The sequence below is a fragment of the Halichoeres trimaculatus genome, unplaced genomic scaffold, assembly GCF_033239565.1.
Source record: "Halichoeres trimaculatus isolate MK-OKI-2021-1 unplaced genomic scaffold, fHalTri1.1 fHalTri1_scaffold_1, whole genome shotgun sequence".
Classification (NCBI taxonomy): Eukaryota; Metazoa; Chordata; class Actinopteri; order Labriformes; family Labridae; genus Halichoeres; species Halichoeres trimaculatus.
In genome coordinates this window covers 6587854-6659374 of record NW_027437179.1, presented here as the reverse complement: position 1 = coordinate 6659374, position 71521 = coordinate 6587854, and the positions used below count along the sequence as shown (strand labels likewise).

Sequence of the window (71521 nt, the reverse complement as noted above, 5' to 3'; positions counted from 1 at the left end):
CAAGGAGTAAACAGCAGAGACAGGTGGTCTCACCTCACGTCTTTTGCTAGCTCTGTTAGCATATGTCGTGACAAAACCAGAATGGAGAAGATTAGCCTGCTAATAACCAGAATGGTAACTGGAAACATGCTAACATTAAGTTTAGTGGAAGGTGAAGTTTTCAGAGAGCTGATGACATTTGTTGAGTTGAGTACAAGTCATGTCCACAGAGAGCAACATGTATTAAAGTGGAAAGATGTAGGATAAGTCTCTAACTACAGTCCAGGAGGTCTGTGTCCAACAGGCCCTATTTTTGTTTATAGAGATATTAAAAATAAAATAATGTGAGAGTATTCGAGTATCCGTTTTTTAGATATTTAGATTCAGATTAAATAAATACAGGAGTTACTGGTTACTGTAAATTCCCATCCCTATTATCAATGTCTCAGTTTTCCACTTATCTTCAAAACTGTCCTTGACTGTCGTAAATCACTGAGGATGCCTGTGAGTTAAAGGACTAAACAGGGACTCAGTGGTCATGTGAGAAGCTATGAACTGTTATCCTGTATTGAATTTTCTTTCTCTAAGGCCCTGTTTACTTGGGGTGCACCAATCCCAATTTTCTGGCCGATCACTGATCACCAATCTTTAAAAAGCCTGACGTGCTGTTATCGATATGGGTCGATACTGATTTCTGTTTTTTTGGGGGGGTTTTTTGTAACTGACAGCATATACCTTCAATGTTCCAATCTTATTTTATTGAAAATCATTGAACAATACCTGTGAAACAATGAAATCTTTATGTTTTAACAAAAACAACCAATATTGTGTCCTGAGGTTTAGGTCTCAGAGCAAAAAGCAACAATGGCTGTCTGTCAGACCTTCCCAGAGGTATATAAGATCAGTTTCATATGTAAGGATGGGCCGATCACCGTTCCCCCAAACTAAGAAAATCGGCACCAATCGATCGGTGCATGTCTACTGTTTACGCAACAGCGTTTCATCCGAAAACTCTAAAACGCAGCAAAACAAATCAGTGTTTACACGGAAATGCTGAGGGACTGAAAACGCTGTAGTTAGCATGCCAGTCCTGAAGTTGGCACTATAACTGTCTTGTCTAGAAGCAGCTTTTGGTAGATCTCCACCGAAGTAGAGTTGAGCCGATCATCTGGTGTATTGGTGAATACTAAGTGCAGAAGTGGAGCAACAGATGCACATTTTGTTGAAAAACAGTCAGCAGATCGAGCAGCACAAGCACAATATGGTAGTCTGCGACAATCGTAACAACGGTACTGTTGGACTGCTGGACTGTTGCATGCGATTGCGCAAAGCACGACATCAGCGTTTCCACTAAAAAAGTCGGCTTAGTGTTTACATGGCAATGGTGGCTGCAGAGTTTCAGGTTTTAGATCAGCTAAAACGCTGTTTCCGTGTAAATGCGAGGCCGAAACGCAACAAAACTTTTGCATTTCACCCTAAAACCGTTGTCATGTAAATGTACCCTTTATCAGACTCTAAAACTGCATGTTAAAATTAACTCTTGAAGTTATACATACCTTGCGTCCCACTTCATTGTTGTGTAAATTCATGAGCGTCCTGGCGTTCTGCTTGATCTCCCGTGCATCCACAAACACTTTAGAGAAACCCAGGCCGTAGTGAACGTCTGCAGAGCAGCCTCCCCACTTCCAGCCCTCCTCCTGGTTGTAGAAACCCTGCTTCTCTTTGTCACATCCGCAGCCGCTGAGGCTCCCTTGCGTACAGGCTGCAGTCACTGCGTGGGCGACCCCGGCAGCGATGATGGCGTAGGTGAACGCAGCCTCTTTACTGCCTGTGATAGAGAGAAAGACATCCTAAATCACAGCTGCAGACAACAGGGCTCACTTTTTCAGGCACTGTCAAGCCTCCTTGCATACCTGGCATATCTGCCTCAAACCAAATCATGAAATACATCAGCCGAGCCAAGTCCAATTCATTCATCAAGCTCTTTCCTAACAGACAGACCTCAGGATCATTTTAATCTTATATAATGGAGCAGAGTTCAGCCTCCTGGAGAAGACAGGCTTCTGGGATCCTGACAGTTTTATTGTCCCTGTGATACATCGTGATTAAATAATCTGCTGGATTAGGATTTAAATGTTACAAACAAGTTTACAATTTCACCGTCAATTCACTGCATGGATTTGTGAGGCAGGGATCGTTTCTGACCATTCAGAGGGAGAACGTTAGACGTCTGAGCATCATTTCTGGCTGTTGTCCCAGCAACTGTCAATCTGGGATCCACCCTGTGGAGGTGATTCTGAGAGGCATGCAGAGCCTCCCTACATGGATGAATTTCCACCCTATAAATCTGAGCGCTTCGGGTCAACTTTGTTTTTTAATTAAAATGGAGGAAATACTTGTCGGAGCACATGTGAGAATCATCCAAAATGTCCATAAGTCATGAAAGAAGCTCCAATAAAATCATCATCCTTAACGATTAAACTGCCATGCTAACGTTTAAGGTCATAGTTCTTCTACAGGAACGTAAATTTACTTTAATTACTCAGTTTTGCTGCAACATGTGAGATGTTATTCCTTAGAGTCATGATTCCTTATTGATTTAGGTTTTTAAAAAAGAGTAAAGTCGACATCCTTGCATTAGATTTGTAAACTTTATCAGACCAAGTCTCTGGTCTTCCTGTGCAGGCGGTCAAAGCAGCAGATACCCACTCTGAGCAGCTTTCACTGGCCAGCTCGCTGGGTAGGGAGGATACTTAATCCCTCTGCCAAAATACTGTACATCGCTGCATTACTGCCAACAAGAATCCCAGATTTATGCATTCTGACAGTTATCAGTGTTCCAGTCTGCTGAAACAAGACAATGGATTCAGACAGACTCCGTGCAGCTGGACCCGAGCAGCACTCGCGCTGACCCGCTGCCTCCTGGAGCTCGGCCTGATTCCTCTGTCCGCGTTTGGCTAAAATCTGAATTGTGCAATGATGAAACAAGCTCTGTTTTTAACCCCGAGGTTCAACCTGAGAGAAGTAGTGGTTTAAAATCATTCTACATAAAACGTGCCCCGCCAAAATCTGCAGAACCTGGAGGTATATTGGTAAACCTTAGAGGAGAGAGCTTGTCTGGGCTTGAAAACTTTTGGTGAAAAGTATTTTATGAACATACATGGAGGTGGTGGCGCTGGGAGGAGGTGAAGGTCTGCATGAGAGCAGCTGTGAAAATGCAAGAAAAGGAAATGCATGTGCCATAATTTCTACATTTCACTCAGCAAACTATACATATATAAAAATATATATCCTGCAGCGTTTTACTACGTGCATCACTGTTCATCAGACTGGTAAAACAAGCTGGGCCATTCAGACTTCTCATGCTTGTTGCAGCAAATACTACAACCATCCAGAGAAAAATACTATGATATAAATCTGTCATGTGCAGAGCAGCAATCGGCATAAATTAAAGGCTCAGGATGCCCAAGGTGTAAGCTATAATCCCTAATGACACTCGAGGAGAAAAATGACATCCGAGCCCTGCGTCTGTCTGAGAGATGACAGGCTGAATGAAAAGGACAACAGGGTGGAAAAGCAGTGCGGTAAATAGGATTCTCCACTTGTTTCCGCAGTCTTGTTTTTGAAGCGAGCATCGCCTGGAGACTTATTCCACAACACAAGATCAAATACGTCTCCCTCTGTCTTTTTTTGTTTCCCACAGAGCCTCACATGCAGAGTGGGACAGAAGTTCTGCACAATTTCAAGGCAATTTTTTTTTAAAACATCTTCTTCACACTTCTTTTAAGAAACTGCAAACAACAAAAATAACATACAACTGGATACACAAAGACAACGTGCTACGGTTTGTTATCTGTGTGCGCAAGCAACGCAAAATTATCAAGCCACCAGTGTACTATTATGCAGGCATGTAAATATGCAGCATATTATTTCTTAGTAATAACTATTTTATTGGTGAAAAAAACAATCTTGTGAGCTCTGTAACTATGAAGATGAAGGCATGCTGACATGTCTCAACAATGTCTTTTAGAGCAGCATGGAAGGAGAACTCCGTGAAGTGGAGCCCTTTGGTGTAAAAACTGAGAAGTGTTTGCAAAACCTGACACTATGCAGACCAAGAGTGTCAAATATTAAAATTCAGAGGAAAAGTGTGCAAGGAGAATTCAAAAAGAAGAATGATAGGCTTCAAAAGTTGCTATTATTGATATCAAACAGTTTTTCATTACTAATGAATATATTCAGGAGGAACTCACCCACTCTGAGCTCTTTCCCGAACACAGTCCTCTCCCCCAGGGCCGAGCAGTTCCAGCGTCCGTGTCTGAACTGGAACTGGCATTCATTGATCCCCATCTGAACCCCCTCTCCGATCACTATGATCGCGTCGGGCCGGCTCTGACAGATAGTCCTCTGACGGGGGGCCAAGCCGGGGATTTTATTACAGATGATGCTCGCTCCCAGCGCGACCACTGATGACAGACCCCTGAGGAAAGGGGGAAATGTTAGAAAGAGCCTTTTTCCAGCTGAAGCTCTGCAGGTGTTTTATTCTAACAGATTAATAACAGCTCCTGGTGGCACGGCCTACTCCCACTTTAATTTAAGATAAATATAATTAAAGTGCATTTTATTGCAAAATCTGCAGAACAAAAAGAAAAGAGGGCTTAAGCAATAAAAAAAATCTTGTTTTTCAATTATTTAGCCTAATTTTCACCTAAAATTCGCTTCACGTTACATGTGCATTAAAGAACACTGAATAACTTGTCCCGTGGTTTTCAACTCACCCGATTTTCAAGTACACAATTCCCAGGCAGAGGAAGAAATGGAAAATCCAGCGCCGTGTCTTCCTGCTCATGGTGCTCAGCCCCGCCGTGGATCCCGTGGATCAATGCTCTGCTGTGGCTTCTTTCCTACCGAGCCCCGTGGGCCGTCCAGGTGTTCCGGGCTGCGCGCGGGAATAAAACTCCACGAGACAAACCAAAGTTTGTGGAAACTGACTCGTCCTGGTGTTTCATTTGGCGGCTGTCTGCTGGTGTGAGCCTGTGCTGGAGCATTGGGGCTGTTGTTTTTCAGGTAAGCAGCTCGGCTCCTCAGTGATCAGCCTCAGTGTGTGTGTTAGTGTGTGTGTTAGTGAGTGTGTGTATGTGTGTGTCTACCTTTCTATCAGGGCGTGTTTCTGCAGAGGATCTGCCTCTGAGCCGCTCACACACACTCTCAGCCTGCAGGTACACGCTCAGCTCATCCGTCCTTCTGTCTGACACACGCTCTCTGCTGCAGAGCCGAGCACAGCCTGCAGCTCTGAACGCTCGGTGCAGACATCCGTGTGACAGACAACCACCTATCATCACTTTTCATTGGGTTCAGAGAGGAAAGCCCCTCCCACACATTTACTATTATTCTGGCTCGTTTTAAGGACCAATCAGATCTCATTTCAGACGAGTCGCTCCAATTAGATCAATTAACTGCAACACCAATGGCGCTGCCCAGCAGTGCCGCGTTTTGGGTTTAATGTCTCATTACATCTCAGATGGAAATGTTTTCATAAAGTTATCCCACAAACTAAATGTCCTAAATTACTGCTCTTGTATTGTGATTTCCCTGTAGACTTTGGGTTGAAAACGACTCATCATCTAACCCAGGGGTCTGCAAGCTTTAGCTACTTTCAAAAGAGCCATTTTGCCTCAGCTCACCTGGATGAAAGTCATTCAAGAGCCAAATATACTTCATCACATCACAATACAGACAAAAACGTGTAAAACATTCTAGGCAAAGTAAAAATCTAGTGAATAATTATCCAAACAAGATTTAGTAAACAAACAAATAAATAAATAATGTGCAAAAAAAATACAAAAAAAAAAAATGCTGAACCTAAATTATGCAATTTCAATTTGTTTTGCTTCATTTAAAAAAAAAATTATAAAAAAAATTCTAACAATTGCAAAATAAGTTCAAAAATGGAATTTAAATAAAAACTTCAAAATTGCAAAAAAAAAAAAAAAAAACCTTTTCAAAATTTGAAAAAAAAAGAAAAAAGAAAAAGTTAGAGTTAGAAAAATTTCCCAAAATTAAATAAACAAAAACAAACAAAAAAATAAAAAACACAAAAATGTAAAAGCTTTATTGCAAGAGTTAATACATATTCAGTACAACAAAATGTTAAACTGTGATTTTGTTTAAGGTCTGTGTTGTTATCATAAATACCCTCTGGAAGAAAAATTAAAAAAAAAATGTCTATCAGCAATAATTTTTTAAGCTACGAGGAGCCATTGCAAAGAAGTCAAAGAGCCAAGTGAGGCTCCAGAGCCGCAGGTTGAAGACCCCTGATCTAACCCATTTAGCATTATGAGGGACAACACTGCTGCCTACATGCATCAATAAAAATGAATATTGTCAGAAAGAAGAAGCAGGGTTTTTTTTTCCATCAATGACTAAACTTTTCTAAATTATATTTTTTAGGAATGATTTACCTTCATTTTATAATATTTAGCTCATCTAGATCTCAGTTTGTTGTTTTCAATATTCTTTGAACAAAATAGTATAACCTACATGATTCTGCTCAGTGCCACCTTGAAGATATGTGAACTGTTCCGAGCTCATTCATAAAAATGTCTGAATTAAAGAATATATTTATCAGAAAGTATGAGAAGAAGGGAAATGAAGTTAGGACATCATGAGTCAAGTGTGACCCATCATATCATTTCAAAAACAGTGAATCAGAATTGCACCGTTATTCCACATAATTTTGATGCTTTTTTCAGAGGCTCAAACGCTTCATGGTGGTCCTCATATCACAAAAAGAGAGTATAAAAGAAATGACTACAGCCCCACCTGCAGGCACATCAGTGTAACTCCTGCACACTGCTCTCCAGAGCCCGGGTCAGTTTTCTCAGGTCACAAGTTTTTATTATAATCATTATTAATTCATTGTAAGTTGTTGTTTTGTGTATGTTGGGGGGCATGGCCTAGACTGACATCTTTTTAAATTCAATTTTATTTTATTTTTCTAATTTACAGAGCACTAAACATATGGAGAAGATTTATTTTTCTTCCATTTAATTCCAATAGTAACACTAGTTGTCACACATTTTTAAAATATATTTACTTCTGGAATCTCTTGAAGTGTTGGGTTGACTTTGGCTATTGCTAATGATAGCGTTAAAATTAAAGAATATACTACTACTGCTAAAAATTAATTATAATAAAAAATTATTATAATTATGATAAAATGATTAATATTAACATTAATATTAATAATAATTATTATTATATTATTATTATTATTATTATTATTATTATGCAGAGCAAGTTCATTTATATAGCACATTTCTCCACCAAGGCGATTCAAAATGGTTCACTGAGGCAAACAATCATTGAAAAGGTCAGCAAAATATATTACAGCAAAAACAATTAGATGGTTTCAGAAGTGCAAAAAAAGATATAAATAGATTTTAAAAACTAAGCATGAAAGTTACAACGCAGAGTCGTGAAATGAAATGGATATTAAAAATAATTTGATGTAATATTCTAATAAAAAGCAGATGTAAAAAGGTGAGTGTTCTACCTTGATTTAAAGGACCTGATATTTTCTGGGAGTTTGTTCAGAGATTGGAGCATAAAAACTGAATGCTGCTTCTCCGTGTTTGGTTCTGACTCTTGGGACTGACAGTAGATTTGTTCCAGATGACCTGAGTGGTCTTGATGGTTCATACTGAGTTAGAAGATCCCTGATCTTCTTTTTAAGAGGACCCCCTTGAAAAACGAGATGCTACATCCCAAGGGGCTATCCCAAATAAAGTGAAATTGATGTATTTTGGCCCTAAATCTTTCATTGCTGTGTAAACCAGCAGAAGTATTTTTAGATATATAAATAAACCATTTGAAAAATATAATAGTTGTAAAATAATAACAACAATAATAGTAAAGTATGAAAATAATCTAACATATTATGTCTCAGGGAGGTCTAATGAATGAAATGTATGCACTTCCTTTTCAGGGGAGAATTTGGGATTAAACATGTCCATCAAATCTATCCCAACCATCTTTATTTCAGATTACCACTTTTCCCCAAATTCTCTTCTGGTACAAAATACTTCTTGATTGCTTAGTTTGTAATTTAATATTTGTGTCCGTTTAAGCTCAGGAGTAGCTTTCCACTTGTTTACTTCTTCAGTGTGAGTGTATACAAGACCTGCCACCCACCAACCTCGAAAAGTCCAAGTCACACTGGAAACATGTTGAATTTATTTGAAGCAAGATCTTTTTTTTCTTTTTTTTTTTTTAATGAAGAACCAGATGACATTCTCCTACAAAACAGACACACATTTTTTGTGTGTTTTTTCTTTATTGGGTCCATCTCGCTCCACAACTCTCAATCCATGTACCTGAACATTTTTGGGACTCACACTTACAACGCACAGTAACAAATAGATCATTTTATATGGGATTTGAATACTTCAGTGTGTAAAACACCACTTCCATATTTAGTGTCCTCCAGGTAAAGCTTTAGTTGAGTAAGATTTAATATTCAGTCTGTTTCTTATCCAAACATTTAGGCAAATACAATAAGAGGTTTGCTTCTTCACTTCAAAATAAAGATAAGAGTTTTCACTCAGTCATCACAGCATTTTTGAAAAAGAGCAAGAAGGCGAGCAAACAAACAACAGCACTCCAGGCAGACAACTACAGAGACTACCAAGAGCTGTGGACTAAGGCGGAGAAAATGTCACTCCTCAGGGAAGGCAATAGATTGTATAGTTATCTTCCAAACAGGGCAAAATCACTACCCTACAACTATACAATCTACTACCTCACACCGTGTCAGTGACAGTGGTGGATCAGTTTTTGTAAATCGTCAGCTCAAACAGACGTCAGAGTACAGGCCCTCTGACTGCAAGGATGAAGATCTGCGACGTTTGTTTGTCACTTTGAGAAAGACAGTAGGTTGAATAGTTATCTCCCAGTGCGGGTGTGACCCTAAAACTATACAACCTACTACCTCATCCCACCGTGCAAACTGAGCTGCTGTCCTTAGTGACAGAGAAGCCTGCTAGATACAAGGATGAGGAGACTCCTCCAAACGAGGGAAACCACCAAATCTTCAGACAGGAGCTGACAGCTGAGGCCTCGAGCTGTGGAGAAAAAATTCAAAGAGAAGAGGCGTTACATTTGACATCAGTAACACATCACAGCGTGCATGTTCTGAAACAGTCCTCATCAAGTCTTTTTCCTTTTCACCAGAGCCCGAGGGCTTTCAATCTGACATCTGCTCTCTGATGACAGCCAGACACTGGTGGCAGCACATAATCAGAGCTGAAGGTAAAAACCTTTAATGCTGTTCTGCCACACTCTGTTCCCTCCTAAAAGAGAAGCGTGACGCAGATCAGTGAAATGAGCCAACACGGCTGACTCCTACATTCACAGTTTTATGGGAAGGACACAGACGGTGACATCTACAAAGTGGCAAATATTCAGCAGAGTATGAAAACAAAACATTAATTGGGTTGCTGCTCAGGACTGATAAGGTTAGGGTAAAATAAACCTTGTAGAGCCTTCTGTGCCAGGATTATACCCTACAAGACCAACAGATGATGAATGGAGCCCACTTGAGGAAGTGGAGTGGTCACTTGAAGTTCAGGACTGTGGACAACAGCAAGGGGCGCTGTACTACCCATGATTCTTCAAGCTCATATGTCACATGCAGGGGCTGCACCTAATTCACCCAGGATGAGGAATGGCCTCACCTTGCAAGAAATATAACACTATATATTTATTCACTATACTATAAGGATCACTAAGCGTCAGGTGTTGAGCTTCATGATACAGGTAAGAAGAGTTCCCAGGTTAATGAGTCAGGGTCTGATTAAACCACCTTCATGTATCTATTTTAACAGGATGGGATTACTTTGAATTTGAGAAAGAATCTGTGCACTGGAAAGTTCTTTTTTTCATATGTGATTGTCAATGTTAGTAGTAAATGTAAGATAGACAGTACCTTGGTTATTATTATATCTGTGCTACAACGAGTAGGGATGGGTACCTTTCACATTTAAAACGATACGGTACCAATACCTGGTACTTGGCAATCGGTACCGGTACTTAATGGTACCAATTTAGGTACTTTTTGTGTTAATGTGGTAAAAAATATCAATTTGTTCAATGAGAGGATTTTTTTTTCAAATCATCATTTCTATTCTTCAATATGTAATCTTGTAATGCTGTGTTCACGTCAAGCTTGGAAAATCGCCTAGTCTTCCACTCCCTCACAGTCACAAGGATGCATTTAGGTCCCAAAACGTGGTACCTTTTGATTCCATGTGAATCGGTGCCCGGTACTTTTGACAGAATTCGGTCGGTACCTATAAAAGTACCTAGCTCGGTACCCATCCCTAACAAGAAGCCAATACCACCACCATCCCCCCTGCAGCTCAATTGCTGCATTTCACTTAAATGAATATAAACAGAGAGGGGTTATTTCCATGTTTTAAAAGCAATCCTCTCAACTAAAACATGCCCCTCATGTCTCATACACAGACATGTCTCAATCAGCCTCCAAAGAAACATTCCCGGGTCATTTGACAGGAAACCACTGTTCGCTCATTGTTCGATGGATAAAATTCAGCAGTGCTCATTTACACGCAGACTTTCTCTATTATGAAGTTATTACAGCCTCGACGGAACTGGATAACCCCTCACGTTTAGATAAAGATCCAGCCCTTCTGACCATTACTGGGGGCAGGATTTGCATTCCTCCAGCAAGCTCTGGAAGCAAGCGAGCTACTTCCAATAGCCAGCCAACGTGACTGGGCATAAAGGAACTAAAGGGTACCCTGTTCGTCCACATGTACCTTTTGGTAAGAGCTAGTACTGGTTTAATTTTAAAGTCTATTCAAAGTAGAGTAATCGCAGCCCCGCACTCTCAGCTTCATCAGTGAACCACTCCTTACAGCCTGCGAGCTAACAGGGAGCTAGCAGCACGTTCCAGCATGGTTGTTCAGGAAAGCAGACGCCGCATCAAAGTACAGGAACTAGCTCTTCGACCACAAAATCATATCTAGAGCGTTGCTGGAGGCTTTTAAAGAACACATGTCCAAGAAGTAAGGTCTAATTCTTTAAAAATATATGATTTACACAGTCTACCCACCTGCCTGCCATGTCGGAGCGCTCCTCCACCCTCTGACTGCCTCTTCTTCCAGGTTCCACTGATTTACAGTGCATGAAGGGCGCAACATTTCCCCCTGCTGGTGGGAGTGCGCATAACATCTGCAGCTCTGTCAAAAATGTTAGTCTCCTTAATTTAGAAATGTTAGCCTATTACTTTAGATTTGAATTGAATAATATAACAAAAATAAATTAATCATGAGCTTAATGTTTCATAATCCAGTTTCACTTTTTTTTTTGTTTTTGTTTTGTTTTGTTTCGTTTTCACACATGATTAAAAAGGTTGCCAAACTCAACTCAATTTATAAAAACAGGGAAACTAACATGACAAAATGAACTTTCCTTTTCCGTTTTAACCAATTGAATTTTCCAGTTCCCTTCTATTGAATTACATCAGGCCAATTTCATTGTTTGTGTACTGGTGGATCTGATGTAAGAATTCATGCCTGCAATCATTACAGCACAAGAAACACGGGTATTTTCTGAGCTTTAAGAAAATCAGCTTTTACCCAGCACCACTCTGAACTACAGACTAGTAAATGAAATAAATTAATGCATAAGAAAATGTCTTTCTGTAACACCTCAATTTACAATCTTCTGTCAGAACAACTAAGGGTAACTGACAAAATCTGACTTAGTACCCTGAAAATATATATTAAAATATTATTAACCATACCATTGATACCATCAGGCTTTTCATTTTTAGCTGCTTCCTCAGCATCTGCTCAATGACCGTAATCATCACTGCTTCCCTAACAGATCTGAATAAAATAAAACTTTGTAATCACATTTATGACAATATTCTTCTTTTAGTTTCATTTTAAAATAAAATATGACACTAACTGTATGGAGTGAATCAAGATTTCAAAGTTAAGGGTTATGACTAATTACTAAAGCTGGCTCCTTCCTTACAAAAACACCTAAGTGAGTAACACACTGGTTCATCTGTCAAATTTATGTCTGTGATAAAATACTTCAGATTTTGTTGTTGCTATTTTAATCAAAATCGAAGAGAAAAGTGAAAAATGAAGAGATGTTTGTATAATTTTTTGCATTCTGATGTGTTTTTAAAGTGTTAATAAGAAGTGACTGTCTTATCAGTGACAGTTAATAGTTATGATGTTTTTCTTTTTTTTATCACAGTTTTTTTTTTCATTTAGGGAAGGGTCTATGGTGACAAAATTTGCACATTATTTGCATAATAAATACAACACTTTGTTGGTTTCCTTCAGTAATGACACGTTTTTATAAAAATGTTTCTTTTTTGTGTGTGTTTTCAATTCAAAATTTTATTTTAAATACTAAACAAAGTCATTGTTCTAGCTTCATCTTTTTTCCCTCTTAAAAAATGTATCAAATTTTAATGATTTAAAAAAATGAAGATCACTAAAGCAGGAACACATTAGAAATACTCTGTATTTATTTGAAAAAATATGTAGTTATACGAAATGAAAGTAAAGAAGAAATAACTAAATAGGAAAAAAAAACTCAACTAAAATCCGCCGCAAGAATATTAGAGTTATAATCTTAAATTTAAACTTTTTGATCTAAAAAAGAGAGCTGGCTTTAAAAAAAAAAAAGAAAAAGTAATTTCAATGACTGTTTTGTTCTTCATGAAAAATGGTCGTGGTACTACTTTAAAAACACCAGGAGGCACACTTTCCTTTTTTGTATTTCATGCCAAATGTCTCCCAAATCTGCAAATACAACCTTTAGCAAAAAGTTATTGAGTAAGCAGTCCTGGAGGATGTTCATTCAGTTGTTTAATTGAGTAGAATAAAAGCAGATTACTGGCGTGCACCACAACTAAAGCCATTTAAATGGCAACTCTCTGGCTTTAGAAAACACTAAAAGAAAGCAAGAAAAATGTGTTAGTCAATAGAAGTGTGTTTTTTCAATCAAGCTGAGGGAAAAAATGTGGAATCTTTGAGAAGTTTAAGAATTCTCTCCTTTTTTCAACCAACATGTCACGTATTTCGAGGCATGATTTAAGTCAATTCACTTGATGTAACAGCTCGATATTCAATATTCTATCCCTCTGCTTGATCTAAAAAAATATATATTTTTATTGACTAACATATTTTTTTCTTGCTTTCTTTTAGTGTTTCTTAACGCCAGAAAGTTGCCATTTTAAATTACTTTAATTTTGTGGCCTGTCAGTGATCTGCTTTTATTCTCCATAACTGAACAACTGAATGAAGATCCTCCACGACTGCTGATCCCATAACATCTGCCAGGGTAAGAACAGACTGACACAGTTCACTTTGCTTGCAGTAAGTTTCTTTTAATTCTAGGAGAAGTCTGCTGCTGTAACATTGGAAAAATAGAACTTGTTGAAAATCCCCACAGTGAGACGAACCGTGTCCTTCATTTAATCACCATTAGTGTTCCACATTCAGCATAAGACAGTAGATCTAATTAACACAATGTCCATATGGGACATGTATGAGGTGACAGTTTGTCATCCACTCACAGCTAAACACACACACGTGCATACACACACACTCACGCAGACAGGGAGGTACGATACACATGGCAGCATGAATCAGAACAGAGGCCATCAGAGTCGAGGCAGACAGAGGTTTGCTTAATGCAGCAGCAGAGGCAGATCAATGTTTTGCAAATGCATGTACGACAGAGCGACACAGTGAGAGGTTTTTGCTGAGCACAGTATTAGGGAGACCAAATTGATTGAACAAAAAAAAAGCAGATGCACTGTGGCCTGTCAAATTTGCATTGCTGTAAAACACAGCCACAGTTTGCATCTGTTGGTAAGAAAACAACAAACATCCGACCAGAGCATAACAACCCTGCAATTTGTCAACATGTCAGCATAAAAGCTTCGTTTTAAAGATAAAATCTGAATAAATAAGACACATCGTAGCATCTGCACAGTGTTAAAGCATCTTTTGGTTTAAATGGACACAGCTTTTCCCTAACAGCTTCGACAGCCAAGACGAACATTTAAATAACAAAACATGAACATCATGAGAGAGTTTCTCAGTCATTTTTTTACAATCTAACAATCAGATAATAAAAGCAACATCTAGTCCCTCTAAAGTGAAACTGCAGAAACAATGACAGAAGAAATGCTTTCAAACCGAGCACAGTGGCACATTAACATAGAGAATGGCAGTGCTTAAAGTCTTAAAAGAGTTTTTAAGATAAATAAAAAGCTTAACCTTCAAACAACATAGTCATCAAATACTTTGAGACTATTGATTGGCAAATCTCAGCAGTATTCAATGCAAGAAACTGGTTTTGGAACACAGTAATGCCCTGTATAAAGAGTAGAAACATATTTGTGAGTCTTCCACGTGGTCATCATGTCGCTATTAGGAGTCTTCGTTCTCCTCCACAGCTTTGTCGCACAGCTCATGAAGAATGGGAGTCAGGATTTCTTCCAGTGTCGTCAAAGATACATTCTCTCCTGAGGCAGGGTCAATCTGAGGAGGGATGAGTATAACTGAGTTATAGACACATCCAGGGATCAAAGCCAAAAGAAAAAAGACTGAAAACTGTCAAAATATTAAAACAACAGAGGTGTTTTCTATTTTAGGAATAAAACTGACATGTTTTTTTTATTTTCTAAAGCTAAAGATCTAGGCTGACAGATACAGTATGAGCTTTCCTCTTTGTAACAAATTTGATCTATAGTGAATTGAATTTTATGCCTGTATAGAGTAACCAGAAGCAACAGGTGTTCTATATAAAACTCTGAATAAGTTAAAATATAAAGAAGTCAATAAAGTTCACAGTGTCTATGCAAAGGCCCCCAGAGGAAAAATCTAGCTATTTAAACTTTAACATGAAGCTTTTTGGAGCATTTTGAGATTAGGTTATGAAAGATGAGGACCTCTGTTCTTGACCTAACGCAGCCTTTAATAGTAACAACACAGACAAACAAGTCACTGAATTTAAAAGTGTTAACAGATCCGACTTTAGTCTGTAGGAACAAATGAAAAATAGTTACGAAGCTAGAATTTAACAGAATATTGGTTGTATATTTAGAATGCACTAATGTGTTTATCTCATTTTATTTTAACTGCTACAGCTGGAGCTAGTCCTATTTTCTGAACTGTAGCTGGATACCTTGTGAATTCCCAGGACGTATATCAAAGATATTTTGACAAATAGTGTTTTCATCCTGTTTTACATCATAAATCTGAATCAGAGAAATAACAAACGTAAGGTTTTCTATGAATTCAGCAGAGTAAGAAGTATATGGTTATTAAGTACAAGAAGCCTTTTTAGCATTTGTGAATAACTTATGCAGTACAGTGTTTTATTACTTTGACCCTCTAAGTCATTAGCAGAAATAAAAACTAAACTAGTGCTAGCTTGTTGAGCTAATACACCATGTAGGGATGGGTACCTTTCACATTTGAAATGATGCAGTACCAATTCCCGGTACCTGGCAATCGGGATCCATATCTAACGGTAACAATTTACGGTACGTTTTTGTGTGCATGTGGCAAAAAATATCAATTAGTTTAATAATAGAATGTAAATTCTTTTCAATTTAACTTTGTAATGCTGTGTTCATGCTCAGTATGGAAATCAACTACTCTTTCACTCTCTCACAGTCACAAGGATGCATTTAGGTACCTAAACATGGTACCTTTTGATTTTACGTGAATTGGTACCTGGTACTTTTGACAGAATTTGGTTGGTACCTATAAAAGTTCCTAATCCGGTACCCATCCCTAACGCCATGTAAAAATTGTGTTGTCAAACGTTCCAGTTTAAAGCTGTTTCATGTGGCGTGGTGCTCTGTGTGTAATGTGTTGTATCACCCGTTGTCTTGACACGCGTTCTTCAATAAACTAACATGATAAAACTTTAATGGTTAACTCAGTCACTTTATGGATTGTTATTGTTGTTCCCTTGTTAGGGATGGGTACCTTTCACATTTGAAACAATACGGTACCGATGCCCGGTACCTGGCAATCGGTACAGGTACTCAGCGGTACCAATTTTCGGTACTTTTTTGTGTTTCTGTGGTAAAAAATACCAATTTGTTTAGTAATAAAATACATATTTTTTTGACTACACATATTTATTCCTCATTAAATAACCTTGCAATGCTGTGTTCATGTCCAGCATGGAAAATTGGCTACCCCTCCACTCCCTCACAAGTATGCAGTTAGGTACCTAAATATGGTACCTTTTGATTTTACATGAACCGGTACCCGGCATTTTGACAGAATTTGGTGGGTACCTATAAAAGTACCTAATTCAGTACCCATGGTGTTTTTTTCTTTGGTCAGATAACTAAATTAGATACCTGAGCCCAAAATAGAATGTGACAGGCAGTGCACACCATAGACTGTATAAAACATGGGTGTAGTCTCCTCAACGTCACCTGTCTGTTTCTGAAACAGATTTTTGAAGCAGATTGGCTATCACAGCCACATTGGAAGTGAAGGGGGCTTTGAGTACAGGTAAAGGGCGCTTGTCAGTAAGCTGTGCCACTGATTGGTCGAGCTCGCAATCTTAATATCCTCTAAATTGCTGAGTTAGAAAAAAATTCACCCCCTGTACAGTGTGTGCCTAAAGCAAGATCAGCAATTCAGACAGGAGATGTTTTTTTTAACCAGGCTGTAAAGAGGTTAATTTCTACTTTGAAAACTGCTTTTTTGGCCGTTGTATTTCCGTTCGTGTATTTCTGAACTGAGCCTCAAATGGACACTGGAGAAACAGGAGATTTTAGCACTTGAGCATTGTCTCATATTCTTAAGGCCAAAGGCTGCCGCTTGGTGCACACAGAGCGGACTTCATGAAGCAAATATATGTAGCCTACAATGAAATGCCTCACAAACGCAAAACTATACAAGTTTGTGTAACAGGATTCAGATAAATACAGACATTTAAAATAGCAGGCTGCTCCACTTTTTGTATGACTGACACTAACAAAAAATATAACCATTCTGAAATTAACAGAAATCTGTCATAGCAACAGACAACTTTAATCTCTGCACATCTCTTAATTTAATCTTGACACATGATTTTACTCACCTTAGTAAATGCTCTTATTGCCTGATTGAGAAAACTAGTCTCCACTTCTTTAGGCATGGGCAATAAATGAGCAGCACAGTCGAGGATACACAGCAGAGTGAGTCTGTGTCCCTGTCAGTGGGGAGGAGGAGAACAGCACTGTCAGACAACGGGACTTGGAGCAAACTTCCATCTTTACAGATATCATCTTATGGCAATGACCAAAAAAACTTTCGAGCTACAACTGTAAGAATGTATATCTCTAGACTGAACAGCTTCTAAGACGAAAACATTAATAACAAGACTAGGATGACTACTGTGATTCAGTTTCCTGGACAATGAGTAAAACTGTCATCCTAAACATGTTGGTTGCCTCTTTCAGCCACGTTGAGGAAAATATTTGACTCAGTTACCTTTTCCAAAGAGTCGAGGGCCTTCTCTGGGTTTACATCCTTCTCACTGAGTGCTTTTAGATCCTCACTGCTGATGACTGGATCCTTGAGCTGCTCCAGCCAGGACCACATGAGGCAGGACAGAACCAGAGGGTCCCTCTCCATGCACAGCCTCTCCCACGCTCCTTCCCTGGTGTTCAGCTCCGTCTGCAAATCACAACACATACCACTCAGAATTAAATTGATCATATTGATCTGTAGGTTCAATTTAAAAAGACCGTGAGGAGATTGAAAGTGATCTTGAAAAAGTCTCCCTCAAAGTTATATTCCTGATTGTAATCAACGGTATAAAATGAGATAATCAGCACCAAAATAAGTGATTTCTACATGCTGTTTTCAGTTTCCCAGTAGAGGCATCCAGGACATGGTTTTATTTACAGCAGCTAGCAGATGCTATCACAAAACCGCTCTGATGAAGAGGATTTATTGGATTAATTTTTTAGTAACGCTGGACACTGGAGCTGGACTGTCAAAAAAGGAGGTTAGAGCAGAAGAAGCTAAACTGGAGAGTCATAGAGCACGGGTTAAAACACGGGTTAAATTGTTTGGGCTAATGTTGATTCCAACCCACAGTCAGCAGTTATTCTGCAGTGGTCTGTTCAAACTTGAGAGTCTATCAATAAAATGAAGAGTAAGGTTACGTTAGCTCTGCTTGGTAGATGACTGGCAGGACAGAACCAGGATTCACTAACGTTACACGTTACAAACATGTCTTAGAGCACCGGCTGTGAGTAGAGCTAAATATAGCCTGGTGCTAAACTGTGGTACAAACTGAGTTTAATGTCGCTTTGCATCCTGGGAAAAGTTGTCATGAACAATGAAACGTAGTGTTCAAATGAAGATCTGCTCTCCATTCATTTGCTTCAAAACAAACACACTCCTTGCCAAGAGTAACATCTTCATGACAGTGACTGAAAGTGCTCATGGGAAACAGAGTCTTCATTCAGGGAAAACGTCAGCTTTTCCTGATTAGTCGCCCTCTGCTTTGTCAATAAAGAACATTCCTTCTTTGTTGGGCAACCCAGATTTCCTTTCCTGTTAAAATTAGGATACTTCAACTTACCAAGTGCTAAAGCTTTGTCAGCATTTGTGTCAACTGTAGGGCTGAACGATTTTGGAAAATAATCTTATTGCGATTGTTTTTTTACCAATATTGCAATTGCGATTTAGCATGCGATTTTTGGGGAGGTTATGTTCATCTTCTACATTATTCACTGAACACAATAAACTATTCTATAGTATGACCAACACGACAAAAGATAGTGTAACATACAAACATTTTTTTCCTGGTGGCCAGGCCTACATGTCATGTTTACAAATAACATATACCTTTATTTAACCATTACAATCACAGTGGAATATTGACTGACTTGATTTAACATTAGGTCTTATAGACCTGTAATAAAATTATCATTAATTAACTTAGATAAAATAAGAGAAACGAACAAAGTCCTGCAGAACAACAGGTCTATTGTAAACAATAAAATAAGAAATAAATATGAATACTCTCATATATCTATGGATTTCACATAAAATACAGTGCAGAAATGTAAATAAGACCAAATCTCTGGCTCAATCACTGAAATATGTCAACATGTGGAATCCACTTTTTTTATAAAATGAAAAACACTGTGTGAACATAAATTTAAATATTAATTGTAGAAATCATACTGATCTCTCATTAGTAACAAAACACAAACTAAAGTAAATGCAGTTTAATTTTTTTGTTTTGTTTTTTTAATTGCAGCCTTTGCGATTTGAAAACTGCATTCTATTACATTGCGATGCTGGTTTAAATTTGATTAATTGTTCAGCCCTAGTGAACTGTGTCATGATCTTATCTACCCACTATCGTGCACATTATATGTCTGTAAAATAATCAGAGGCTGATCCATCTCTCTCCCTAGCTTCGAAACAGGAGACCACACCTCTCCCAGCTGTGTCCATTGACAAATAAATCTATGTATGAGGATCTCTAGAGCTCATAAGGTAATACAAGGTGTCCACAAAGTCTCTTTATGATTTAAAGAATGTATTACAAAGGCAGCTGATGAGATATCTGCATCAGATTTGTCCTTTGTAGTCAGTAGTGATCAAAGTTTTTAATCACACTGAATCAGTGTACCTTGTGTAATTTCAAGTATCCAGTTTATAAAAGAAGTACTGGTAGATTAACCCCTAAAAAGACTCAAAGAAACGTTTAAAAATAAATGAATAGCTACTCCTAATTTTGTATCAATAGCCGCATATTTGTCAGTTCATTTGCTTTTGTGATATTTTTTTAAACTGTAAAGAGGCTTTGTTGACACCCTGTTTATCTGATTAGACAGACATGTTTAGCACTTGAACTTATTTAGTCAGAATTAAAACAAAGCCACACTCCATCATCCTCAGTTGTATATCATAGCTTTGAATGCAGACTCTTCCAGACTTATGGTTATCCTACCAATACCCTGAAATATCTTTAAAAAAAAAACGTTTTTGGTTCTTTTTCAGTCAGAAAACTGTGTGACGAGACAGAAACAGCAGACAGATGACACAAAAGCTGTAGAGAAGTCTGTCTATACTGGACCATAGCCAATGTAGTCAATACTAAATAAACACAGTACGGGAGAAATGTGTTTAGTAAGTGATAAGCAAACAGTTAAGAGACAAAAAAGTTCGCAATCAGGTAGTGCTGTGATGGTTTAGTCCTGTTCACTTCACTTTACAACCATTTACTTTAACTAACTCATTCAAAAGATAACGTGAATACAACACATTTCGTTGCTCCATGAGATCAAAGCTGACTTCCTTCTCCTAATGTGGTGACCCGGAGAGACTCATAAAGGACACCAGAATGTCCCCAGACTTAAACACAAACACTAGTCAAGTGAGTAGGCTTAGTAGTAAAGGCAGTGAACAGGTTTTGTAAGGCTTCAGAGTACTTTACCTGCCACTGAGAGACCTTGGAGGTGAGACTGTTGTCCGTCAGGTCCATGGCCAGAGCTTTAGCCACCAGCAGGCGTCTGCTCTCAGCAGAGAGCTCAGACTGGAGCGTGATGAAAGGAACTTCTGTGTCATTTCCTCTCTCTGCTCCATCCTCTGACACATCCACACCTGGCTTCACCTCAGCAGTTACCACTTTGCTTTTGGTTGATAAGGCTGCAGTCATGTAACAGAAGGATTTCCTCCTCTGCTCTGACAGATCCAAAGACAAACTCTGCTGCCACTTGTGAAGCTTCTTCCTCGAAGAGGGCAAGCATGTGTTTTGCTCTGCCTCTGGGTTGGGGACCTGAATGATGCTGATGATGTCCTGAGAAGAAAGGTGAGAAACTCTGCGAGGGTTACAACCTGTGAGGCTGCTGTGAGAGAAGGAATGTTTGTTCAGGCAGCTGATTGGTCTGTAGCTCTTCAGATTTTCTGAATGGTACTGCTGTGGTCCTGGTTTGTAAAGGACAGAATCGCTGTAACTGAGGATCTTTTTTTCAGAAAGAGAGGATTTCAGGGGGCTCTCTGCATTCTGCTCCTGCCACAGTGGATCCAGCTCATTGTCGCTGGGTTGATCTTGAGGATGTCTGGACTGCAGAGCAGGCAGGCTGAGAGGATGAGAGGAACAGGGCGCGACAGGAATTCCTTTCCCTCTCATCTCCTTCCCAAGCTGTTGCAGAGCCTGCTGGGAAACTGTCTTCTCCACCTCAGCTGTGAGGTCAGGGATCTCCAGCCACTCCTCCTCAATCACCACTTGCCTGTTGGCTGCGATGTCAACAAGGAGCCTGCACACCAGCTGGATGATCTTTGGCACATATTTCATCCGTCGAGCCTCGTAGCCGTGCAGCAGGTGGCTCTGCCGAGTGAGGTACTGGGACAAGGTGACAGCGCTGGCTTTGGGTTCTGCACAGGAGAAGATGCTCCTAAGAGGAACCAGGAACTGGGCAAACTCCCTGACACACAGGAGCTGGCCTCTGGTCTGAATAGAGTTGGGTCTCTTAGCTCTCACAAACAGGATGGCTTGGTCAGCGTTCATCCGGGACGTGAAAACCAAGTAACAAGCCAACAACACACCTGTGGAACGAATAAAAAAAGTCTTAGGCTGTATTCAGACCAGAAAAGTCCTTTGGTCCACTTGTTTGGTCCGGACCAAAAGCGAACTTGATCATTTTCGTTTGGTGCGGTTCGTATTCAGATTGTACTTTTTACAAGTGGACTATATTCTGTAAACACATCCACATGTGTGACGATCAGTGCTCTCATTGGACAGCACTGACAAAGGGCGGCACACAGAATACAGACTCGGAAATGGAGGTAAACATGTGTTTGTGCTCTTATTAGAGCTGCAAAATCATTTTCAGTTTCAAGAGCAGCTCCTTCAAAGACGGCTTAACAACACTGTTTCAAATCTTGGGACAGCGAAGACGAATACGCGCAGCAAGGAGACGCTATGCTCTGCGTGTCCTGACCCACAACATGCTAGCAACAGTGTGGCTAAACAGAAGACGGAGGATCAGGTATGAACCAAAGACAGTTCGGTTACGGTGGCTTTATAGGCCCAAAAGGCGCATGTAAACCTGTAGTTAGTTCGGATGGACCTTGGTTTGTTTTCAGACCTGCACCGGAGAACCACGAACCGCACCAGAGTTCGTTTGGAAGCGGACCGAGACCACCTCAAAAAGTGGGTCTCGGTCCAGTTGTTTGGTACGCACCAGGGTTCGTTTGTGTCTATTCACACCTGCATGAAAAGTCCGCACCAGCGTGGAAAACGAACCCTGGTCCGTTTAAAGTGGACCAAACAGTCCAGGTCTGAATACGTCCTCAAATAATCCCCAAAAATGTCAGAGGCATAAATTGAGATTTCAAGGATTCTGAACTGTCTTTCCACACCTGTTCTTCCAAGACCAGCATGGCAGTGGACGGCCAATTTTCCCTCTTGGATAGCAAACGACATGACTTTCACCATGTCCAGAATCGTGGTCAGAGATGCAACACCATAATCCTTCCAACCAAAGTTGTAGTAATAAACTGAAAAACAGGAAGCAAAAAAAGGAAATGATTAGTCAGAACAAGATATTGTTGCTTTTTTATTGTTTGTCGAAATATATTTACTCTTATGTTTACCAAACATCAGTTTTGAAGTCCCTGATCCAACACTACTTCCCTGTTTTCCTTCACCATCACTGCGCTCTTGCTAACGTCACAGCCTTGGATTTGATCCTTTTATCGTATAGCTTATAGCTTTGGCATTTTTGTAAACTTGTGTACACTGTTTCAGTAACACACTGAGTCTGTTGTTAAACTTCAGGCTCTTTTTTTAGAGAGAGACAGTCAATAAGACGACACTTTTTAAGATGCAGTTGATGTTGTAATGAGGTGGCCAGGGAGAAGATCTCAGGGGAGCTTGTTAGGAGGGAGTCAAGACTGCCATCCTCTGAAGATGGAACAAATATAACCCCTCCATCACAACCTTGTTACCAGGGTAACATGCCTCACATGTGGGAAAAACAAAATATTTATGGACCAAGTGAAAATGTAAAATCTACTAAAGAGTTAAAAATTAAAAACCGAATGTGCCCCACAGTGAAAAACTTGACTCTCTTAAAAAACAGTGTTGGGAATAATACAGTCAAAACTAACAGCGCAACTAATGCTGTTGCTTTTTCCAGTAACGGGTAATCTAATTAATTAGTATTTCAAACATTATAACGCTGTTACCGACAGTGAAATGAGGGGAGTTACTATGTATTCAACCTGGCTCACTCAGGCAGGAACAAGAAAGGAGCTGCAAATAAAATGTGGGGGAAAGCAGCAGACACAGAAGTAATGATGAGAACAATCATGTTTACACTTCTTTAACAAAGAGCTGAGGCTAAATTTAACTTTTTAGCTACAAATATCACACAGCTACCTGTGTGTGTCTGTGTAACCTGCAGTCAGAGAGGATCTCCAGCAGTCTCTTTGGATCAAACCAACTGGAGGGAGAGGGGTGGATGCTTTTCTAGGTTTAAATGTAGGGCATAAGGATTGGACTTGTTTAGACTTTAAAAGTATATTAAAGATGACATGACTTTACCTAAAAATAAGGGGAGTGGGCGGGGAGGGGGCTCGGGGGTATCTGCTCCAGGTCAGACTTGCTCCTGACTGGTCAAAAAAGAGAATCACTGACGTTGGCACATCCCCAAAATCCAAACAGCTCGTTTAAGGTCAGGATTTTACGTTCACAAGCACTACTAAGTACAGGTTTTGTCATTAAATATCACATTTTGTGGGCTGGGAGGAAAGCCAAAGACCCACAAATTTCACTAAAAGACTCAATAAAGTGATTTTTGCATAATATGGGACCTTTTAAGGTTTTTTTTATTTTTTTATTTTATTTTATTTATTTATTTTTTATTTTTGGGGGGGGGTGCAGCTTTTTTGTTTTGGGAAGTCACAACACCGAAAAACAAATTCACAATAAGTATCATAATAGACAACAAAACTAAGGCTGTGGTGTAAATAATATTAAAAATGCATCTGTTCCTTCTTGTGGTTTATTGTGGACAACAACTGGGAGGGTGTCTCCTGCTTTTTAATTCTGTCTCCTTCTGTACTCTCCACTTGTATTTTTTTCCAAATTATCCCCATATTATAAAGTAAGGTTCAACGATTTTTAATACTTTTTAGATCGTGCTATCTTTTATTGGTTCTGACGTGCTTTTAACATGGCATTCTCCTAAATATCCAGCAGGTGAGGAGACTGACCATTCCTATGACTATAATCACAGGGCACAGTTAGTCAGATGATAAATTATGATTTTCCCATACCCCACAAAATCTGCAAAATTTTTACACACTGTTGTTGGCAGGTATGGATTCAAAATGGACTCTGCTCTGGAGCTCGCAACCTAGCCTGCTAGGCTATATCAGCGCCCCAGAGCAGAGAAGTTTGTTCACTTTTGCACTGTTGGCATGCCAGTTCACCCGCACTGTGTTGCTGAAATGTATTTTAATAATACTGAGTCTTGGTGAAACAGGTTGACTAGTCTAGAAGTAGCTCTGGATGCTTTTACACCTGGATCGTGTGGAGAAAGGTTTTTTTTTAACTTGGGCTTGAATATGTGAAAACAGCAGAGACAGTCTGCTCTTTGCTTTCTTCCAACCAAACCCTTTGAGTCATTTGTTTGCAGTAAGAACTTAACTAGGCCAGCAAAAAGGCGCTCAATTCATCGCAATGGAATGGTAACTGTGTTCACTTTCTCCATTCAGTTCAACACTAACAGATGAGCTGGTGGTTGGCATAAAACACCACAGGACTTGAAGACATTCATCGGTCTGTATGAATCAGGGGAATCCGACCCTCTTATCTCTGGTCCTGAATCTGTACGTACTGCTGGCAGAGTGTTGGGCACTAACGGTCAGTCCCTCTCATTCATGAGCTGACTCAAACGTCTGTGAATTTTTTGGGAGATGTCCAGTATTTGATAAATATGCTCATCCGCCCAAATGTCAATGAGGCATTTGACATCCACACCGCTCCAAGTCAACCCACGGCTTATTCTGTGGGTGGAGGAACTGGCTAATGTTAGTTGGCGTCTCGCAGCGTGCTTCCTACACAAAGAGAAACCAGTGTGCCTGGAATTTATTCACCTACACATAATAATACACAGAGGGAAATGGAGGATAAAGGCGTACAGACAGCCCTTTGAAAGATTGGGTTTTAGCATTCTTTACATGATTGCTGTATAAATTGATGTTCTTATTTGATTTTTACTGTGTAGCACTTTGGTAACTTTAATGTTTTTAAAATGCATGATATGAATAAGTGGATTTGATTGGATTGGGTTGTATAAACATGGAGGGACCCAAGAGACAGCTGCTACAATGAAGTGTTCTATCATCTGAATGGAAACAGAGTGAACACATTTCAGGTGTGAAAGCAAACACTGACATTTATCCAGTTTGCCTCCAAAAAGAATATTTGCATTAAGTTTATTAATTTATTAATTTATTTGAAACATGCAACACAGAAATTCCAAATTAAAAGTATTTGTTTGCACAACATGATATATAAGTGAAAATTAAGGAAGCCAAATACTAATAAAACAAAGGAAAAGAACAAAAGAACTGAATCATATATTCAAAAAGGGGTGAGCAGAAGCATAGCTTGTTAGCTCTCACCCCTTTAACTAAACATCAATAATATTTACTTATACACTCATCGGCCACTTTATGAGGCACACCCATCCAAATGCTCATTAACGCAAATTTTTAATCAGCCAATCACATGGCAGCAACTCAATACATTTAGGCATGTAGACATGGTCATGCTGCAGTTCAAACCGAGCATCAGGATGGGGAAGAAAGGTGATTTAAGAGACTTTGAACGTGGCATGGTTGTTGGTGCCAGACGGGCTGGTCTGAGTATTTCAGAAACTGCTGATCTACTGGGATTTTAACCCACAACCATCATCCCAAAAAGAGAAAATATACAGTGAGTGGCAGTTCTGTGGGACAAAATGCTTTGTTGATGCCAGAGGTCAGAGGAGAATGGACAGACTGGTTGGAGCTGATAGAAAGACAACAGTAACTCAAATAACCACTGGTTACAACCGAGGTCTGCAAAAGAGCATCTCTGAACACACAACACGTCCAACCTTGAGGCAGATGGGCTACAGCAGCAGAAGACCACACCGGGTGACCCTCCTGTCAGCTAAGAACAGGAAACTGAGGCTACAATTCACACAGGCTCACCAACACAGGACACCAGGAGATTGGAAAAACGTTTCTTGGTCTGATGAGTCTGGATTTCTGCTCCACATTCAGATGGTAGGGTCAGAATTTGGCGTCAACAACATGAAAGCATGGATCCATCCTGCCTTGTATCAACGGTTCAGGCTGCTGCTGGTGTAATGGTGTGGGGGATATTTTCTTGGCTCACTTTGGGCCCCTTAGTACCAACTGAGCATGGTTTAAAGTCCACAGCCTACCTGAGTATTGTTGCTGACCATGTCCATCCCTTTATGAGCACAGTGTACCCATCTTCTGATGGCTACTTCCAGCAGGATAATGCTCCATGTCATAAAGCTGGAATCATCTCAGACTGGTTTCTTCAACATGACAATGAGTTCACTGTACTCAAATGTCCTCCACAGTCCCCAGATCTCAATCCAATAGAGCACCTTTGGGATGTGGTGCAACGGGAGATTCTCATCGATGATGTTCAGCCGACAAATCTGCAACAACTGTGTGATGCTATCATGTCAATATGGACCAAACTCTCTGATGTTTGTTTCCAGTACCTTGTTGAATCTATGCCACGAAGGATTAAGGCAGTTCTGAAGGCAAAAGGGGGTCTAACACAGTACAAACAAGGTGTACCTAATACAGCTGCCGGTGAGTGTCCATGTCCACAAATGCGCATATATGTTCATATACACATATGCACTCATACAAACATACAAACGTTCATGCATACTTAAATGCAAACACATGCACCTAAAGACACCTACATATTTGGATATATACATGCACACATTCAAATTGGCTTCTCTGCCTCTCTTTGCCGTGCAATATCATTTAAAGGTCCCATATTATGCAAAAATCATTTTATTAAGTCTTAGTGAAATTTGTGGGTCTTTGGCTTTCCTCCCAGCCCACAAAATGTGATATTTAATGACAAAACCTGTACTTAGTAGTGCTTTTAAATGTGAGATCCTGACCTAAAACCAGCCGTTGGGATTTTGAGGATTTGCCGACGTCAGCAATTCCCTTTTCTGACCTATTAGGAGCAAGTCTGGCCTGATTTGTCCACCGGAGCAGATACCCCTGAACCCCCTCCCTGCCCACTCCCCTCCCCACTGCTCTGCTTTGTTTTTGGCTGTAAACAGCCACATAGTTACATTCACAAGCTTCCCATCTCGGAAGAAGACAAGACTAAGTGGCTAGAGTTCATTTATCAAGGAAATGTGCCAGCTACACTCAGTAAAACTGTGCATGTGTGTGCTAGTCACTCCACGGTCGACTGCTTTTCCAGCTTTGGACAGTACAACAGAGGGCTAGCGAATAGACTGGTCCTGAATCCAGGCGCATTACAAACCATCCACCAACAAACCTCGGACCCTGGAAATGTAAGTATTTTAAATGCTGTGTGCTGTGGAGCAGATGTAAGAGCTTTTCTCAGTGTCCCTCCCCCGTCTGTGTGTTAGCTTCAGGATGCTAACTTTAGCTGCAGTTAGCCTGTTATTTTGGCCTGTATTGTTACGGTAAACGAGCTTCGCTAAATCAGAGCGTTCTGAACAGAGGCTGTGAGAGCCTGGAAACAATGCTGCTGTGCTTGATTTATTGGCTTTTTGGACCAAAACATGTAACTACCATTTCATGAAGACATCAATGATCCATATTAAACTGCAATTACATATTTTTCTACCTTTTTTTGAACCAATTGATATTTGGACTTTGCCTGAGTTCCTCCCCTAGATTGTTCCAGAGCTTGACCAGAAGTAGACAGAAGGCTTTTAGGGTTGTTCATCTGTTTTTGATTTTCAAGTTATTTTTGCCTTATACATGATGATTGCAGTTTGATATGATACAATGTCAGGAAATTTTAATAACTTTGATTGTATGAAAAGTGGATTTGTATGCTCCAAGTCGCTGACCGTGTGAATAGTCCTTAATGCTCCGATCTGTAAGACGATGAGTGACTGTAATGAAGGTTTATAGGTTATCCTAACTGTAGTGTGTATAAATTATCATTGTCAGTTGTTTTTGTGTTCTTTTTTCAGGGAGTTTGTTGGTGAGGCGTTTTCAGATACTCACTGCCTGCTTCCATGAAAGTTTCGGGTCGATAAGTGAAGCCACTCTCCTGCTCCAGGGAGTTGCCACAGCTAGCATGTTCTCCAGGACGCTGCAGGTTAATGACCGTCTTCAGGCCGCTCCTGAGTACAAAAACAATCACAGATCAGCTGACAAGTAACTCAGAAAGCAGACACAAACATTAACACACTGCCTGTGTTAACAGGCCGATAAAACTATCAACAGTTCATCTTCATTTCTCTGTTATTCTTCATGTTATTCAATGAACGTAAATCATACTGGTTATAAAGGTGTGTGAGAACAAAGCAACAACTGTACCTTTGGAATTGTTCAATTATATTATATTTCTCTATGATTTCAGTGGAAGGCCTTGCCATAGCTAGCAAGTTGTCAGTAATCCTGTAAGTGGAGAATATGACAGGTTAGGAGGAGTTGTGGTTGAAACAGCCAATAAATAAAAAACAAATGTTGAATTAGAAGTGTTAGAAGGTTGTTCACAAATTTCAAGAGACCTGTGAGCACAACGCAATGATTCCACTCTAAAAGAAAACACAGTGCCAGACCGAAACCAGGACACGTGTATTGACTTTTCATGCAGCTGTGATGTTGACTAGTGACCCGTGCTAGTGCTGACAGACCAACGTACCAGGACGAGTAAAGCCCTTTAATGGCTTGCTCCTCATCGCTCCAGCGAGAGGGGTTCTCATATTTACAGGCTTTCCCTCCACAAGCCATGGAGCACTGCATGTGACCTGGAATGACATGCCTCAGGGTCTCCCCCATCTTGGTGTACTTTGCTGTCGGGATCCTTGAACTTGCTGCGGACAGAGAAATACAAAAAAGGCAGCGTGAAAACATTTTCACAACATTTTTTTGAAATTACTGTAAGCTTTCCTTGCAGCTGAAGTCTTCAGGAAACCCCAGAATAAAAAAAAAAGTTCTCTCTCTGATATGTTTACATCTCCTGGTCCATCTCTCTGTGGGAGGCTCAGGCTGGTTCATGCTAACAGCAACCATGACTCTGTGGGACGAGGAAGAGAGGATCTCCAGGGCTGAGCTGCGTCTGCGTTGCAGGACCGTCAGCAGGACGTCCGAAGCCGAGTGCCTGCGGTTGTGCCTCCTGGTGCTGCCTGTCACATCACCTGCTGCTCTGTGCAGCGGCATCTTACTGCGCTGCTGCGCCGGAGCGTCTCTGCACTGACAGCAGCTCGTGGCTGGACGGCTCTGTGCCCATGGTGAATCATCGCACGATAATCACCCGCTGGCACAGAGTTCATCATCAGTATTTGAAGTGTCACCATGACAACCATCTCCAAAGTCGTCAGTGGGAGGTAGACGGGGGCACAGACAAATTATACACAAACACAACTCCCGGATCTGAAGCAGGGAGCTTGTTAACCAGAGAGGGAAACAGTGAGCATGCGTTTTTTTTTACAAGGCCATACAGCTCATGGTGTGCGGCTAATAATGACACACATTTATCTGTCCCATTGAATAAACTGTTGAAGAGGTTTACACAACACTGATACAGAGATGTGACATTTACTGCTGTATATAATGAACTAAATTAATACCAGGTAAATTAAAACTAGAGTTTGTTTAAAAAATGTTGTACACTTAAACGTCAGTAAAAGCAGAGCGTTAATATAAGAAGAACTTGTAAACCTTCTCAACCATTCTGCGGCTGGCCTGACATCCAGCTGAAGCCAAAAGGTGAAATGATACTGTCCGCTTGCTTAGGCTCCCAGTGTGTGGGAGCAGCGCACAGATGACAGAGGGCTGCAAGCAGCTAACAGAAGGGGGTGAGTGGCTGCTTCTGATGTTAAGGTCAGAAAACAAAGGCAGCTGAATATCAGCAACATTCATAAGCGCCACACATTATTGACCTGTCAGCTGATTTTTACTAATCTGGCACATTGTTAACTTACAAAAGCAGGACCAGATATGCATTATTTTTCTTCTTAAATGAAGATGGAAACATTTTTTAAAAGGATAACAGTCAGTTAAAGAGGAATTTATGTTAATACAGTTTGAGGTAAGGGCTTTAACGAGGGGTATTGTCTAATTGTTTAGCCTTATGTCACTTTGGTGCCTCGACAACAACTTTACATGATTTAAAGCTAAAAAAAAAAAAATTTGCCTCACATTTGTTTTATAAAACCATTATTTCAGCCTCCGTCTGAAATACTTGATTATAGCTGCTGTCTCTTCAAGAATCCATGCTCCACAAACCCCCCTTCCCTCTGATTGGTCAGCCCTCTGGAGGCCTACGGGCAGATCACTGTGTATCAGGCCTCCCCCACTAATGTATCACAAACTAGTTATGAGATTGTAATTTGATGACCTCATCATTTTAGAAAGCCTTGTGAGGATCTTGTGCAGTTTTTTGTTTTTTTGTTTTTTTTCCAGAACGGACCATTTTGAGCAGTATGAATACTTAGCAGTTTTACAATCTTTCAATCAATCAATCAAATTTTATTTATAACGCACTTTTCATACATTAAAAATGTAGCACAAAGTGCTTTACATGATTAAAAGCCCTTGCCCATTCCCACCCCCCAACCCACCCAGGCCCCAAACCCACAAAAACAACACACACACACACACACACACACACACACACACACACACACACACACACACACACACACACACACACACACACACACACACACACACACACAAGGTTAGTAAATTTTAGAAATATGTGGCTGAGAGCAGAGAAGCCAGGTCAGGAAACGCACCCAGGGGGTCATCTGCACCGGGCGCTGCCAACGGCTCAAAGGCCAGAACACCTCCACCCAGGCACCCACCGAGCTACAGGTCCCTGAGGGGCCCACAAAAGCAAAGCACTGCTGCAAACCCCCCACCTGACCAAGTCGATGGTCACCACTAGACAGAAGTATCCCAGCCAGAGCCAATCACAGCCCCCAGTGCAGAGGGCCCCTGCTGAGGAACACCTTTGAGTATGAACATCCAGAATTGTTACTTTAAATGTAAGTTGAACACGCAGGAAAGCAGAATATCCCCTCTAAAAGAAAGGCTTAGAGCCAATCCCAATTCCACCCTTAACCCTTGGCTCTGCGCATAGTGACAGTTTTTTTGCAGTTACATAGAAATTTTGGAAAACTTTTTTCACTGTAGAAAACTTTAGCTATTTATTTTTCAAAGTTAACATTTAACTTTATAAAACGTGCTGCCAAGCATGGGAGCTGTTTAATAAACTCATGCTTTAAGTTATTTGAATGAAGTTAAGTGTTGGAGTTTGTATCGTTCAAAATTTCTTACGCCAATATTTTCACTTTGACTGCAAATTTCCTGAAATTTACCCTCGGGGATAAATAAAGTATTTTGTATTCTATTTCTATTCTAAATGAATATTGGGTCCAAATATCAGTTATCGGCCTCCTTGCTTACTAATAATCAGTATCGGTATTGGCCCCAAAAAATCCATACCGGTCTATCTCTACTACATAGCCCTTGAAACGAAGAAAAACCAAGACCTCACTGGAAACCAAGTGGTATGACAAATTTACTTGGCATTTACAACTGAAGGGCCAAGGGGAAGGGCTAAGACGAAGGAGAAGGGACAAGGATGAAAAATGGGATTGGCCCTTAGGCCCCGTTTACACGACGCCGAAAACGGTCGATTCCGCAAACATTTCTTTGCGTTTTGGCCTTCCGTTTAGACGAGACCACGTTGCGTTTTCAGTGAAAACGCAAACTTTTGAAAACGCTCCCCAGAGTGGAAAGATCTGAATCCGCTCCTCCATCCAGCTTCGTGTAAACACAGAGCGGAGCGTCTCAGGGTGAAACGCTGACGTCACCGCATGCGCACTCGCAGTTTCAGGTAAAGGCTCCGCGCTCAGCCACATTTCCAGTTGAGCCAGTAGGTGGCGGTAATACGTGTTATGGTTGGATTGCCGACCGTCTCACACAACAAAACAGCAGAAAAAGAAAGAACAGAAGAGGAGACTTCTCCTCCTGGAGTCGTATGAACGCGGATCGTTTCCACGCCGTCCTCATGTAAACGCGGGTGGCTTTTGAAAACGCAAAGGAAGAATCGTTGCGGGAGTCTCCGTGTAAACGGGGCCTTAGACTCAGAGTTGGGTCAACCGGTATAGTCATTACATTATTAGTAATACAGCACATCCCAATTAGACGCCCATTTTTACCAATTTTATAGATTACAGTAGGCATACAAGTGACAACACATGTACAGTTTGTTTTTCCTACACTCAAAAAAAGGAACATGGGTGTTTGTTCAATCAGCATAAATCAGCAAAAATAAATAAAACATGTAGCTTCTGCTAGATTTTTTCATGTTCAGTGGTTAAACACAATTAAATCATGTTGTTTCAGCATGATGTGCAAAATTGTTGAAACAACAAGATCACTTTATGTTAACTCAACCTAATTAGTTTAGGTAGGAATCCCATCTGCAACACCTCTCCAGAGCAGGAGGTGGCAGTAATGTGCAATAGGCCCTATTCATGAGAGAGCAGAGCCACAGGATAACCTGCACTGTAAAAAAGTCTGTCAATCAGTTGAAGTGATGTAATTTTTTTAATCAATCCAACTCAATTTCTTAACATCAAGGTTTCCAATGTATTTTTGTGGATCATACCAACTTGAAATTCTGCGTTGCTACAACTAATAGAAAGAAGTAGTTGGACCAACTTAAATTAATTGCTTCAATCACACCTAAATAAATTAAGCTCTTTGAAATAAAATTAACAAGTTAATTTAACACAACTTAATAAGTCAAGTAAACCAAATATTTTTAATTTTTCTCAAATCAATATTTTCCATTAATCCAACTAAAACTTCTAAGTTGTTTTAACGCAATTATCGGCAAAACCCAAAAGGAAAAACCATGGATGAGGAGGGAAAACTGTGGATATGAGACCCTGATGCACATTAAGATACCACGTGGGGACAGTGTGTCTGTGCTCTATGGCATGGACCAGCTGCCTGTCTGTGGTCCACTACGCTAGCTGACTGGCTAGCTGGCTGGCTGTCTGTGCTCCACGGCATAGGCTGCTTGTCCTGGCTGCCTGGCCGTCTGTGCTCCACGGCAGTGAGGGCTCCAATTAGAATACTCTCTCAGTAATGGTAATTTGAATATAACTGAAGACAAAACCCAGTTTGTCATTTCTGATCATAATTTTAGCCCATCAACAAATCTCATTTATAAACATATAAAATATCAAACATGCTTAAAGGTACACAGTCCATGCCACAGGGCACAGACAGCAAGTCCATGCCATGTGGAGCACAGAAAGCTTGTGCCCTTGGCAGGTTAATATCGTAATGTACAGCGGGGTCTAATATCCACTGCATTCCCTCCTCACTCACGGTTTATTGCAAAAGGTTTATTGCAGTTAAGGCAACACAACACAATTTAGTTCTATGAACATGGGTTTAATTGTGAACTCTTAGGAAATTTGAGTAAAATCTACTATGGCTATTTAAGTTATGTATTTAATGTTATAAATTTTAAATAACTTAAATATAACATGTACATTAAGATTAAATAAATTATCTACATCTAGATAAAGATACTGCGTGCAACTGCTAAAATTAATAAAATTGGCTTAGTTCAACAAAACATTTTTTTAAATGTAATAAGTAAAAATGTTGTTAAAGGAAGTTTACCAGAAAAACTGCATGACTCACAGCAGTTTTAGCTCAGAGAAATTCATGGAACATATTCTTTGTCAAAAAAACAGGAAGTATGGGTTTAAAAAAAAAAAAAAGAGCATGTCCAGAAAAACCAGAGAAGCAAAATGTGTTTCTCAAGACACGCCATGCTTTTTGGCAACTACGCTATGACTCATGTCTGATGACTGCCAGCATCAATACTGAAGAGAAACCAGTGTTTATTTATTATTGATGGAAGTGCTGACGAAAAGTGTTCAATCAGTTATTGTTATCAGCTCTGGCAACATAAGTCTTCATCCAGCCTCACGTCTGTTGTATCCAACTTGGAGAAATGGTCTTAGAGAAAAACCCTGTGACACAGCTACATTCGCAGCATTCGTAACAAATAGATTTCAAGTTTACAGTCCTGTGTCTTTTCTCTGTAAAATAAAAAAAATATCAAGCTGAACTTGTTGTTTCTGTGTTGCAGAGCCCTCCTACCTGTCTCCATCTCCGCGCTGATCTCCACAGTGCAGGTTCCACTCGGCGAGTACGGCAGGTCACTCAGAATGCTGACACCTGCTGCCATGGCAGGGGCTGGAGGGTGAAAATAAACATTGTGTGTCAAAGGCAAGTAGCGGAAAACAACAACAAAACAGCCTCTAAACTTTGGTGGTGCAATCAGTCACAAGATGCACGCCAAATAAGATACGAGCGGCGTTGCCTGGCAAGAAAGCCCAGGAGAGAGGAAATGTGCAAACTGAGCCACCATGTCAGCAGCTCATGTGTCAGTCTAACCACAGCACCTCTGGGAGCACGTGGGCGTAGCCCAGGATAACAGCAGTAACTGGGAACTCATCTGGGAGTACTGAGCAACAAATGATGACGACTTCAGCAATATAAAAAATCAGAGAGGTCTGAAGATGAGCATGCAGGTAAGAGTGGACAAAAGCTTTATGTGTTTGGCTCAGTTACGAAAAAGCCCCCCTTTCTCATTGGGTTTAAATCTGTTCATCCATTATTTAACCAAACACATCCACCTGCTATTGTGAAGCCACAGAACAATGCAAGTCGACTTGTTCTACTGATTTATGTAGCCTGAGATCTGCCAGAGTGTCAATATAACTCCAGGGACCAAGTGTTTCTCACGTTACACTCAAAGCTCCGACAGGCTTCATCTTCAGTGTGTGCTTTGCTGCAGGAGTGAAACAGTGCACCTTCACAGCGCTCTGCCTCACTGTGGACCATTAACAATTGAGTGAGGTCGCTGTACTTCACATGCTGACTTTTGGACGGGCTAATGATTCCTTAACCCTTTGCTTTCATTCTGATCTTAAATGAACGGTTTCACTAGACTTTTCAAAGAGAAATAAGTCTAAAAGTTTCCCTTTTTAGCTGAAAACTCACTGAATAAGCCATAAAAAGAACGAGGTTACTTAACTCAGATGTTTCCATTACTTTATTTTTTAGCATTTGTCAAGCACAGGTTTACTAACATCTCAGCTCTGACTAAATAATATTCATTTTATTTCCTCGGGAAATGGTTTTAAAAGCATTTTATCTAAACACTAAAAGAACAAAGTGTGTACTAAGAGATCCCTTACATGGTAATTTCCAAAGACTTTTAGGGATTTGTGTAGACTCTCAGGGAATCTTTAGAAAGAAAGCTCAGTGAAACTTGGTGGGGACTTCAGTGCGACCCACACGAATGAGGTAAAGCAAATGAAAGTAAATTAAACTCTTTGAATGTAGATTAAAGGTGTTTTCTGATGATATATAAATGTACTGAAAAACGAATATAATAAAAGATTCTTATAATTACAGTGACTTTAAAGTGATACTCCGGGATGGAACAAGTTGGGTCCTATCACAAGGTTTAGGGCAGAAATTACCCCTACAGCAGTGTTTTTGTGCAGCAGAAGCCCAGAGCGCTCACACCAAACACCCCCTCCCTGCTCCTCTGCAGGTTTCCTCTGCACTCAGAATTTTTACTTGACCAGCAACACAAATAAACGGACTCCCACCGGAAAACTCTGATATCAGTCTGCATTCACACTTCATTTAGAGAATTTTCAGCGCGTTACTTTCACACAGCTTAATAAGGCTCTTGGCCTCATCGTGTCTCTTTGTCCTGGCAGACTATCTGTGTTTGTTTATATCTGGCACGCCGCGCGCAGACTGATACACTAAGCGGTAGGGCTGGGTGATTATGGTAAAAATAAGAATCCCGATTATTTGAAGTGATATTGAAATCACAATTAATATACACAATGATTCATTTATTCAAAAACTTCAGTACTGATTTAAACACAACTTAAAGAACCAGCAAGTGGCACATACAGTATTATTGATACACATAAGTCACACACATTCGCTGTGACTGCACATGGAACACAGAAGAGCTATGAAGCACAGGAACTTGCATACATCTACACTGTGTGGCATACTAATTGTTTTTCTTCGATTATATTGTTTTTATGATTGTCAGATAGCAAAATTGAAATCACGATTAAAATCTGATTAATTGTCCAGCCCTACTAAGCGGTGAGCACCTCGTAGCCAGCTGTGGCTCTGCAGCGGAGGTAGCGCCATTTTACAACACGATGAGAACTAGAGCCTTATTTAGTGGTGTTTTTGTGTGAAAGTAACGCGCTGAAAATTCTCTAAATAAAGCGTGAATGCAGACCAATATCAGATTTTTTCGGTGGGAGTCAGTTTATTTGTGTTTTTGGTCAAGTAAAAATAGGCCCCGTCTGAGTGCAGGAAATCAGCAGAGGAGCAGGGAGGGGGTGTTTGGTGCGAGTGCTCTGGGCTTCTGCTGCACAAAAACACTGCTGTAGGGGTAATTTCTGCCCTAGACCTTGTGATAGGACCCTACTTGTTCCATCCCGGAGAATCACTTTAAGAGGGGGTAATGTGCTTTCTTAGGCTTTATGGTGTCCCTCTGCTACCCACCTAAGAGCTTTTTAAAGCTAAAAAACCTCCCTGTTTTCTCTCACTTGTGTTTTAGAAAACCCCTATTTCAGCCTCCACCTTTTAGTTGCTGTCTTTTTAAGACTTCTGCTCCACAAGCCCCCTTATCCCTGACTGGCCAGCCCCTTGTCAGGGGCAAAAGAATGGGAATGTTTGTTTTTTTGTTGAATTTAGTTTTGTTTATTTTTTTTTAAACATGTTTAGTGAGAACGTGTCGCATTATTTGTTTTGTATGATTACATAATCGCAGAATAAAAGCAGAATACTCCCTCTTTAAAAATGCTTTGATATTTATTTCAAACACAGGTTAAAGGTCTAAGACTTATCCATAGACTGTATAAAACATGGAAGTAGTATGACACAGGCTTTGAGCTTCCTTACTACAGTTATAGAGTGCCTGGTTGTCAGTCACGTGAGCTGAGCTGTGCCTCTGACTGGACAATCAGATAATCATAGTATCTTCTAAAATGCTGGGTTGGAAAATAATTCACCCCCTATGCAGTGTGTGTTGAACCAGGCTGTAAATATGCTTTTTAATGCTATGCAAGTCTGCTTTTTTGGTTTGGTGAGCATGTGGTTTCCGGTTTTTCTGCAGCCAGCCTTATGCAGATTCTCAATGAACAGCAACTTTTTGCATTGGCTTCATTTTTCTATACCAGAAGTTGCCCCTTGGTCCAGTCCAGGAATTAGCCATACTGTGCACCAGTGCCTACTTTCAAATTGTGATATTTTATGTTTTGTTGACAACAGGCTTCCCTGCATCATATTTCTCTCATCTCTGAATTGGCTCTGCAAGTTTGAGCCTGTCAGTCAAGGCACTGGGTCTGAAGCAACTCTTCGTTTCAGTTAAATATCTCGTCGCTCTGCGCTGAGGTGGGGAAACCTTACAACACAGGCAGCAATATGAGAAAGCACCGCCATCTTTCAAATCGGTGGTGTGGTAAACAAAAGATGACATACTGCCAATGTTTGTTGTTCAACACATATCCCACACTGAAATGGAACACTTCCAACATGACTGGGCATATGCAGTGCAATCACCCAGGGATATCGCTGTCAGGAAGCAGGACAGCCGAGAAGGTAACGCCATTATCCAAAAGCCAACAGTGAGAGAGAAGTGTGCAAAACACTTAACTTGTCTCTTTGTAAGAGTCTTCAAAGTGCTCATTCTGAAAAAAAGTGACAAATAGTGGGAAAAGTCAAAGTTTAAAAGGCTAAATATGCCACACCTCATAACTGCTGATAGGATAAATAAACCACCGCTCACTATTTCTTTCATAAAGGCCAGATCAGAAGTTGAGAAAGTTTACATTTTGAGGCCAGGTCACACCTTCTGTAATCTGTAGAAAATGAATGTAATGCAGCTACAGCTTGACTTTTTTTTTTCCGATAACTGTGCTACAAACTATCGTGACACTTGAACTAGTGAAACACTGGTTTCAGTATCTACATCAGTTTAGCCAGGAATCAATTCCTTCACTTATCCACTAATGAGGAATAAATTGACAAAGAGGCTTCACACGTTTGTGGTGGATCCATAAGCTCACGTCCAGTGGGATGCCAATGTGTTGGCGGACATGACAGAGAGGGTGTGAAGCCTCAGACAGCGCAATCAGAGACAACGCTAATGAGTGTGGGATGTGAGAGTCATTTCCACTGAGCGTGCTTACAAAGAAATATGTTAGACAGAATAATGCTGCTCACACACTGGTTAGGTCAAGACTATGAGCCATCCCAAATCTCTCTTTTTTGATTTTTTAAGTGTTTTTCTAAGTGTGACTGACAATAGGGACAATTCACATTTGATACCAGTACTCAACGGTACCAATTTTCAGTACTTTTTTGTGTTCATGTGGTAAAAAAAATCAATTTGTTTAATAAGTAAATATGGAAGCATATTGCATTCACTTGAAGAAAAAAATAACTCAGGTTTTTCAGAGTAATTTGTTCATTGGTTTGTTTTTTGTGGTAATTAGTTTTGTTTTTCTGATTAAAATTTTTTTATTGGTTTGTTTTCTGTTATAATTATTTCTTTTTTTATGAGTTTTTTTTTCTGTTTTCAGATTACTTTTTTCCTGTTTTTCGGAGTAATTTTTTTCCTGAAGTATTGAGCTACTAACATTATAAAAACATGCTGCTAAGCCTGGGAGCTGTTTAATAAACTCATGCTTAAAGTTATTTGAATGAAGTTAAAGGGGACATATCCTGCTTGTTTCTCCTTTTCACTATACCAGACTAGGATGCCTGTAAAGCATTTCTGCCCTCAGTACAAGTCATTTAGTTCCTTCATTGCTCCACAATAGCGTTCTCAATATCCTCATTTTAGGCCATTCTGAAGATCTCGGTGAAACGCTCCGTTTCCAGAATGACCTCCAGTAACCTCGCAACGTCACAGCCCTTTGTGCTCTGATTGGTCAGTTCTATCAGAGGGGTGGAGGGGGTAGAGCCAGGGGGCGGTTTTTGCAGCATGGCAGTATTTACAGAATCGCCATATTGGATGGGACAGACCGAGCGAGTTTGCTGTTTGCCAAAACTTCACCGTAAGGCATTAACAGCACTAATAAAATGGCAGAGTGTAGGATACATCCTTTTGAATTGGACCCCGAGTCAGACCCGGACGGTTCTGCAGCTCAGGAGGAAGAAAATCCACCTCGCAGAGATCATCTCAGGACGCTTTAGTGTGGTGAGTCAAACCGGTACTGTAACATGTATAGTTTATACGTGGAAATATAGGCAGACTTCACCAATAAACTATTTCTATAACAGGGCTCCATCCTGCTCCTTCACTTTTCTCTGTCTGTTTTATCCATCATGCTGAAAGTGTCGTCTAAAGATCGCCTCTACCGTCGGTTCGTCACTGTTATTACCGCAGCATTATTGTGGTCCAGGTTCACAGTGCATGTCAGAACAAGCATGCAAATATCACAGTCTCACAAGTATTACGACGTCTGCTAAAACTTACAGTGTTTTAACTGTTAATTCACCATGTAAAGCCAAGCTGCTCAGCAGAGCAGAGTGCCTGCATCCAGCACTCAGTCAGCTCTTGGTGGGTGTATCCCTCGGTGGCGGTTGTGTGACTAACTGACATCACAGAGGAGGAGCTGCTTTATCAGATTACTCCAATAAAAAGAAAGGATCCTCGTGTCCTCACGACGGTCAAAATCTCGCGGCCAAATGTCAATGACCTATTTTCAGAGGCATCAAATCTCGTTCTAGGATATCAGAAAAAATACAATATCTCATTTTTTGAAAATTCAGGGGATGTAAGGTCTTGTTTTCAAATTTATTACATTTTAGTAAGTATTACATCAGGGATCAGCATGATATGTCCCCTTTAAGTTAAGAATGTTGGAGTTTGTATTGTTCAAAAATTTGACACCAATATTCGCACTGCAAATGAATATCGGCTTCAAATATTGGTTACTGGCCTCCTTGACTACAAGTAATCAGTATCGGTATTGGTCTGGAAAAATCCGTATTGGTCTATCGCTGGGCAAAACCAACAGATTTTACAAAGGTTAAAGTCACAGGAGTATCACTAACAGAGACAAAAAAGCTAAAAAAAAAAAAACTGAGTCTACAAAATGTTACAGTGAAAAAGTACTGAAAATTTATCAAGACAGGTGTTTTCAGTGTTTTCAAATCATTTTGTTTTTCATTCACTGTCTGTTCTCAGTGAATCTAATCAACAGTGAGGGCCAAGCATTGACCAATGCAGTGATTAATGGAACAAATTCACAGGAAGTGTGTATATTTGTGAATAATATCAGACAACCCCTGACCTGAAGTAACAAGAGGGGCCACGGATGCTGACAATAAAATGCATTGGTCCTGAGATGTCTCATGAAGCCTCTTTTTCACAGTGCTAACTTTGAGAGGAATTATATGAAGAGATCGGACTGAACTAAATTTTTTCCAACAATAACATGGGAGCTGTTTTAGCATTTGCCGTCTCTTTAATGGCACTTCTACATCTCCTCTAGACTACAGGTGCGAATCAGTTTGCAACGCGACAAGTACGGTCCTCCTAACCTAGCGGTGTCTTCAGTGCTGCTTTTTGGATAACAATAGCAGAAACGGTCGCTGATAAGCGTGTTGGTGAGTCTGGGTCACAAAAATCCCAGTCCGCGAGTCCTCTTTCAAGCTTTCAAGTGAACTCCACCTTTTTATCAAATGTTACTTAATGCAAAGGAGCATGTGAGTAAATGAGCGTTTGAAGCTTACGAACAACTTTTAGTTGTTTAAAATGTTCTTTGGGCAGATAATGACGGGCGAAAGATGAACTTATTTAGTGGTGAGTAACGTTATCCCCTAAGAGTCTGGTGCTGATGCTGCAGGCAGAATACACACACACACGCAGGGTTATTAGCTTACTCCGCTGCGTTAGCTGAGGAGAGCAGAGGGTCCAGGGTAGGCCTGACTTACCGTTTCTCTGACCCCTCTGTCCAAAGGTTGTTCCAGTTTAAAATCAGATCATTCATCGTGGTAAAATCATCGTTGTTTGGTCGCTAGTATATTGAAAAGCAGGGTTTCCGTGAAGCCACATCTTTTGGTCAGCTAAGTACAGCTAGCCTCGTAGCTAACTTAGCAACCTGACATGTTGTCATGTAGAAGGGTCCCGTTATGTCACGTGACCACATCCAGCGCTCAGCCTCCCACTGGTTGATCACAGTCCCGTTGGTCTCATAGCGTTTTAATGATTAAGGTTATTGTTTCAACGCTCTACAACGGGGATGATATTAGATTGGTGTCTTTGTCGTATCTTCATAAAATATACAAGCTTGCACCGTGTGGACGTCTTTCTTTAAGAGTTTCAGCAGGACAGTTGTTTCTCTAAATTATTTTATTCCAGTGTTTCAAATAAAAGTAGGCCCAAACCGCATTTAAGAAATGCACCAAGTGAATAAACTATGTTCTGCGGAATGCTTTAGAAAACGAACTTAATTTTTTTATACATTGGCGATGGTTTCATCATGTTTCATTGGCTCCTCCCGTCTTGTATGTATTATTCCCTTTATTATTGTTATTTTTTTTTATGTTGCTGAGGTACTTATGGGTAAACGAATTTAAAGCCTGGGTTAATCCATTCACTATATCCCATGTAATCCAATTGGCAACAATAGTTGCCACACTTAAAAAAAAAAAAAAAAAAAAAAAAAACTAATTGGGGTGTCTGTTTTATATTGAATAGCTAATTCAAGTTTAAAATTAAGATTATTAAATAAAAAATAATAAATCAATTGATTAATTAATCAAACAAACACATAAACGAATAAAATTGAGTTGTAAATTTTTTTGAAATATTGAAATAACACAAAAAATATGAACAAATTAAGACCTATTATGTGCTTCGGAGGTCTAAGGAATGAAATGCATGCACTTATTTTGCAGGGAAAATTTGGGATGAAACAGGTTAATTTCCAAATAGTCGTTGCTTATTCCTAAATTGTTAACCACCGATGCAACTAAAATCTTACACATCTCAGATCCCAGAGAGAAAGAGCCTGATGAGTTAATTGTTTGAAGTGCTCTGCTACATCCTCTTGTATGGGTCACTGATGGAAGCAAACTATTCACAAATGTGTGTGGGGAGTATATTATAGTAGGGACAAAATTCATAACTTTGACTCTTTTTCCCCTCCCACTTGTTCAAAGTGCGGTAGAAGTGACTCCCTCATCCATTCCTTTTGGTATTGTGAAAAAGTACAGAAGACATGGTTGGATATTGACCAATGGCTTTCTAATATTTGTAAACAGAAATTTATATTTACACCAGAAACGTGCTTATTTCAAAATGTGATAGAATTGAAATACCCTGTGGGATGGAAATTAATATTTTCCTCACTAGTTTACAAGAAATTGCTGTTACAAAACTGGAAAAATAATGAAGCTCCGAGTGTAGACAAATGGAAAATCATAATGAAGCACTACTTGAGTATTGAGAAAACTTTGTCAGAGGACAAAAATAAACAAATGCAGTTTGACTCTGTGTGGAGACATATTTTTGAAGCTTTGTAAACAATTTAGCTATATGAGCTAAAAATTTAGCCCAACATCACCTGTTGTCTATATATATGATATATGTGTCAATATATATTTATATGTATTTTTTTCTTTTCTCTCTCTTTTGTTTCCAACAGTTGTATGAGTACAAGAACAAAAGAACCACCAGAAATATAATTGCGTGAATGTGTGGGTGTGAATGAGTGATTAAGTTTGTTTTATATTTTTAGTTATTTCAATGTGAGTCTGTTGATTTTTTGTTTGTTTGTTTCTTTTTTTGTTTTTGTTTTTTTGTTTTGTGTTAGGTGTCTTGTCTTGTTTGTGATGTTGTATTGTGTCCTTTTTATTGATATTATTTTTATTTTCATTTAAAAAAGGGAGAAATGTAAAAATAAAAATGGGTTATATGTTTGTTGATAAGCAAATGGAAAGTGCATTGATTAACTTTGTTTCCCTTCTGAGTGAGGGAGGAGCTTCATTGTTGCTTTTGTTGTCAAATGCCTTGTACAATCCTTAAAATGTAAAATAAAAAATAATTATAAAAAAAAATGTGTCAATCAAATTTGCAAATTTGTTAAACAGTATGAGAATGAAGCTTATGTGAGTGGAAATAATTTGTATATGTTAAAAAATAATAACCTCTAAATATGTATCAAGTTGCAAGGGTATTAAAAATCTGTAAATATAGTCAAACTATGAGTTAAACTCATGGTTTACACCTCTGTCAGCAGCAGTCCTGTTTATCAGCTGTGTACACACTGCTCATTCTTTTTCTATGCTTTCAGATTCATTTATTTATTTATTCAATCTCTTCCAGGCAAATGAAATAAACAGAACAATGACTTTCTCCTCTATGGCTTTAAAAGCCTGGTGCTGGCCTCAGCGGGAGAAGTGTTGTCGCAGACTGCTGCTCTGCGTCTTAAGACAGCTTCTCTCTTAAGGGTTTTGATGTTAAAGTGTTGTGGTAGCTTCACATTTTGATAGTCTTCTGTTGAATTGTTTGTGTTATTAAAGAAATAGTTCTCTTCACTGAAGTGGTTTCATACGAGTCATTTGGTGGCCTGTTTTTGTCATAAAATAATTCAATGTCTTCCCCTTCTTTCTCCATCAGCCTCCTGACACAGGTGGTGAACACTAGAGGGCAGTGTTACATATGTTTTGCACTGGGGGCCAGCTCAGCAGTTCACTTAATCATGTTTTATCAACCAGCAATGCTTTCGGATTGGCACTCATAACCTTCCTTGTTTTTGTTTTTTTTAAACATGTGTTTAAAAAAATGGCCACACGGGCAAAAAGAGACATAAAATATAGTCAATTAAAAATAATAACACTTGAAAAATATGTTCTCTGAACAAGGTTAATCACAGTTTAAACATTTTTCTTGAAGTTGCAAACACTGGTAGCTGTTTTAATTTACTGTTTTTTTATTTTAGCTACAGACTGTCTGAATATGGGCTGCATGGTGGCGCAACAGTTACTGCTGCTGCCTGCAGCAAGAAGGTCACCGGTTCAAATCCCAGCTTGGCCGGCGGACCTCTCTGTGTGGAGTTTGCACGTTCTCATCAGGTTTACTGATCACTCTAAATTGTCCCTTGGTGTGAGTGCGCGAGTGAGTGAATGGTTGTCTGTCTCTGTGTCAGCTCTGTGATTGACTGGTGACCAGTCTAGGGTGAACTCCGCCTCTTGCCCAATGACAGCTGGGATAGGCTCCAGCCACCTGCGACCCTGAACAGGATAAGTGGTTCGGAAAATGAGTGAATGTACGATTATTGCATCCCTCAGGGTGTGTCGATGTGTTTGAGAAGCTTCCCCAGCCCACCAGTACAGAGGAAGAAGATGGAAGACGGTCAGGCAGGGGTCCTTGTCTCGGCTGGAGGCTGAAGAGGGTGATGTCAGGACGAGAAGCCAGAGCAGAGCGGGCTGTGATTATCACTGACACCTCACTAAAAACTTAATTAAGTGCAATGGAATGAGCAATCAAACCTGAAAAACCTGTGTGAGAAGACTTACCGGAGACTTTTGCTAAGTTAAAAGAATCACTTATTTGGACTATTGCAGGAAATAAACTTCTACCAGCAGGACATTTTTATTTGTGCTTTCATTAATTGGAAATCTTAGCACTCTTAGCACTTACCTGCTCTGTGATGCTCTCCTCCCTGCTCCTCTTTGCAGAGGAGCTGAGGCCTGAAGATGAGGGAGTAGAGAAGGGAACTCTTCTGATCCTGTAGATCAGGGAGGATCTTCTACCTGGAGGTGTTCCACATTCAGCTGAGGAGGCACATGAGGACCAGGAGGAACAGGAGGAGACAGCTGCTGCTAATGGGCCGATAACTCCTGGTTCAGAGGGGAGAGAGGTCCATCATCTTCTTCATCCTCTGAGTCATACATGGACCCAGAATCCTCGCTGATCCAGGATAAAGAGTCATCCTCACTGTCTTCAGCCTCATCTTCACTCTCTTCATCTTCAGTCTCATCATCAGAGGACGGTGGGGCAATAAAGCCCTGAGAAATACTTACCTGTGCCTGTCCCTGGTCTTCCTCCTCCTCATCATCATCCTAAATCTGGATCACCTCAGGGAGGCCTTCCCCAGCAAAAAATTAACCTACAAGACCAACGCCACCTGATGGGAGCCAAAAATACAGCGGTTTAAATACCTCAATGAAAATTATTTAGGCTTTAAAAACAACACCAGACAATGAGAAGGCTGTAACTATAACTGTAATACAAACAACAATGAGCTAGCATCAGAAAATGAGTGGTTTTAACAGTGATATCACTGACTTTGTAGTTCTGTCTGTACCATTGAGGGCAGAGAATAACCGTATGATGCATTCATGGAGAACCTGTGGCTACCAACATTATTGTTTTCTCTTTTTCTAGGGAAAACTTTTCTTACAAAAAACTGAGGATGGAAAAAATGTTAAATCAAAGCTGGATATGAATAAAGATCTTATATGACTCAGGCCTGATTTGACTGTGTGGTTTTCAGAGAGACCATATCAAAGCTAGCTAGCTTGATGACAGGTGTCTCAGCAGTGATCTACATCGTTCTGTCAATATTGTATCACACTGCTGGTCCAGACTGATTTAAACAACAGCACAAATAAAGCATAAATGAGTAAATGACATTGAGAATAAGAGGAAATATAAAAATGGATCTATGTGAAAAGCTTTGAGAATGAAATGTACCATCTCTGTACAAAAACAGCTAGCTAGCTAAAAGCCCATCGTTAGCATTGTTTAAAATATGGCCTGGTCAACATCTGGAGTTCATGCTGAAATAAAAGAAATGTGATTTCCTCACACCAAAATACAAAAATTCATATTAATATCTTAACTTTGAGTAAATTCTATACCTGGCCTAAGAAATTGTTCAGACAACAATCCAAATCAAACATTTCTACTCAGAGAAAATGTGACAGGCATGTTAGCCAAACCTGTGCTCTCCTCACAGGCTAATATCATGTTCAGAAGCCTCCACTTTAAATTTAAAAGCTTTGACTGACACACCTTTTGGGGAGAAAAACACTTTGATTTTTCTGGAAAACTATTTATTTATATAGATAATCTGATATTTCTTATACCTGGTTGGTTATTCACCAACTCACAGGCCACTCCCACCCCCAGGTGTTTGTTCTCCATCAGAGGTCTGCTGAGGCCGTTTCAGAGCTGCTCCATGTCCACCAGAGAGTTCTTAGAGCAGCTCTTTCTCCTTTTTCTTTCTTTGTTGAAGATATCTATCCATCACTGTCACGGCTGGCTAAAAGCCAGAGACAAAGACCGGGAGGAGACATGGAGCACATGTTGAAATTCACTATTTATTTACAAAAAGAAGAACAATATGTTAGTCAGTAAGTCAGTGGTGCAATGCGTGCATGCATGAGTGAGATGTTGTCGAACAAAATAAAACGGAGCGTGGTGGAGGGAAGCAGCCTGCCAACAGAACTGCCCCGTGGTTGAATGACTCCAGCGTGCTTTATAGGAAACAGGAACACCGGGCCCAGGTGTTCCGAATCCTCTCCAACCCCTCTAGCCACTCCCACCTGCACCTGAAAGCAGAAAGGGACAGCCAGCGAAACAACCAGTAGATGGGGTCGTCACAATCGCTTTCAGAGAGTGAGCTATCCACTGCTAGGATTTGCATAAGGTCAAAGTTCAATTGCAAAGAGAACGAAGAATGGTGTGGGGCCTGTTTATAGACTCTGATCTATTTCCATGGCAACTAATGGCGTATCTGTGCGAGGGTGTGCAATTAGTTTGGTGACCACTGCATTGACCATGTTATTAATTGACAACAACATCAATTGTAATGCTTTATTATTTTTGGCTGAAGGGCAGTTTAAAGCCTCTGGTCCAAAAGTGGTCCGTCCCATAAAAGTGTAAGAAAACTGAACTGTGTCTCACAACTTCATCTTCTAACCAAAATATAAACAGTGATTAACAAATTTATCAGCCCACCACCCAGTGTAAGGTGTTTGTCACCACTGTCCTAAATGAAGAGGATTTAACTGATGACCAAACTATCTGTTTATGTGTCTGTTATAGTTAACCCACAGGTAATGGAAGCTATTTCATCTAAACCACATCTGTGATTCAAAATATGTTCATGCTTTTCAAGAGTGTTCAGATTTACTGTTAACCAAAAAAGAAAGGAAAAAAGGAAAACAAAAAAAGGAAAAACTCAAATAAAAGGACTCTGTTTTGTAATACAAACAGACCCTATGAAACCATTGCAGTTCCCTTTATGTTGTCCTCCTTTCTCAGTCTCTCTCTCAACAGATGTTTTTCTACTGTAATGCCAAGTAGTGTGTATACATGAAGACATCATTATGAGCATATTTACAGCACAAATTTATTTCACTCTTTACACTTTTCACAAACATTCAGTGACTTTTAATTACACATATAATTTATAACTATGAAAATAAAGAGAATCTGAATCTTCCAAAGCAGCTGAGGAGGTTTAACCTCAACTGTGGATTGTCACAGGAAGCTCTAAAGTCAGCTTCAGAGGAATCTAACATCACACTCAGAGAGGCTCAGTAGTGTCTTTCAATTTATGAACAGTTCTGTGTTGTCAGACTTTTCCACATTTCAAGCAGCTAAAACTTTTTCTTTATAGTGATCAAATGTATGTGAAGTCAGATTTTCTTAACACTTAAATCCTTTCCCCACATCCTGGGCTGCTGTAAGTGTCTGATTTTGCTTAACAAAAGTGTCTCACCTAATCTACATGACAAGTAAATCTTTTACTCACTTTAAGCCGCAAGCAGCAGGCAAGTACGGCTTTTCTTTGGTGTGGACAAATGTGTGGTGTCAAACTTTCTTTTGTTAAATTCTTTTCCCACATTCAGTGCAGCTAAAGTTTGATTGACCATATGTTTTGTCAAACCGTGTTTAGTGATGAATCCTTTCCAACAGTCTGTGCAGCTGAAGATTTCTCTTTGGAGTGCACATACAAGTGTGTTCTCAGATTTGCTTTTTGCTTAAAACTTTCCCCATATTCTCAGAGCTGAAACGTTTCTCTTTTGCATGAACAAGCATGTGTCTGGTTCGATTTCCCTTTTGGTTAAATCTCTTCCCACATTCAGTGCAAATGAAAGGTTTCTCTTTTGAGTGAACAAGCATGTGTCTATCACAATTTTCTTTTTGGTTAAATCTTTTCCCACATTCAGAGCAGCTGAAATGTTTCTCTTTTGAGTGAACAATCATGTGTTTGGTCAGAATTGCTTTGTGGTTAAATCCTTTCGCACATTCAGTGCAGGTGAAAGGTTTCTCTTTTGAGTGAACAAGGATGTGTCCATTCCGATTTTCTTTTTGGTTAAATCTCTTCCCACATTCACAGCAGCTGAAAGGTTTCTCTTTTGGGTGAACAAGGGTGTGTGACTTGAGATTTGCTTTACTCTTAAATCTCTTCCCACATTCAGAGCAGCTGAATTTTTTCTCTTTTGAGTGAACAAGGATGTGTGAATTGAGATTTACTTTGCGATTAAATCCTTTCCCACATTCATAGCAACTAAAAGGTTTCTCTTTTGAGTGCACAAGCATGTGTTTATCTCGATTTCCTTTTTGCTTAAAACCTTTCCCACATTCAGAGCAGCTGAAAGGTTTCTCTTCTGAGTGACAAATGATATGTTGTGTCAGTTTAACTTTGAGGGTAAATCCTTTCCCACATTCAGAGCAGCTGAAAGGTTTTTCTTTTGAGTGAACAAGGATGTGTAAATTGAGATTTTCTTTGCGTTTAAATCTCTTCCCACATTCAGAGCAGCTGAAAGGTTTCTCTTTTGAATGAACAAACATGTGTGAATTGAGATTTGCTTTACGTTTAAATCCTTTCCCACATTCTGTGCAGCTGAAAGGGTTGTCTTTTGAGTGCACAAGCATGTGTGAACTGAGATTTACTTTGCGATTAAATCTCTTCCCACATTCAGAGCAGCTAAAAGGTTTCTCTTTTGAATGCACAAGCATGTGTCTGTCTCGATTCCCTTTTTGGTTAAATCTGTTCCCACATTCAGAGCAGCTGAAAGGTTTCTCTTTTGAGTGACAAGTCATGTGTTTGATCAGATTAGCTTTGAGGGTAAATCCTTTCCCACATTCAGAGCAGCTGAAAGGTTTCTCTTTTGAGTGAACAAGGATGTGTGAATTGAGATTTTCATTGCGGTTAAATCTCTTCCCACATTCAGGGCAGCTGAAAGGTTTCTCTTTTGAGTGAACAAGGATGTGTGAATTGAGATTTGCTTTACGTTTAAATCCTTTCCCACATTCAGAGCAGCTGAAAGGTTTCTTTTTTGAGTGCACAAGCATGTGTGAATTGAGATTTGCTTTTTGGTTAAATCTCTTCCCACATTTAGAGCAGCTAAAAGGTTTCTCTTTTGAGTGCACAATCATGTGTCTATCTCGATTTTCTTTGAGGGTAAATCTTTTCCCACATTCAGAGCAGCTGAAAGGTTTCTCTTTTGAGTGAACAACTAAATGTGAATTAAGATCTGCTTTGAGGTTTAATCTTTTCCCACATTCAGTGCAGCTTAAATGTTTCTCTTTTGAGTGAACCAGCATGTGTTTATTTTGATTTCCTTTTTGGTTAAATCTCTTCCCACTTTCAGAGCAGCTGAAATGTTTCTCTTCTAAATGCACTAGCATGTGTCTATCAAGAGGTCCTTTTCGTTTAAATCTCTTCCCACATTTGGTGCAGGTGAAATTTTTCTCTTTTGCATGAACAAGCAAGTGTCTATCTCGATTTCCTTTTTGGTTAAATCTCTTCCCACATTCAGAGCAACTGAAAGGTTTCTCTTTTGAGTGAACATACTTGTGTGAAGTGAGATGTTCTTTGCAACTAAATTCTTTTTTACAAACAGAGCACTTGAAAGGTTTTTCATTGGTGTGGACTAACATGTGTTTGCCTAAAGATCCTCTGGAAGTGAATCTTCCACACTCAGAGGACTTGAAAGGTCTCTTCTCCTTCAGAGAAACCACATGATTGGTTTCTCTAGGGTCCTGGCCTACAGTCTCTGTTCTATTGTTTGTGGCAGGGTTTAGTCTTTTCACATAGTCTCTGGTCTTCTTCCAGTCATCTTCAGTTCCTGATCCAGTATCTGAGGACATGTCAGTCTGAACCTCATTCTCTGGTTGTAAATTTCTTTCTGGATCTGAGCTCCTTGCTGGTTCTGGTCTCCCACAGTCCTCTCCACCAGCTGCTCTTTCCATATGGTCAGTCAGTCTGTGATGAAGCAGTGAGGACTCAGGTTCCTCTTCATCATTTTCACTCTTCATATGGACTGAAGGAAACAGGACCTTGGTATCAGCCTCCTCCAGTCCTTGAAGCTGCTCTCTCCTCTGACCGATCCACACTTCCTCCTGTTCCTCTTTAATGAGTGGGGACTCATTCTCCTCCTGGTCTGGATAGGGGCTCCTCTCCTGCTGCTCAGGGGGGAGCTCCTCTTTCTTCACCATTAGTAGCTGAACATCTGCAGGACACAGTGAACAAATATCAATGAGATATTAGATCATCTTCCTGATGGAGAATCTGAAAGAAAAAAAAAACTCTGGATATTTATTTTCAGCACAGCTGTTCTCCCACAGAAGGACAGATACAGACTGATAGAAATAAAATATCTTTGATAATACCTGTAAAAACTAACTCTAAATGTTTTTTCTGTTACTATTTTCAAAGTTTGAACATAAATGAATCAATTATTTCTGGTTCTAGTGATTAAAAGTTTGTCCATATCTCATCGCCTAAAAGTAATAACCAGGAAAAAAAACATGTAATCTACTTGACCCTGGACCTTTTTTTCTGGACTTTGTTTTTTCCTCAAAGAGCTGCTTGTTGCATTTCTGTAGACAGAAACAGGTTCTGCATGTTTTTCAGAGGATGCTTGTTGCATCGTTCAGGGACAGGTGAAAATGGTTCATAACTTACATTTTTCTTTAACAGCTTCCTGACATCATTACATTCACAGATTTGTAAAAACATTACTTGAAACGTTGAATTGTGAAGATTTGATAATAAAATGTGACTGTTATGTGATTAGTGTTTATGATATAAACTGTTTTGGGGCAGCATAAGCTCTCAACCCTGTAAATTAACCTTTAGTTGTTGTTCTGTAGGCTATATTTGTTTTAAACAGTGTGAGGACAAACACAGAAATTCTGATCCCAGCCAGACCCAATGATATTATATTGCAACATGCTCCTAAAAACTATCTGAAAACTAAATCGTTACAAACCTGATTAATTTCTGCATCAGAGACCCCTACAACAACAACTGAGAGGTGAGAATTTGTTTTGGCTCATTTTCATGGATATTGGGGTCTTACAGGGTTCATTCAAGACTTTCCATCAGTTGACTCTTCTCGACCAGTTGTCCAGTCCCTGGACATCTGGAAAGGACTACTCCCCCAGTAGGGCCGTTTTCTGGGGTAAATGGACTACTGCAGGACTAAATTTAGACCCTAGTTCTGATGGCCGAAATTCAGCTAAAGCTATGAAACCATCAGTTCCTTACCACGGTTAAGAGCCACTGAGGCGGGAAGGTAACAATGAGGAAACACTGAGACAAATGTTAAAAGCTGTAAAAATGAATCATCAGATAATGAAAATAATATCCTCATCACTATTTTACCGATGGTTTGTTTCTTGAGTTAGTCGTCGACGCAGAGCGGAAAAAGCAGCGATTTGTTTTGTTCAGTCTGCTGACAGTAGGGATGAGAATTGATAAGATTTTATCAATACCAATGCTGTCAACGATCCTGCTAATCGATCCAATTCTTTAAAGTTTCCTTTATCGATTCCAGCAAATTTTGCATGTGGGCAAATGGTCTGATTTTCAGTGGCAACAATCCCAAACATACATCCCAGTTTAGATAACTGCTTCTGAAATTTGCTGGTGTTTCCACTCACACAAGGTTATGCAGTAGGTGTAATTAAAATTGGGCCACAATTCTGACACTTCTGAGCCCTGTCAATTGAATGGAATTGATAAGGGAATTGATTAGTGAAACGATTAATGTTATCATTTCTTTGATGGAACTGTTGATGATTCTTAACTGGAATTGGTTTTTGATTCCCATCCCTAGCAGATAGAATAGAATACAATAGAATACAACTTTATTTATCATTGAAACAAGAACAAGGAAATTGCAAAAGCCCTTCAGTCAGTACAAAACAGTGTGAGGTGCAAACATAAGTAAGTAAAGTAAAATAAGATACGAAAATAAATATTAAAATTAGGGCTAGGCAAAGATTAAAACTTTTAATTGTAATTAATCGCATGATTTCACTGATTAATCATAATTAATCACATTGTGAGAGTGCCATAACATCTGTCATGCAAACACTAAATCAGTACTTGTTATACAGTAATAGTTAAATCACATATTTAGTGCAAATCAAATTTACAAAATGTAAATACAAAATTAAAGCTTATTGCCACTGTCAGGACATTAAAGTGATACTCCGGGATGGAACAAGTTGGGTCCTATCACAAGGTTTAGGGCAGAAATTTCCCTACAGCAGTGTTTTTGTGCAGCAGAAGCCCAGGGCGCTCGCACCAAACACCCCCTCCCTGCTCCTCTGCCCTCAGATGGGGCCATTTTTTACTTGACCAAAAACACTAATAAACGGACTCCCACCGAAAAACTCTGATATCGGTCTGCATTCACACTTTATTTAGAGAATTTTCAGCACGTTACTTTCACACAAAAACACCGCTAAATAAGGCTCTAGTTCTCAACGTGTCTCTTCGTCCTGGCAGACTACCTGCGTTTGTTTATATCTGGCACGGCGCGCGCGGACTGATGCACTAAGCGGCGAGCGCCTTTAAGTTCCGTGGCGTTGCCCCTCTTCTCCATGCTTGTTTTGGTTACTCATCGTGTTTTTCTGCCAATTTCACTTCCGGTTCCACCACGGTCAGCAACAGACATTTACAAAATACAGATTAAACATGTGGTGTCCGGGGTGAGAGGGGTCCTTGGTTATTTTTCCTGCCTTTCAGAGGCAGCAGGAATGGTGCAGTTCTTCCAGTGTGAGGAGAGGGCAGTCGATGATGTTTTTAGCTGTGTTGATGATCCTTTGCAGTGACATCCTTTGAGCCACTGTGCAGCTGGTGTACCACACGCACAGACAGTACACCAGGATGCTCTCGATGGTGCACCTGTAGAAAGACACACACAGTCTCAGGGGATGTTGTTGTTCCTGAGCACCCTCAGGAAGTGCAGTCTCTGCTGGGCCTTCTTCAGTAGCTCAGAGGTGTTCTCAGTCCAGGTCAGGTCCTTCTCTCAGTGGACTCCCAGAAAGCAGAAGTCCTCTACCCTCTCCACACATTCCCCGTTGATGAAAGTCGATGATCAGCTCATTAGTCTTTGCTGTGTTGAGGAGCAGGTTGTTATCACTGCACCACTCAGTCAGCTGCTCCACCTCAGCCCTGTATGCATACTCATCCCCCCCAGAGATGAGCCCCACTACTGTGGTATCATCGGCAAACTTGATGATGGTGTTACTGGGGTGTGCAGAGGTACAGTCTGATGTGCAGAGGGTGTAAAGCAGAGGGCTCAGCACGCAGCCCTGGGGGGAGCCGATGCTGAGGCTGACGAACCCGGATGTGTGGTCTCCTACCCTCACCCTGCCTGCCTGCGGTCCAACAGGAAGCTGTAGATCCACAAACAGAGTGTGGAAGTCCATGGTCTCCCAGTTTACCCACCAGTTTGAGAGGAAGAATGGTGTTAAACGCAGAGCTGTAGTCCACACAGAGCATCCGCGTGTAGGTCCCCTACTGCTCCAGGTGGCACAGTGACATGTGGAGCGCTGTGGTACAACATCCTCTGTTGATCTGTTTGACCTGTAGGTGAACTGGTGGGGGTCGAGACTCTCGGGGAGGAGTGAGGTGATGTGACCCTGTACCAGTTTCTCAACGCACTTCATCACCACTGGAGTGAGAGCTACTGACTGGTAGTCATTGAGGCTGGAGATGTGTTGCTTCTTGGGCAGGGGGACGATGGTGGAGGACATCAGGCATGGCGGAACGATGGATTGGGACAGGGACCGGTTGAAGAATCTGGTGAACACTCTAGCCAACTGGTCAACGCAGTCCTTCTGCACCCGTCCAGGGACACCGTCGGGTCCAGCCGCCTTCCATGGGTTGACCGTCCACAGCGTGTGCCTAACATTGTGCTCCTCCAGTGTGAGGCTGGAGCTGCTCTGGATCGCAGGGTGTGGTGTAGCTGCCTCCGGAGATCCTGTCTTGAAGCGGGCAAAGAAGCTGTTCAGCTCCTCTGCCAGTGAGGCTCCACCCTCAGCAGCTCCAGTGTTGGCCCTGTAGTTCCTGGGGTGCTGGACCCCCCGCCACACCTGTCTGCTATTGTCACAATCCAGGTGGTCCTTGATCCTCCTCCTGTAGTCTGTCTTGGCCTCTCTGATGCCCCTCTTCAGGTTGGCTCTGGCTGCACTGTACAGAGCGCTGTCACCAGCCCTGAAGGTGGTGTTTCTGTCTTTAAGCAGCTGCTGGACCTTCTGTGTCATACAGGGCTTGTCATTTGGGCACACCCGGGTGGTCTTATCCACTGTGACGTTGTCTGTGCAGTTTGTTAATGTAGCACAGAACACGGTCCATGAACACCTCCAGGTCTGGATGTTCAAAAATGTCTCAGTAAATCCTTTTAAAGCAGTCCTGCAGAGGCATCATCAGGCCAGGTTGTGACTCTCCTTCTGGTGCTAGGAGCAGTTATCCGGAGGGGGGACTTGTGCAGGGATCATGAGCAAGGACGTGTTTAGACTGGCCCAGGTCTGCTTGCTGTTTAGCCTTGTAGCCCAGCTTGATGTCGGAGGACAACTTGTCCAGTGTATTAGCTCCTCTGGTGGCACACTTGATGTGCTGATGAAACTTGAGAAGCACCGTTTTAGGGTCCACATGATTGAAGTCCCCTGCTATGATGTGTGCTGCTTCGAGGTGTCTGCTCTGCTGCTTGCTAATGCTGCTGTGGAGTAGTCCGTTAGCCGCGCTAGCATTAGCATAAGGTGGGATGTAAACAACACAAACACCGCTGTTAACGCCCAGTTCCGTGGAGGTCCACAGTCACTGCGTCAGTACACCAGTTGTTGTTTATGTACATGCACGCACCCCCTCCTCTACTCTTTCCAGAGTCCTTCGTCCTGTCCTGCCAATGGGCTATCTAGCCGGTGTTGTGCCAAAAGTTGACTTTAGCCAGATATTGGTTTCCGGTCCATGAGAGCGCGTACAGCCGTTATAGTTGAAAAGCGCAGCTTCTGTAGCTCTGCGGCAGGCCTCATCATGCTCAAACAATGAGTTTGTTTATAAACATTTAACAATGTTTATTTTGTGTTTGCGTTTGATAGCCTCCTGTATCGTGCCATATATCACTGTATAATAGGCTGTTGGTGATTTTAATCTGGCTTGTATTTGCTCTAATTAAGACGTGTGTCACTGAGGGAGCTTCTTTTCTTCTGCACCAAAATTACATTAGATCCCTCAACAGAGGAAAATGATCCCAAACAGTTATTTGTTGTACGGTTTGGGAAATGAGTAAAGGGGCATAATGTAAAAATCTGTTTATTTTGCTAGCCAAAAACTGATCCATGCCTCTGGAATTGTGCAAAGAGAGATATTTTGCCCCAAAATGACTTAATTTTAGGGATGCACGATATTGGATTTTTGCCGATATCCGATATGCCGATATATCGAAACCCCTTTTGGCCGATACCGATACCAATAATCACAAGTTTGTTTGTTTTTTTCACTGTAAAGAAAGCTAAGTCTATCCTGTACTGACATTTATGTGTTACTCTTATTGTGACGGTCTTATTTGTTTAAGAAACATACATAAAATAAGTAGGGTTGCACGATATACCGATACTGAGAAAGTATCGATACCACGTGTTTTCAGAAAGTAAACGACACCACGTGTTTTAAGTATCGATACTCCAAGGCAATTTTTTGTCTGAATCAGAGACATTTTGACTCAGGCAACTTGAGTGTCTGCAGCCACCGAGCTGGGTCCTCTCTCTTCTCTGAGGAATGGGCGGAGACTGTCTTTCCAAAGTGTGTGTGTTGTTGTGAAGTTGGACAGTGAGCCTGTATTAGCTTCACGTGTCGATGCTTGGCCGTTTTCAGTCCGACGAAGTTGTTAACGTGCATCTTAATTATCCGATCTCGCGCTGACAATCTCACAGTTTGATTTCTTGAGCTGCATGCAAACGTACAGACAGTTACAGACATGGCTCCAAGTTACAGCGCTCCTGTGAACCGGCCGTAGCTTGTCGAAAAAGCCGGTGCACAGGAGCGAAATTTGGCATTAGTCTGTTTGCGAAGCCGACAGTCGGGGCAGCTTCGTAAGCTAATACACGTTTCAAAGCCTGTCTGTAAACCTTACGACCGACACACACACGGAGGAAACACTACAAACATGATGAAGCACATCAGAGCTCAGCATCCTCACCTCCTCAAAGAGCAAGAGTGACAGATGCAAACGACATGCCCAAACACAAAAGTCAAACGAGTGTCAATTACTTTGTGACAAGAAAACTAGTTCACTACGACTTGTTGTTGATACGACGAATAATCAGCGTCATAAACACATGATCTGTGGAGCACACGCAGCCCTGAGTCACGGAGCTGTGTGGTGTTGACAGTTTAATGAAAAATAAGTGACAAGTAGTTTTCTAACTTAAACGAAGAAACCTATAGGAGACACTAAAGTGCTGCATCTGTAAAAGAGCTGAAATAACACGGGTACACTTTTTTTTAGAGTATTCATGTTAAAAGGGTACTTTTCAGTGTATCAACACACTGTGTAGGCTAAACTACAGTGTGCTGAGCATGAAAACATTAGATGGCTGTTAAAGTCTGACATTGTTATTTTACCTGCTCGTTACTGTACAACAATTAATATTTTCTGGTTTTCTATTTAGTTAAATTATTCTTGAGAACAATAAATGAGTTCAGGTTCCCTCTAGGAACTGATTCTGCATATAATCTATAATACTTTGTGGGTGTGTGTGTGTGTTTTCTTAAATATTAGCACAATTTACAAATCTCCCTTAGTCCCACAGACACACAAACAGATGTCAAAAAACTTGCTTTAGGCAGCCTTCTCTTCAAGCTGTTTTTTTTTTATTTGTTTTCTTCTATTTTAAGTTTGCCATGGTATCGATAAGTATCGATATCGAAATTTTTTAGGCAGGTATCGTGTCGAATCATAATTTTGGTATCGTGACAACACTAAAAACAAGACAAAAAACATTTGGTTTTACCATAAATAAGAAATGTATTATTTTTTCAAACTCATGACATTCAGTATTGAAATAATGAAAAATAATTTCTATAGATCACATGAACTTTAAATGTACAATGCTTTTTTAAACATAACCAAGTTGCATTTGATTATTTTAGAGCGACTGTAACAACCTGGTGACAGACACAGAGCTCTGCAGTGCAAATAAATGAAGTGCTACATTTTATTTAAGGAGCTTATTTTTCAGATGGAAAATAATAATAATCCTAACTGAATAGCACCTTATCGGCTGTGCATATCAGCAGAAATTTTCATATCTGCCGATACCAATAAACGTGTTTTTAAGCTTTTATCAGCCGATACCGATATTGTGCCGATAATATCGTGCATCCCTACTTAATTAAACAAAAAAGAGTAAAGATAGACCGATATGGATTTTTCCAGGCCGAGACACCAATTATTTGTAGTCAAGGAGGCCGATAACTGATATTAATTTGCAGTCAAAGCACAAACATTGGTGTCAAAACTTTGAATAAAAACTCCAACACTTAACTTTATTCAAATACCTTTAAGCATGAGTTTATTAAACAGCTCTCAGGCTTAGCAGCATGTTTTATGAAGTTAAATGAAAACTTAAAAAAAAAAATAGCTAAAGTTTTCTACAGTAAATAGAGTTTTCCAAAATTTCTATGTAATTGCACTAACTGTAATAACTCCACTGCTAATTGACTGTTCCCAAGACATGGCTCTGCTTGTAACCAATCAGATGGTGCTGTGGGTGGGACAGTGCTGGGGATTGAGTAGTGGCTGCAGACAGCAGCGCGGCTGAGTCAGAGCCGAAACATCTTAGTATGTAATCTTGACGCAAATGCGCATTAGGTGTGGCCGTACCATTAGAGCAATCGCCACTGTCATAAACAAACTCGTTGAGCAGTGGCGTCATTAGGCCTAATTTGGCGTCGTCAGGCCTAATTTGAGGGGCTGAAGCCCCCCCTAAAGTATCATCAAGCCCCCCCTAAATGATTTGAAGTGATTTCAACATACTACTCACACCCGCTGTGGTTTTCGCGGGAGATGTAAAATCGCGAACGAGTCGAGTCTTTTGTATAGCCTTTTCAAACGAACGGTGAGAACCGACTGACAGTCGTGAGTGAGCTGTTCGTTCTGAAACGTGCAGGCATATTCAGTAATGGCCTGCAAACAAAGGGCTGACACAGAGCAGCGAATCAGTTATTTTTGTTCACTGAAAAGCGCTGTTCAAAAGAGTCGACTTGTTTGAGAACGTCCCATCTCTTGCGAAAACCATCCGGGTACTAGGACAACGAAAGCTACGAAACAAAGGCTCTTTTTAGTAGTGGAAGGAGGTAACACTTTGATAGTAGAAGCTAGCTTAACTAATGAGGTAAAAACGACTCATAAGACTGTTAGGAGGGCTGAAGAGTTTATCTGATGAGGCAGAGACAGGCTAAACTTCCATATTGACTCCTTCTCTTCTTCCTTGTTACTGGACGGACAGTCAAAAGGATGGAGGCTATCTTCTTGTCATGGACTCAGGAGTAAAGCAAGACACAAAAAGTCTTTATTTATGCCATCAATGTAGAATGGATATCAGGAAGTTTTTCCAAAAAGTAAGTATTTATCACTGATGGTAGTCAACAATTGACTCCAGCCCCCTGCTAACAGTAGTTTATGATTATTATTATCATCATATTATTGTGATGAATATAACAATAATAAAACATTAACAATAATCACTCCGCCATCCCTATTGATCTGTAGGAGTCAGGGCAGAGGAGCACAGGGAATGAGAGGGGAGAGACCTCCACTGGAAAGGTGAGTCTAAAGATAGAGTCATTTGTCTGTAGGACACTGAAAATAAATAAAATAAAAATGAATAAGTAATATGGTAAAAATGAGATAGCCTAACTCGGTGGATAATAAAAACAGCTGAAGCAGAGCAGGTCATAAAATTAGAAGTGATAGATCTGGTCTAAAAAGGAGAAATAAAACAGGTTAAGAGGATTTGAATTAATAAAATAATAACAATAAATTATACTAAATACAATCAGCTTAAAGACAGACTAAAAAGGTAGGTCTTAAATTTATTTTTAAAAATATGAACAGTACGAGCTACTTTCAGGTCTTAAGGTAGGCTGTTCCACAGATGGGGGACATAACAATAGAAAGAGGCTTCCCTAAGTGTTTTAGTTCTAACTTCAGGTACCATTAAAGTCGACTACCTGATGACCTGAGAGCCCTACTTGGCTCAAATGATAAAAGCAAATCTGATAAATATAAAGGAGCAAGACCTTGAAGAGATTTTTTAGACCAATAAAAGAACCTTAGATTCTATTCTAAATCTTTTCAAGTTACTTATCTGCCAAAATTTGATCAATCTGACTTCAAAATACAAAACTATTATTGTGTTGTCTGCAAAAGTCATGGCATTAGCCTCTATGTTGAGCAGTTATTAACTCTATGTGAGGCCTGCCACAGAGCCACAGAAGCTGCGCTTTTCAACTATAACGGCTGTGCGCGCTCCCGTGGACCGGAAATCAGTTTCTGGCTAAAATCAACTTTTGGTACATCACCTGCTAGCTCGATAGCCGAGTCCAGTACGGATGAGTTTAGCCAAGATTCCGAGATCAAAATTACACAGCTGTCCTTAACGATGGAGCCTCAGTTCATCCATTTTGTTGGCGATGGATCGAGCATTCGAGAGAAAAATGCTTGGAAGCGGTCGTTTGTGTGGTTGCTTCCGTAACCGCGTAAGCACTCCGGCCCTGCAGCCCCGCTTCCGTTGTCTCTCTCGACGGCATTGTGATCCCCGAAGACCCGGGAGTTCTTGCTTTGTCCGTCAGGATGTTAAGCGAGTCAATAAAATCAGCAGTAACGCTCTGTTTGACCTCCTGTCCTACCCGAAACAGTTCGTGTCTCATATCTGGTTTTAAGATCGTCTCTAAGTCTGTTTGAAACGACCTGGCTGGGAGAGCAGTTAGCCGCAGCTACTGTGAGCGCTGCGACAATTTATCCTAATACAGTCAGTGTTTCTCACACAGAAAACTTACATCAACCTTCTTTTTCCACACAGATGATCCACAGTAGATTACACATTTCCAGAGGAACTCATACTGATTTTCACATGAATTAAAACCCGCTCTGAGCTTCCGTCTATCAACCTTAGCTACTGGCTCTATTCCCTGAAACATTATCACACACATGTTCAGAAACCAACCTGCTCTGTGCAGCTTTATCTCAGGGATTAAAATTATTTCCAGTATTTCTCTTTGTCGCTGGAGCTCCTCTTCGTATCTAGACACTGTTCTTCTTTCTTCCAGATCTCTGATGACCGCAGCGAGCAGCCGCCGCTCGAACAAATCTTTAAGGTCCTGAAATCTGGACATCTCCTCACATCCAAGAGTCAAAGAAGAAGAAACTGTAACCTGGTGACTTCCACTGAACTGATTTTCTCAGTTTCTGACGGGGAGTGTTTCCGACACTCTTTAAAAAGGTGAGCTTCTTCTTCTTTTCAACTATAACGGCTGTGCGCGCTCCCGTGGACCGGAAACTACGTCAGGTCATGGGGATTACGCACTGCGCTCCCGTCTATCCACCTGGCCAACGTCCGCCCTCTGTCAAACATAGGATGACCAAGCGTCCTCTTTTGCCCGGACATGTCCACTTTTTACGTCCTGTCCGGGGTGTCCGGGCGGGTTTAATAAATTCACGAAAATGTCCGGTGTTCACTGATTTTCATAGGACCATTACGTCCGTAAATTGACCGGCATTTGCAAACAATACTATCATGCGCATCACTTACCGAGAGGCTGCCTTGTGGGCAGGTCTGCTCTACGCGTGCACACACACGCATAGAGAGTGAGAGGGTCAGAGAGAAGGCGAGAGAGAGAGACATAGACGGAGAGCGGAGAAGACGGGGCTGTTTAGACAGCGGAGCTGTATTGCACGGAAGATGCCTAAGCGTAAGTGCAGCTTCACAGATGAACTGCAAAAAAAAATTTCCGACATACCGTGCCGATCGGGACAAGTGGGGGCGGAGTGAACCGTGTGCAAAGCTGGCACATATGTCTCAGTGTCCAATAAAGGTGCTGGAGATCTCAAAGCTCACATGGACACTGAAAAACATGACATGACAATGGCATTTCATGCTGTTAAACACCACAACAGCTACAGGTCCATGGATTGCACCAGTGCCTTGCTAAAAAGACATTTCCTGACTCTGACGTTGCTAAAAAGTTTAGGAGTGCTGGCACCAATGCCCGGTACCTGGTAATCGGTACCAGTGCTCAACGGTACAAATTTTTGGTACTTTTTTGTAGTTATGTGGTAAAAAATATCAATTTCTTTAACAATATTATATATATTTTTTTCAATTTAACATATTTATCCTTCAGTATATACCCTTGCAATGCTGTGTTCATGTCCATCACGGAAAATCGACTATTCTTTCACTTCCTCACAGTCACAAGGATGTGTTCAGGTACCCAAACGTGGTACCTTTTGATTTTACATGAATCGGTACTCGGTACTTTTAACAGAATTCGGTCAGTACCTTTTGAAGTACCTGATTCGGTACCCATCTCTAGGTGTAATAGCCCCCCATTCTGTTGAAGTCACACATGAAGCACTCAAAAAAATCCAGTACTGTGGTGTTTCCACAGACGGGAGTAACCACAGGGCAGTGAAAATATTAAGAATATAAGAAGCCTGTCTGAATTTGTGCCTCGAGGCCAGTGCAGTTGTCCTCTTTTTTGGAAATCAAATTATGGTCACCCTAGTCAAACAAGATGGATAAACTGCTGCTCCTCAACAGAAAAAACTTCGACTTTGGCAGACCCACCGCCGTGTGTTTCACTGAAACTTGGCTCAGTGAACACATCCCTGACAGCGCTCTACATCTGCCCGGCTTCCAGCTCCTGCGCGCGGACCGTGTAACGGAGCTCTCAGGGAAGACGAGGGTATGGAATAGTGAGATTACCAAATTACAAAAAAAAAAAAAAATCTATAAAAGAAGAAAATGAATTAATAAATCAATTGTATAAGAATCTATAAAAGAATGAATAAATTAATAAAAATATATGTTTACATTCCACCTCAGGTGTTCGTAACAGAGGCGCAGCAGCAGCTCGCCGACCAGATCACAGACGTGGAGAGGAAGCATCCAGACTCCCTGCTCATCATTTTAGGGGAAATTTAATAGAGCAAACCTCAGCCATGAACTCTGAAAATACAGACAGCACGTCACGTGTCCCAATATATTCTCGACCATTGCTACACCACAATAAAGGACTCATATCACTCTGTGCAGCTTTAGGACTCTCTGATCACTGTCTGATCCACCTTATTCCTACCTACTGGCAGAAATTAAATCTACAAAGCCTGTAATAAAATCAGTGAGGAAGTGGACAGACAAGTCAAGGCAGGAGCTCCAGGTCTGTTTTGACTGCACAGATTGGAGCGTCTTTGAAGCTGCAGCCACAGACATTCATGGAGTTTGTGACACTGTGACATCCGACATCAGTTTTTGTGAGGACCTCTGTGTGCAAACCAAGACCTTTCACACATACAGCAACAATAAACCTTGGTTTAGTGAGAAACTGAGGCAGCTTCGCCAGGCCAAGGAGGAGGCCTACAGAAGTGGGGACAGGCTCCTGTACAAGCAGGCCAGGAACACGCTGACTAAGGAGATCAGAGCAGCTAAGAGGAGCTACTCTGAGAAGCTGAGAAGACAATTCTCAGCTAACGATCCTGCGTCAGTGTGGAGGGGCCTTCAGGAGGCCGTCAACTACAAGAGACCATCCCCCCACCCTGTGAAGAACCCTCACCTGGCTGAGGAGCTGAATCTGTTCTACACCTGCCCGAACCAGCTGGCCCCCATCTTCACCCGGATCTTCAACAGATCTCTGGAGCTGTGTGAGGTGCCCTCCTGCTTCAAACGCTCCACCATCATCCCAGTCCCAAAGAAACCCTCCATAACAGGACTGAATGACTACAGGCCCATCGCCCTGACATCTGTAGTCATGAAGTTTTTTTAACAGCTGGTGCTGAGTTACCTGAAGGACATCACAGGACCCCTGCTGGACCCCCTGCAGTTTGCCTACCGGGCAAACAGGTCAGTTGAGGATGCAGTCAACATGGGACTGCAGTACATCCTACAGCACCTGGACTCTGCAGGGACGTACGTGAGGATCCTGTTTGTGGACTTCAGCTCGGCATTCAACACCATCATCCCTGACATCCTCCACCACAAGCTCTCCCACCTGTCTGTGCCAGCCCCCACCTGTCAGTGGATCTCCAGCTTCCTGACTGGCAGGACCCAGCAGGTGAGGCTGGGGTCCATAACATCCAGCACATGGACAGTCAACACCGGCGCCCCCCAAGGGTGTATGCTCTCCCCACTGCTCTTCTCCCTCTACACCAATGACTGCACCTCAGGGGGCCCCTCTGTGAAACTCCTGAAGTTTGCGGACGACACCATCATCATCGGTCTCATCCAGGATGGTGACGAGGCCGCTTACAGACAGGAGGTGGAACAGCTGGTCCTCTATGTGGTCAAAACCACCTGGAGCTGAACCCGCTCAAGACTGTGGAGATGACAGTGGACTTAAGGAGACTCCCCCCACCCACCCACCCCACCATTCTTAACAACACTGTGTCTACTGTGGACTCCTTCCGGTTCCTGGGATCCACCATCTGAAGTGGACCTCCCACATAGACTCTATCAGGAAGAAGGCACAGCAGAGGTTGTACTTCCTCAGACAGCTCAGGAAGTTCAACCTGCCCCAGGACCTGCTCATCATCTTCTACACCTCCATCATCCAGTCTGTCCTGTGCTCCTCCATCTAGGTTTGGTTTTCCTCAGCCTCCAAACACGACCGGCACAGACTACAGAGAACAGTCAGGGCTGCAGAAAAAATCATCTGAGCCAGCCTGCCGTCCATCCAGGACTTATATCGGTCCAGGACCAGGAAGCGGGCTGGCAACATCTCTGCAGACCCTTCACACCCCGGACACAAACTTTTTAAACTGCTTCCCTCTGGCCAGCGTTACAGAGCTCTGTGCGTCAAGACGTCCAGACACAGGAACAGTTTCTTCCCCCAGGCCGTCACTCTGATGAACACTTAACCTGCCACAAAACAACAACTCATATACCTCATGTACAGCTACAGCCTCTGTTTCTATTGCACATTCATGTTCATTTTTTGTCTTGCAAATTGCACATTCTGATGTCTACTCGGTGCACACTCAACAGATGTTTTTCTACTGTAATGTTAAGTCATGTGTATACATGAAGACATCATTATGATCATATCTACAGTACAAATTTATTTCAAACTCTTTACACTTTTCACAAATATTCAGTGACTTTCAATTACACATATCATTTATTACTATGAAAATAAAGAGAATCTGAATCTTCCAAAGCAGCTGAGGACGTTTAACCTCAACTGTGGATTGTCACAAGAAGCTCTAAAGTCAGCTTAAGAGGAATCTAACATCACACTCAGAGCAGCTCAGTAGTAACTTCCAATTTATGAACAATCATGTTGTCTGACTTAATTAAAAATAAAATACTTTTCTACATTTTAAGCAGCTAAAACTTTTTCTTCAAAGTGATCAAATGTATGTAAAGTCAGATTTTCCTAACAGTTGAATCCTTTCCCACATCCTGAGCTGCTGTAAGTGTCTGGTTTTGCTTAACAAAAGTTTCTGACCAAATCTACATGACAAGTAAATCTTTTACTCACTTTAAGCAGCAAGAAGCAGGCAAGTAAGGTTTTTCTTTGGTGTGGACAAATATGTGGTGTCAAACTTTCTTTGGTAAAATATTTTCCTACATTCCCACATTTAGTGCAGCTAATGTTGAATGATTAACCATATGTTTTGTCAAACTATGTTTAGTGATGAATCCCTTCCCACATTCAGAGCAGCTGAAAGGTTTCTCTTTGGAGTGCACATACAAGTGTATATTTAGACTTGCTTTGTGGTTAAATCTTTTCCCACATTCAGAGCACTTAAAAGGTTTTTCTTTGGTGTGAACAAGCATGTGTGAAGTCAGATGTTGTTTACAACTAAATCCCTTTCCACATTCAGAGCAGCTGAAAGGTTTCTCTTTGGAGTGCACAAACAAGTGTATATTTAAACTTGCTTTGTGGTTAAATCTTTTCCCACATTCAGAGCAGCTGAAAGGTTTCTCTTTGGTGTGAACAAGCATGTGTGAAGTCAGATGTTGTTTACAACTAAATCCTTTTCCACATTCAGAGCACTCGAAAGGTTTCTCTTTGGTGTGAACAAGCATGTGTGAAGTCAGATGGCGTTTATGACTAAATTCTTTCCCACATTCACAGCACTTGAAAGGATTTTCTGTGGTGTGGACTAACATGTGTTTGCTGAAAGATCCTCTGTAAGTGAAACTTTTTCCACATTCAGAGCAGCTGAAAGGTCTCTTTTCCTTCAGAGAAACCACATGATTGGTTCCTCTAGGCTCCTGGCCTACAGTCTTTCTTCTATTGGTTTTTGCAGAGTTAAATCTTCTCACATAGTCTCTGGTCTTCTTCCAGTCATCTTCCTCATCTTCAGTCCATGATCCAGTATCTGAGGACGTGTCAGTCTGAACCTCAATCTCTGCTTGTAAATTTCTTTCTGGATCTGAGCTCCTTGCTGGTTCTGGTCTTCCACAGTCCTCTCTACCAGCTGCTGTTTCCATATGGTCAGTCAGTCTGTGATGAAGCAGTGAGGACTCAGGTTCCTCTTCATCATTTTCACTCTTCATATGGACTGAAGGAAACAGGACCTTGGTATCAGCCTCCTCCAGTCCTTGAAGCTGCTCTCTCCTCTGACCGATCCACACTTCCTCCTGTTCCTCTTTAATGAGTGGGGACTCATTCTCCTCCTGGTCTGGATAGGGGCTCCTCTCCTGCTGCTCAGGGGGAAGCTCCTCTTTCTTCACCATCAGTAGCTGATCATCTGCAGGACACAGTGAACAAATATTAATGAGATATTAGATCATCTTCCTGATGGAGAATCTGAAAGAAAAAAAAACTCTGGATATTTAATTTCAGCACAGCTGTTCTCCCACAGAAGGACAGATACAGACTGATAGAAATAAAATGTCTTTGATAATAACTGTAAAAACTAACTCTAAATGTGTTTTCTGTTAATATTTTTAGAGTTTTAGAATTCCTGTAGACAGAAACAGGTTCTGCATGTTTTTCAGAGGATGCTTGTTGCATCGTTCAGGGACAGGTGAGAATGGTCAGGAGTGTTGGGCTGTGAAGTATTCTCTTGAGGATGATAAGTAGAGAGTGTGATTGGCTATCCAGACACTATTGTGTGAATTTGTTGAATGTGAAAGTAAGATTAGGATACATCTGAGCTGAAACCATGAAGCTTTGAGAAAACAGTTCATATGTAGAACTTACATTTTTCTTTAACAGTTTCCTGACATCATTAAATTCACAGATTTGTAAAAACATTACTTGAATTGTTGAATAGTGAAGACTTGATAATAAAATGTGACTGTTATGTGATTACTGTTTATGATGTAGATAGAGCTGAAACAACTCCTCCAATAATTTGAGGTACTCTATTAGAAAACATGCTCGATGAATTTTCTCAGCCTCTAAGAATTGTTAATTTTTTAAAAAGATCAAAGAGTGGTTTTTTAAATAGAGCTGACGCTATATTTAGAGAGTTTTCATACCCCTCAAGCCACCTCTTTTTCAAAATAGCGACTGACAACAAATCTAGCTTCTTTTCTGGAGTTTGGAGACTGATATGAAAGCATGTTTGGATCTGCATCAGCTGCTTGTCAACCAGCCGCACGTGCTGAGCCCCTCCCCAACCCAAAATCACTCACACATCACAGACGGCCGTCTGTCTCGCTGCAGTCTCTCATCACGGTCACACTGGCTATCTGAACCGTTTTCATGCACTCTTCAAAGTCCATTTTGTTTCACCAGTGTGACCACAAGACTCACTTCACCTTAGGAGAGGTGGGCTTTAGCGCAGTCCACTTCATACACACGGACACCCCATATGATCAATGACATACAGTCGCTGCGACCGCTTCCCTCAACAGTCATTTTGAACAAGGTGTCAGAGGGCTGTGTCGCACCTAAACGACTTAATATGAGCCTAAAAGTCACTGAAGTTGTAGCAGTGTTCTCTACGCCTCATTGTGCAGGCGGGTATGGCAGTATGGAGTATGGCACGGCTTGGATGGCCAGTGTGACTGAGCAGGAGACTGTGTATAAATGAATAGTGGAGGAGGATCGATATTTTAACATCTCAAAAAGAGTCAACCAAACAAAGTTCATTTGTAGCTCTAAACACTTTAACAGTGTGCAGTGTTTCCCCTACTTTCCGCCCCCCTGAATGTCGAGTTAATTTTATTTCCCATACAGCGCCAGATCACAGCAGAAGTGATTTAGAGTTCCCTCTCTCATAAATCAGGTACCTTTGTTTTTGGTCTGACAGACTAAACAGCCTTACGTTATTTATCTCATTTTTATGATGGGATGTCGTTTGAACGTCGTTGAGTTCACATTTCTCCCTGCAGAACTTCACCATGCGCGAAAGACCAAGTGATCTTCAGCCCACGGTGAAGTTCTGCTCCAACGCATTTCACAGACACACAAACACATGCACCCAATTACACACACAGACAAAGTCATTCCATATAGAAGACAAATAAATCACACCACCACAAGAAACATCTCCCAACGCTTTCTCTGTAGAGATGCCACACTGGTTCTCCTGCGCTTTCGCCCCCCCAAGATACACGCTTTCTGTCCCTCAAACAATGTCATCCCTTTCTCCTTGCTTGAAACAAACTTCCATTTGAAAAATAACTGCTCTTTAAGTACACAAAAATGTGTTTTATCCGATTACTCGAGAACTAAATGGAATTTTCAGTAGAATACTGGAATACTAAAATATTCAATAGTTGCAGCCCTAGATGTAGACTGTTTTGGGGCAGCATAAGCTCTCAACTCAGAAGCCAGCACACAAGTAGAAACACTGGGTCAAGCCAGCCAACACGTTGTTTTGTGGTGCGCAAATGTATGGCACATTACGGTAATAGCGGCAAACGCCTCATTTCAAATAAAAGCAATCTGACTGATAGTACAAGACGTGAGGATTAAACTCAGATAAAACATCAGCTCATTCTGATGAGGAATTTCACAATAAAAGCCCTTTAAATTCAAATCTCACTGTAATTTTTTGATTATACGATTACAATTATTAAAAAAAAACTCTGTAGTTATAACTGGACCATACCACCTCAGACTGATAGAACCTGATCTCAGGATGACACTCAGAAAAAAAACATCTCATTCTGATGTGTAATTTCACAATAAAAGCCCTCCAAATTTCAAATCTCACTGTATTTGGCAAAATAAGATTAAAATTATTTTAACAAATCTGTAGTTATAACTGGACCATTCCACCTCAGACTGATAGTACTTGACCTCAGGATGACACTCAGAAAAAAACATCTCATTCTGATGTGTAATTTCACAATAAAAGCCCTCTAAATTTCAAATCTCACTGTATTTGACAAAATTAGATTAAAATTATTTTAAAAATCTGTAGTTATAATTGGACCATTCCACTTTAGACTGATGGGACTCGGGATGACAATGACATTTGAAAATTTAGAGGGCTTTTATTTTGAAATTACACATCAGAATGAGCTGATTTTTTTTCTCAGTGACATCCTGAGGTCAAGTACTATCAGTCTGAAGTGGAATGGTCCAGTTATAGCAACATATTTTTTGATTTGATTTTTATCTGAGTTTCATCCTCACGTCTTGTACTATCAGTCAGATTGCTTTTACTTTGAAATGAGGCGTTTACCGCCCTTACCGTAATGTGCCATATATTCGCGCACCACAAAATAACGCGTGGGCTGGCTTGACCGCGTGTTTCTACTTGTGTGCTGGCTTGACTTCGGTGCTCTTAACCCTGTAAATTAACCTTTAGTTGTTGTTGTGTATATTTGTTTTGAACAGTGTGAGGACAAACACAGAAAGTCTGATCCCAGCCAGACCCAATGATGTTATATTGCAACATGCTCCTAAAAACTATCTGTAAACTAAATTGTTTGAAACCTGATTATTTTCTGCATCAGAGACCCCAACAACAACAACTGAGAGGTAAGAATTTGTTTTGGCTCATTTTCATGGATATTTGGGTCTTATTTGTAACAATGAATCATCAGATAAAGAAAATAATATCCTCATTTTACCGATGGTTTGTTTCTTGAGATGGCCGTTGACGCAGAGCGGAAAAAGCAGCTATTTGTTTTGTTCAGTCTGCTGATATCCGTAATACAGTCAGTGTTTCTCACACAGAAAACTTACATCAACCTTCTTTTTCCACACAGATAATCCACAGTAGATTACACATTTCCAGAGGAACTCATACTGATTTTCACATGAATTAAAACCCGATCAGAGCTTCCGTCTATCAACTTTAGCTACTGGCTCTATTCCCTGAAACATTATCACACACATGTTCAGAAACTAACCTGCTCTGTGCAGCTTTATCTCAGGGATTAAAATCACATCCAGTATTTCTCTTTGTCGCTGCAGCTCCTCTTCGTATCCAGATACTGTTCTTCTTTCTCCCAGGTCTCTGATGACCGCAGCGAGCAGCCGCCGCTCGAAGAAATCTTTAAGATCCTGAAATCTGGACATCTCCTCACATGCAAGAGTCAAAGAAGAGAGAGAAAACTGAAGTACTGATAACCTTCTCCGAGCTGATTTCCTGATTTCCTGAGTTCCTGGCGGGGAGCGGATGCCACGAGTCTTCATCTTCTTCTATGGTGTTTTAAGGTAGTTGACATCCGCGATCGTTGCATTAACGCCACCTACTGGATGATAGTAGTTTACCAGCATCAGCACAATTTTTGAACCCTGCAGTGTTGTTGGATGATAAATACGTTTATCCATCCAACCTTTAGGCCACAAACTCACACAACCTGCAAACTTTTCTTCAGACTCAACTCTTTGTTTAACTGGACTGAATTTCTCAAGGTTCAAGTAAGAAGATAAAGTTTTGTGGTTATTGTGAAAATACATTCATTTAATTTGATTTTGAACATGTTGTGTCCATGTTGTAATTTTACCACACTGTAGAAGCAAAATTGCTGATCACCTTACACATTACACGGGGACGTTGGTCTAATCATATATTCACATATGAACAGAAATACTGCTAGAAATATCATGTCTTTGATGGTTACTATTACTATTACTATACTCGTCTGTGAAGGTAGGTGGTGGAAAATGAGGTTGCTTAGTGTGGTGCAGGCTTCAAAGAGGTCGGATTTAGCCTTTTGATTTTTGTTAAGGTTTTTTCTTCCTCAGATTAATTAATCAGATGGTCTTCTCTCAGTCCCCTTCAAAGCCAGGTGTGTCTGCAGGTATGTTACTATGTACGCAGATGATTTCAACCTTAAATAGACCAGACTCCAGCTGACGTGTTCTCTCGATCCACTGTACCTCCTGATGAACGTGATGAAGAGCTTGGTAACTGTCTTGGTTTGTTGGTTGATGAAGCAGCTGTAAAAAGGAAAAAGGGGGACAGAACCTAAATATGTTTCCCTTTGCACTGACTCATCGAAGGTCTTTGACACAGTTGATGACACCGTATTATGATACATGATGTATGATAAATTTGTTGAAAGATCCTGAGCAATATGAAACTAAAAAAGTCAAGTGGTAGACCCAAACAAATTACACCTATGCTAAGCCGGAGGATCTGATTGGCTGTCTGTCAACACA

General features: G+C 40.7%; 4 protein-coding genes across 7 annotated transcripts in view; all 4 read right to left on the bottom strand.

The window, feature by feature from the left end:
* The window catches only part of wnt7aa (wingless-type MMTV integration site family, member 7Aa), a 14666-nt gene extending 9375 nt beyond the window's left edge, over positions 1-5291 (bottom strand). The window contains exons 1-3 of the mRNA XM_074664175.1: positions 4758-5291; positions 4233-4459; positions 1536-1807 (exon numbers count right to left, since the gene is read on the bottom strand). Coding sequence (XP_074520276.1) covers positions 1536-1807; positions 4233-4459; positions 4758-4828 — 570 coding nt within the window. The 5' untranslated portion in view covers positions 4829-5291. The remainder of the gene's footprint in view (positions 1-1535; positions 1808-4232; positions 4460-4757) is intronic.
* An 8111-nt stretch (positions 5292-13402) lies between these two features.
* On the bottom strand, positions 13403-41625 carry ptpdc1a (protein tyrosine phosphatase domain containing 1a). Of its 3 annotated transcripts, XM_074664077.1 has the most exons (10): positions 41388-41625; positions 34491-34586; positions 28993-29164; positions 28665-28745; positions 28350-28468; positions 22440-22577; positions 20512-21623; positions 17541-17726; positions 17149-17259; positions 13403-14576 (listed from the first exon to the last, which is right to left on the bottom strand). In XM_074664077.1, exons 2-10 carry the CDS (start codon positions 34576-34578, stop codon positions 14466-14468), a joined length of 2118 nt encoding a protein of 705 aa, XP_074520178.1. In that variant the 5' UTR covers positions 34579-34586; positions 41388-41625; the 3' UTR covers positions 13403-14465. The 3 variants fall into 3 exon arrangements, with proteins under 3 accessions (XP_074520178.1, XP_074520008.1, XP_074520089.1); XM_074663907.1 differs by lacking the exons at positions 34491-34586; positions 41388-41625 and adding an exon at positions 29306-29871; XM_074663988.1 differs by lacking the exons at positions 28665-28745; positions 34491-34586; positions 41388-41625 and adding an exon at positions 29306-29874.
* A 5529-nt stretch (positions 41626-47154) lies between these two features.
* Positions 47155-61264, bottom strand: LOC141787454 (uncharacterized). 2 transcript variants are annotated; one of them, XM_074665854.1, is made up of 2 exons: positions 60946-61264; positions 47155-50930 (listed from the first exon to the last, which is right to left on the bottom strand). In XM_074665854.1, exons 1-2 carry the CDS (start codon positions 61112-61114, stop codon positions 48436-48438), a joined length of 2664 nt encoding a protein of 887 aa, XP_074521955.1. In that variant the 5' UTR covers positions 61115-61264; the 3' UTR covers positions 47155-48435. The 2 variants fall into 2 exon arrangements, with proteins under 2 accessions (XP_074521955.1, XP_074521963.1); XM_074665862.1 differs by lacking the exon at positions 60946-61264 and adding an exon at positions 60302-60307 and having other exon boundaries at positions 47156-50930.
* A 4006-nt stretch (positions 61265-65270) lies between these two features.
* Positions 65271-70580, bottom strand: LOC141787458 (uncharacterized). Its single transcript, XM_074665866.1, has 2 exons — positions 70264-70580; positions 65271-66695 (listed from the first exon to the last, which is right to left on the bottom strand). The coding sequence occupies exons 1-2, from the start codon at positions 70547-70549 to the stop codon at positions 65563-65565; spliced, it is 1419 nt and encodes a 472-aa protein (XP_074521967.1). The 5' UTR covers positions 70550-70580; the 3' UTR covers positions 65271-65562.
* Between the last annotated feature and the right edge of the window lie 941 nt (positions 70581-71521).

What these genes read in the sequence shown, in the direction of transcription:
- LOC141787458 (XM_074665866.1), bottom strand. Translation starts at nt 70,549, where the DNA reads ATGAAGACTCGTGGCATCCGCTCCCCGCCAGGAACTCAGGAAATCAGG. An exon ending in GATAAAGCTGCACAGAGCAG is followed by an intron (nt 66,696 to 70,263) that starts GTTAGTTTCTGA and finishes TGTGTCCTGCAG; the next exon opens with ATGATCAGCTACTGATGGTG.
- LOC141787454 (XM_074665854.1), bottom strand. Translation starts at nt 61,114, where the DNA reads ATGTCCAGATTTCAGGACCTTAAAGATTTGTTCGAGCGGCGGCTGCTC. An exon ending in GATAAAGCTGCACAGAGCAG is followed by an intron (nt 50,931 to 60,945) that starts GTTGGTTTCTGA and finishes TGTGTCCTGCAG; the next exon opens with ATGTTCAGCTACTAATGGTG.
- ptpdc1a (XM_074663907.1), bottom strand. Translation starts at nt 29,510, where the DNA reads ATGCCGCTGCACAGAGCAGCAGGTGATGTGACAGGCAGCACCAGGAGG. An exon ending in TGCTGGTCTTGGAAGAACAG is followed by an intron (nt 21,624 to 22,439) that starts GTGTGGAAAGAC and finishes TTCGTTCCACAG; the next exon opens with GTGTGTTGTTGGCTTGTTAC. An exon ending in CAATAAGAGCATTTACTAAG is followed by an intron (nt 14,577 to 17,148) that starts GTGAGTAAAATC and finishes ATCCCTCCTCAG; the next exon opens with ATTGACCCTGCCTCAGGAGA.